Source organism: Anolis sagrei, chromosome 7 (genome assembly GCF_037176765.1).
Source record: "Anolis sagrei isolate rAnoSag1 chromosome 7, rAnoSag1.mat, whole genome shotgun sequence".
Classification (NCBI taxonomy): domain Eukaryota; kingdom Metazoa; phylum Chordata; class Lepidosauria; order Squamata; family Dactyloidae; genus Anolis; species Anolis sagrei.
In genome coordinates, this window is record NC_090027.1 from 2040442 (window position 1) to 2112530 (window position 72089).

The 72089-nt window shown below is 43.7% G+C and overlaps 2 protein-coding genes across 8 annotated transcripts in view; one reads left to right on the top strand and one right to left on the bottom strand.

Annotated features, from left to right (window-relative positions):
* Window positions 1-6547: 6547 nt before the first annotated feature.
* On the top strand, window positions 6548-30160 carry LETM2 (leucine zipper and EF-hand containing transmembrane protein 2). 2 transcript variants are annotated; one of them, XM_067470631.1, is made up of 11 exons: window positions 6548-6680; window positions 7687-7768; window positions 11744-12191; window positions 14889-15032; window positions 15130-15267; window positions 17878-18081; window positions 20997-21116; window positions 23442-23555; window positions 27011-27088; window positions 27741-27815; window positions 29726-30160. In XM_067470631.1, exons 2-11 carry the CDS (start codon window positions 7722-7724, stop codon window positions 29774-29776), a joined length of 1419 nt encoding a protein of 472 aa, XP_067326732.1. In that variant the 5' UTR covers window positions 6548-6680; window positions 7687-7721; the 3' UTR covers window positions 29777-30160. The 2 variants fall into 2 exon arrangements, with proteins under 2 accessions (XP_067326732.1, XP_067326733.1); XM_067470632.1 differs by having other exon boundaries at window positions 27762-27815.
* Window positions 30161-64578: 34418 nt separating this feature from the next.
* FGFR1 (fibroblast growth factor receptor 1) overlaps window positions 64579-72089 on the bottom strand; it is a 134430-nt gene continuing 126919 nt past the window's right edge. For all 6 annotated transcript variants that reach the window (XM_067470638.1, XM_067470637.1, XM_067470636.1 and 3 more), the window contains 2 exons: window positions 71372-71477; window positions 64579-65908 (listed from right to left, as the gene is read on the bottom strand). In XM_067470638.1, the coding sequence (XP_067326739.1) occupies window positions 65732-65908; window positions 71372-71477 (283 nt within the window). In that variant the 3' untranslated portion in view covers window positions 64579-65731. The remainder of the gene's footprint in view (window positions 65909-71371; window positions 71478-72089) is intronic.

Here is a 72089-nt window from a genome sequence, read left to right on the forward strand (position 1 = left end):
CAGGGATTGGGATGCTCTAAAAAAGATCCAAGGAGAAGCAAGCTTGCAGCTTGGAAGAAGAGCATTTGGAGCATTATCCTTCCCTAAAGGGCCTGCTATAGGGGATGCTGGGAGCTATCATTTTTGCACATGCGCTGTATTGTCATTTAGCTTTTGGGGGGTTTTAAGTCCTTTCCGCTATATTTTGGGAAGGGTTTATGAGTGATGGTCACTTGTTGGTCTGTTAGGGGTGTAGTGTCCAAATTTGGTGTTAATTCATCCAGTTGTTTTTGATTTCTGTGCATACCACAATCGAACATTACATTTTTATTTATTTATTTGCTAGCTGTCCCCTGCCACCCGTTGCTGTGGCCCAGTCTGGTGATCTGGAAAATAAAGTAACGAGAAAGTGCTGGTTTCTAATATATTTAATTTCTTTATGCTTGTGGTTTGTTTGTTGTTTCTTTGTTAGTGTTGATGTGGAGAGTTGTCTGGTTTGCCTACCCTAGAACATGCAACATATCATTGCCCTTCTTTAGGGGTCCCTTTCAAATCTATGATACTATATCTCTGTGTGTGCGAATCATATCTACCTATCTCTATGGCTGAATGGCTCTTTGTCAGGAGGACTTTGATTACGTTTTCTTGCCCTGATGAAGGGAGTTGGACTGGATGGCCTTAACTATTCTCTGTTGGTCATGGGGGTTCTGTGGGGGAAGTTTGCCCCAATTCTATAGTTGGTGGCATTCAGAATGCTCTTTGATTGTAGGTGAACTATACATTCCAGTAACTACAACTCCCAAATGTCAAGATCTATTTCTCCCAAACTCCATCTGTGTTCATATCTGGGCACATGGAATATTCGTGCCAATTTTGGTCCAGATCCATCATTGTTTTGAGTCCACAGTGGTGTCTGGATGTAGGTAAACTACAACTCCCAAACTCAAGATCAATGTCCACCAAACCCTTCTAGTGTTTTCTGTTGATCATGGGAGTTCTGTGTGCCAAGACTGGTTCAATTCCATCGTTGGTGTGGTTCAGAATGCTCTTTGATTGTGGGTGTACTATAAATCCCAGCAACTACAACTCCCAAATTACAAAATCAATTTTTTGAGTGAAGGACATACATTGGGTTGTTAGGTGTCTTGTGCCCAAATTTGGTGTCAATTCATCCAGTGGTTTTTCAGTTATGTTAATCCCACCAATGAACATTACATTTTTATTTATATAGATACTAACCGACCCCTGCCATGCGTTGCTGTGGCCCACATGGGGGTTCTGTGTGCCAAGTTTGGCCCAATTCTATCGTTGGTTGGGTTCAGAATGCTCTGTGATTGTAGGTGAACTATAAATCCCAGCAACTACAACTCCCACATGTCAAGATTCCATTTTCCCCAAACTCTTCCAGGGTTCACATTTGAGCATATTGAGTATTCGTGTAGAGTTTGGTCCAGATCCATCATTGTTTGAGTCCACAGTAATCTCTGGATGTAGGTGAACTACAACTCCAAAACCAAAGGACACTGCTCGCCAAACGCTTCCAGTATTTTCTGTTGATCATGGGAGAACTGTGTGCCAAGGTTGGTGGGGTTCAGAATGCTCTGTGGTTGCAGGTGAATTATAAATCCCAGCAACTACAACTCCCGAATGTCAAGATTCTATTTTCCCCAAACTCTACCAGTGTTCACATTTGGGCATATTGAGTATTTGTGTAGAGTTTGGTCCACTGTGGACATTGTTTGTGTCCACAGTGATCTCTGGATGTAGGTGAACTACAACTTCAAAACCAAAGGACACTGCCCACCAAACCCTTCCAGTATTTTCTGTTGGTCAGGGGAGAACAGTGTGCCAAGTTTGGTCCAATTCTATTGTCAGTGGGGTTCCGAATGCTCTTTGATTGTAGGTGAACTATAAATCCCAGCAACTACAACTCCCAAATTACAAAATCAATTTTGTTGAGTGAAGGACATAGATTGGCTTGTTAGGTGCATTGCATCCAAATTTGGTGTCAATTCCTCCAGTGGTTTTTGAGTTCTGTTAATCCTACAAACGAACATTACATTTTTATTTATATAGATATGAAATGGAAGAAGTGACTGAATATGTGTATCTTGGTCAACAAGTTGTTGTTCATTCGTCTCTAACCCTTCGTGACCTCATGGACCGGCCCACACCAGAGCTCCCTGTCGGCCGTCCCCACCCCCAGCTCCCTCAAGGTCAGTCCAGTCGCTTCAAGGATGCCATCCATCCATCTTGCCCTTGGTCGGCCCCTCTTCCTTTTGCCTTCCACTTTCCCCAGCATCATTCCCTTCTCTAGAATAATACCAGCTCTCATTCACCAGAGGCACAAAACACAAGAAGATGAGAATGGCTTGCCGAATACGTAGCCTTGTTTCTCTCTGAAAAATCATATCCCAGTTACACTTTACCTGTTTACCTGTTTACGTCAGCATATTTTCAATTTTAATCTATTACATTTGGCCCGGCCATGTTTAATATGTATTGATTGTTGTTTTTGTTATGTGATTTATATGATTTGTATTTTATTGATTGTTTATTAATGCTGTGTTATTGATGTTGTTGATGTGCTTTGGGCTCGGCCTCATGTAAGCCGCACCAAGTCCCTTGGGGAGATGGTTTGTTGTTCATTCGTTCAGTCGTCTCCGACTCTTCGTGACCTCCTGGACCAGCCCACGCCAGAGCTCCCTGTTGGCCGTCCCCACCCCCAGCTCCTTCAAGATCAAGCCAGTCCCTTCAAGGATGCCATCCCTCCATCTTGCCCTTGGTCGGCCCCTCTTCCTTTTTCCTTCCATTTTCTCCAGCATCATTCCCTTCTCTAAGCTTTCCTGTCTTCTCATGATGTGGCCAAAGGACTTCATCTTGGCATCTTCCATCCTTCCCTCCAATGAGCAGTCATTCTTTATTTCCTGGAGGATGGACTGGTTGGATCTTCTTGCTCTCCAAGGCACTCCCAGAACTTTCCTCCAGCACCACAGTTCCAAAGCGTCTCTCTTCCTTTGGTCAGTCTTCCTTCTGGTCCACCACTCCCAGCTCCTTCAAGGTCAGTCCAGTCCCTTCAAGGATGCCATCCATCCACCTTGCCCTTGGTCGGCCCCTCTTCCTTTTGCCTTCCACTTTCCCCAGCATAATTGTCTTCTCTAGGCTTTGCTGTCTCCTCATGATGTGGCCAAAGTACTTCAACTTTGTCTCTAGTATCTTTCCCTCCAGTGAGCAGTCAGGCTTTATTTCCTGGAGGATGGACTGGTTGGATCTTCTCGCAGTCCAAGGCACTCTCAGAACTTTCCTCCAACACCACAGTTCAAAAGCATCTCTCTTCCTTCGCTCAGCCTTCCCTAAGGTCCAGCTCTCACATCCGTAGGTGACTACAGGGAAGACCATGGCTTGGACTAGGCGGATCTTTGTGGTCAACAAGTGCAGTCGAATAATTTGGCAAATGGTCAAGAAGGCGCAAGGTGGCTTGAGTGGCTTTTCATTGAAACCGGACCGAGTGCTAACAGATGATAAGCTGCCATTGAAGGTCAGAGGAGATATCTTCAACTCTACAGTCCTCCTGGCAATGCTCCATGCACCTGAAACCTAGATAACAATAAAGTTAGAGGAGGAAAAACTGGTGGTGACTCAAAGGGCGATGGAAAAAAAGAAGGATGTGTGGTGTGACAAGAAGAGATAATAAAGTCAACAATAAAGAGCTGCATCAAAGAACTGGTGTACATGACGTGGTCAATTAAATGTAGGAGGCAAAAAGAGGATGGGCAGGGCATACAGCACCAAAAAAAGGCAATTGATGGACATGGCAACTAACAAAATGGACACCAGGAGACCACAAGCGGCCCTTGGTCAAGCTATTTGGCCAGAAATGGAAAAGGTAAGCACAGGATCATATATATTTTTTGCAAATGGTTGATTTGCATGAAACCCAAAGGAGTGGATTGACAACAGATCTATCAATATAAATAAAAATGTAATGTTCGTTTGTGGGATGAACAGAACTCAAAAACCACAGCACGACTTGACACCAAATTTGGACACAAGACACCTAACGACCCAATGTATGTCCTTCACTCAAAAAATTGATTTTGTCATTTAGGAGTTGTAGTTGCTGGGATTTATAGTTCACCTACAATCAAAGAGCATTCTGAACCCCACCAATGATGGAATTGAACCAAACTTGGTACACAGTTCTCCCATGACTGACAGAAAATTCTGGAAGGGTTTGGTGGGCAGTGTCCTTTGGTTTTGGAGTTGTAGTTCACCTACATCCAGAGATGACTGTGGACTCAAACAATGATAGATCTGGACCAAACTCGACACGAATACTCAATATGTCCAAATATGAACACTGGTGGAGTTTGGGGAAAATAGAATCTTGACATTTGGGAGTTTGTAGTTGCTGGGATTTATAGTTCACCTACAATCACAGAGCATTCTGAACCCCACCAACAATAGAATTGGGCCAAACCTCCCACACAGAACCCCCATGTGAGCCACAGTAATGCATGGCAGGGGACGGCTACTGTATGTATGTGTGTGTGTATATTCAAACTAATATATAAGTATTACAGCAATATATACTCTATAAAGAGTATACACACATAATATATATGCACAGAGAAAATATATGTGTGTATAATATATATATTCACACTAATATATATGTATTACAGCAATATATGCTCTATAAAGAGTATACACATACACATAATATATATGCACAGAGAATATACATGTGTTTATTATATATACACACACTAATATATATGTATTACAGTAATATATGCTGTTTAAAGTGTATACACATACACATAATATGTATGCACAGAGAATATATATGTGTGTATAATATATATATATATACACACTAATATATATGTATTACAGCAATATATGCTCTATAAAGTGTATACACATACACATAATATATATGCACAGAGAATATATATGTGTTTATTATATATATATATACACTAATATATATGTATTACAGTAATATATGCTCTTTAAAGAGTATACACATACACATAATATATATGCACAGAGAATATATATGTGTTTTATATATATATATATACACACACACACTAATATATATGTATTACAGCAATATATAATATATATGCACATATATAATATATAATATATATATACAATATATAATATATATGCACAGAGAATACATATGTGTTTATAATATATATACACACTAATATATATGTATTATAGCAATATATGCTCTTTAAAGTGTAGACACATACACATAATATATACGCACAGAGAATATATATGTGTGTATAATATATATATACACACTAATATGTATGTATTACAGCACTATATGCCTTAAAAAGTGTATACACAGACACATAATATAGTGTATACACATTATATATGCACAGAGAATATATATGTGTGTATAATATATATATACTCACTAATATATATATGTATATATATATGTATATATATGTAATATATATATATTACATATATATACATATATATGTAATACATATATATATGTATATACAAATATATATGTATTACAGCAATATATACTCTATAAAGTGTAGACACATACACATATATGCACAGAGAATATATATGTGTTTATAATATATATATTCACGCTAATATGTATGTATTACAGCAATATATGCTCTTTAAAGTGTATACACTCATAATATATATGCACAGAGAATATATGTGTGTGTATAATATATATATACACACTAATATATATGTATTACAGCAATATATGCTCTATAAAGTGTATACACATACATATAATATATATGCACAGAGAATATATATGTGTTTATAATATATATATTCACGCTAATATGTATGTATTACAGCAATATATGCTCTTTAAAGTGTATACACTCATAATATATATGCACAGAGAATATATGTGTGTGTATAATATATATATACACACTAATATATATGTATTACAGCAATATATGCTCTATAAAGTGTATACACATACATATAATATATATGCACAGAGAATATATATGTGTTTATAATATATATATGCACACTAATATATATATATATAATAGTAATACATGTGTATGAAATATATATACACTAATATATATACGTGTGTGTATCACAGTAATATATGCTCTCTAAAATGTGTACACACATTTATATACATACTCTACTATATATATTATATATGTGTAAGGATAATATATGCTCTTTATACAGTGTATACACACATATAGTGTACATATACGTAGAAAGAGAATATATACACTCATATAACCCAGTTCAAAGCCTGCTCTTCTTCCTTTCCAAGAGTTTGGACTACATCTCCCAGAATCCCTCATAACTGCTCTAGCTAGCTGAGGCTTCTGGGAGTTGCAGTCCAAAAGAACCCCTCAAAAGAGCACGAAGGAGGCGGTCTTTTCCTGTTCCTGGCTTCCATTGGCTGGTTTAAAAGCCAAGCCCCGCCTCTTGCTCCCGTTCTGCACTCCTATTGGCTCAATTCAAAACAGGCACAGCACGGCAGGCAAAGGGAAGGAAGTGAAGAGGACGAGTCTCTTCCGGGTAGAGAGGCCCGGCTTCCTGTGTAGGCGCTGGGGTTGATGGGAAAATGCGGATATCCAGGAAGTGAGAGGAAGAGAGAGGAAGGAAGGGGGGCAGAAGGGGGGGAACCCACACCTGGGCAGCAGGTAAGGAAAAGGTCATATAGAGTCTCCCATATATGTGTCTACATCCATCAGTATGAAGCTTCCCAACAAAGGATTCCCCCAGGCAGCAACCAGCCAGGCTTTGAAGCTGCAAGGCCATTAAATGCTAATCCTCAGGGGTTGTAGGTCTGTTGGAAACTAGGCAAGTGGAGTTAATATATCAGTGGAATGTCCAGGGCCATCTAACACCTCCCAACAAAGGATTCCCCCAGGCAGCAACCAGCCAGGCTTTGAAGCTACAAGGCCATTCAATGCTAATCCTCAGAGGCTGTGAGGTCTGTTGGAAACTAGGCAAGTGGGGTTTGTATATCTGTGGAATAATATCCAGGGCCATCCAACACCTCCCAACAAAGGATTCCCCAGGCAGCAACCAGCCAGGCTTTGAAGCTGCAAAGCCATTGAATGCTAATCCTCAGAGGTTGTGAGGTCTGTTGGAAACTAGGCAAGTGGGGTTTGTATATCTGTGGAATGATGTCCAGGGCCATCCAACACCTCCCAACAAAGGATTCCTCCAGGCAGCAACCAGCCAGGCTTTGAAGCTGCAAAGCCATTGAATGCTAATCCTCAGAGGTTGTGAGGTCTGTTGGAAACTAGGCAAGTGGGGTTTATCTATCTGTGGAATAATGTCCAGGGCCATCCAACACCTCCCAACAAGGGATTCTTCCAGGCAGCAACCAGCCAGGCTTTGAAGCTACAAAGCCATTAAATGCTAATCCTCAGAGGCTGTGAGGTCTGTTGGAAACTAGGCAAGTGGGGTTTATCTATCTGTGGAATGCCCAGGGCCATCTATTCTTAAGAAAGGTACCCATTTCGATTACATACAAATTCAACTTAAGAACAAACCTACAGAACCTGTCTTCTTCATAAATTGGGGGTTGCCTATATATCTGTGTGTAGGTGTTGTTCAAAGTTGTGTTGATTTCTTTATGAAAAGATTCTTTCATGAAAGACAGTATAGCTGTAAATGCAGCCTTTCCTTCTTTGTCAGGCCATAGGCAAAACCGATTGACCCTCCCGGTGACCATGGCTGTCTACAGCTATAACCTCTTCCGTGCTGTTGCAAGGTCCAGGTAAGAAATGGATTTTTATTTCCGTGGATTAGAGCAAGGCTTCTTAAAGTTTGTGTACACCAAATTACCAGGAGGTAAAGGTTCTTTAAGACCAAGCCAGGGGATTTTATTTATTTATTTCGGTTACTTCTACCCCGCCCTTCTCACCCTGGAGAGGACTCAGGGTGGCTTACAAAGGCACAATTCGATGCCGACATCACATAACAGTAGTATAAAACAATCTAGCGGCAATTAACAGTTAAGAAACAGTTTCTGCATATAACAATAAAACCAATAAAGCCGATAAAACCACTAAAAACCAATTACACCTCATTAACGGTCAGCGTTCGCCATCTCATAGTCCAGTTTCCAATTCCACTTAGTCCTGTCAGTCCTAATCGTCTGATTGTCCTTATCTAGTTGTCAGATTGCCCAAAGGAAGGAGAGGAGGGAAGTTGATGACCTAATTTCCCCTGGGAGTGAGTTCCACAGGTGAGGGGCCACCACTGAGAAGGCCCTGCTCCTCGTCCCCAACAACCTCACTTGTGATAGCGGTGGGATCAAGAGCATTGCCTCCCCAGATGATCTCAAACTCCGAGGTGGGACGTAGAGGGAGATGCGTTCGGACAGGTACGCTGGACCGGAACTGTATAGGGTTTTGTAGGGCAAAACCAGCATCTTGAATTATGCTCATCATCCAAATTTTAACATTTTCTAGATGTTAATAGGATTTTAATGGTTTTAACTATTTTTTAAATAGTTTTCATGTTTTAGTATTTGTATATCCCCTGTTTAAGGAGCTCCATTGGCTGCCATTTATTTTCCAGGCACAATTCAAGGTGCAGGTTATCACCTACAAAGCCCTAAATGGTTTGGGACCCACCTACCTATCTCTCTCCATGAACCAACCCGGGCCCTACAATCTTCTGGGGAGGCCCCCCTTTCGCCCCTGCCAGTCTCACAGGCTCGTCTTGCAGGCACAAGGGAGAGAGCCTTCTCCTCTGTGGCCCCCCGACTCTGGAACTTATTACCTGGAGAGATCAGGAAAGCCCCTACACTAGAAACATTTAAAAAGGACCTTAAAACCTGGCTCTCCCGCTGCGCCTTTGGCGAGTAGGTGCACAACACGACGCTATTGCTCCCCTCAACACTTCTATCACTGGAATACATGCCCCCCCCCCCCCAATGGGAAGTTTAGTTTCACAACCCTGTGTATCTTTATGAGCTCCCGGCAAATAACTTGCTCCTATTTTTATCTCATTATAGTTTTTAACATTTTATCCTGTATATGTGGCCCACCAACTGTTTACTATGTGTTTTTTTTTGTTTATTGTAATGCTATTTTGTTATTGAATTTTTTAAATGTAATTTTGATGATGTTGCTTGTTGTTTATGTTTTGGTTTTATCTTGATGTAATATGTTGTTTGGGCTTGGCCCTATGTAAGCTGCTCCGAGTCCCCATTGAGGAGATGGTGGCGGGGTATAAATAAAGATTATTATTATTATTATTATTATTATTATTATTATTATTATATTTTGTAGGATTTAAATTATATATTGTATTGTCTTTGGTGTTGTTAACAGCTTTGGGAGTTTGGACTAATCTATACAAGAGGGTTGAGCGGGGAAACTTTAGAACTGTCTTTTTAGGATTGTAGAAAGAAAGAATAAACCACTTGTCTCCAGCGTTTTATTGTTGTGAGCTTGCTGTGAGAAAGTCCCCCATTGTGGCAGGGCTCAAGTTGCATTGTAGTATGTGGTCTGTCGTTTGCTTTTCTTCGCACTCACCTGTTGCACTCACCTGTGAACACTTTGTAGCCCCATTTCTTAAGGTTAGCTCTGCATCTTGTGGTGCCAGAGTGCAGTCTGTTCAGCGCCTTCCAGGTCATCTACTCTTCTGTGTGCCCAGGCAGGAGTTTCTCATCTGGTCTTAGCCACTGATTGGGGTGCTGGGTTTTAGCCTGCCACTTTTAGACTCTCGCTTGCTGACGTGTTCCTGTGAGTATCGCTGTAGATCTTGGGAAGTCTCCAGAAGCGACTTGTAGAGGGTCCAGTTATAATGCATTTAAAAACACACAGTTTTTTTTAAAAGGACTTGGCATTATGCTAAATGTCATTTGACCAGGAGCTGGCCACTTGGAGTATTTATTTATTTCATATATTTATATCCAGCTCTTCTCCCCTCACATGAGCATCAGAGGATGCTAACAGCATAAATACCATAAAAATTACAATTCACAATAAAATCATTTTAGAACATTGCACAACATCATCAGTAAAATTTAACAAAAATTAATAGATTAACGTGCCAGTAAAAAACCAAGCCGAGCCAGTAGAATCCATGTCACAAAATCCAAATTTCCTTTTCCTATTGCCTCTGGCCTCTAATCAAACGCTTGGCCCCAGAGCCAGGTCTTCAGTTGTCTTCTAAAGGACAGGAGGGGAGGTGGCCAACCTGATATCCTTAGGGAGAGAGTTCCACAGACGGGGGGGGGGGGGGGCACTGCTGAGAAGGCCCTGTCTCTCGTCCCTACCAACTGCATTTGCGAGAGTGGTGGGATCGAAAGCAGGGCCTCTCCTGATGATCTTAAGCTTCGTAATGGTTCATAGCAGGTCCTCCATTATGCATGTGACATGAGATCTGTAGTTTGGTGAGAGACTAGCACTCTTTGCCATTGAGTTATGGCAGTTAAAGTGTCAATCTACATTCATTCTGCAGTGTAGATGCACCCTTAGTGAGCTGAAAGTCAACGTCACCCTTTGTGGTCCTTATCTCTGCCGCTGATGAGACCATCTGCTGATCTTTTCCGACTGGTCCCTTTCCTAGTGTTCATCATTGTACTCTTTATGGAATTCCCTTTGCCAGTGTTTTGTGAGGGATATTGTAACTGCAGTTAACACACTGTGGCCACAGTGCTTGACCACTAGGAGGCGGATGGGAGTTGGGACTGATCTATACAGAACATTTGAGCGGGGAAAACTTTAGAACTGTCTTTTTAGGATTATGGAAAGAAGGAATAAACCACTTGTCTCCAGCGTTAGGTTTTTTTGAGCTTGATTTTAGCTCCAAGATCTTCCAAAGTCTGACTCTTGGGGTCTTCCAGCTCTATGGTTCTGTTGTGGCTCAGTCTGAGTCTGAGACTGAGACTGAACTGTCTAGGCCTGCTGGGCCTTCTGAGCCTGACTTTCTGCAGGATAACAGGGGTTATCTGCAGGGTTACAGATTTCTGTACCTGTTCCAGACGGGGCTGATAGTGTGGCTTCTGAAGAAGAAACAGCAAGTCTGTCCCCCAGAGAAAGGAATGTGCCTTTAGATAAAAATAGTGAAACTCCACAACTGCAGGTGGAGACTCCTTTTGGTTCCCAGGGTGATCAGGCCCAGCTGGGCCAAGATAGTGAGTTGTCCAGCGTTGAAGATAATAGTGAATTAATGAGTAGACAGGATCGTTTACAATTAAGAGTTCGCAGAAGCTCACGCCTTGCCAGCAAGTGTGAAGCGAAAGGTCAACGCAATGCTTTCATGTCAGGGAAACTTATTTAATGATGTAGCCGACTGGCATTTCCTGTCAGTCCAATGTTGCTCTTTCCCTGCTAACTTCTGTGGAATTACTTTGGCTTTTGCGGAACGCTTCTGGTTTCTCTGAGACTTGGATTTTGATCCTGATCTTACCTGTCTACCATGGACTCTTGTTTGACCATTGCTAAGGGATTATGCTTCTTGTTATTTGCCTTTGGATCTTGGGAACTTTGCCTTTGCATTTCAGACTCTGTTTTGCCTATTGAATTTCTGCATCTTTATTTCTCTGTTTTGTTTTTTGCTTTTTCTCAATGAACTACAAAACTTACAGCCTTGGTGTGTGGTGGTGTTTTGAGCAAGGTGAAAACTTGAGCAAGGTGAGAACCTGTTGCAACCTGAGTTGTGACAGGTTCTATGATGTTATGAACCTTTACTTTGTTATGTCAAAGATCTGAGTCTATTTCTTTCCTTCTTACAGGGGACCTCATCTGCTTGTCCACTCCAACTGTTCTCCGTTACCCCCATTAGTTGCATTTGTCCATTTGGTGGATTCCCACCTTAACCGCACACCTCGGAGGGACTCTGAAAGCCAACAGCCTTTCTGCAGAATACGACCGGGCGTTGGGCTGCCCCACTTGGGGAATAAGTCTCTGCGAATGCTTCACACGTCCGCTTACTGGCAGCAAGAACTCCAGGACAAGCCTCCGCCTGATCAAAGCACGACAAAAACGGACAGTGAGGTGACCAAGGTCCCCGTTGACCAAGCCACCCCCATTGCCAAGAAATCACTCCGACAGAAGATTGTAGATGAACTGAAACACTATTACAACGGATTCCACTTGCTTTGGATCGATACCAAAGTGGCTGCTAGGATGGTGTGGAGACTGTTACATGGGCAGGTGCTCACGCGGAGAGAAAGGCGAAGGGTGAGGAACGGCAAACGCCTGGGGGAAGTTACGGCCGTTCCTGAATAGGCGACCCACTGACAAAGCAACCAGACCCACTTGTGGAGCCCTCTCAAGATGGAAGGCCAATGTTTTTCCACTTTGTTTCCACTTAACAAGGAACAGGCAGGCTATTTGGAGAGATTGGAAGTAGAGTGGGTTTGGGGTGAGGTGGGTTGGCACTTTCCCCCTCTTTGTCCAGTCGTCTGGCGCAATGCTTAGGTGGAGATCTAACTGTCCTTTGGTCCCCAGTGTCAGTGGAATTGGGACTTCTCTTCCCTGCCACCTCCCACTACAGCAGGCATGGGCAAACTTGGGCCCTCCAAGTGCTTTGGACTCCACTTCTCACAATTCCTATCAGCCACAGGCCCTTTCCTTTCCCCCCTCAGCCACTTAAGTTTCAGCTTAAGGGCCCCAGTGTGTTAGTAGGCCTCAGTATGAGTAGGCCTGAGTGTTAGTTCGCCTCGGTGTGAGAGAGGCATCAGTCTGAGAGAGACCTCAGTGTGAGGAAGTCTCAGTGGGTGAAAGGCCTCAGTATGAGTAGGCCTAAGTGTTAGTTCACGTCAGTCTGAGAGAGGTGTCAGTCTGAGAGAAACCTCAGTGTCTTAGTGGGTGAAAGGCCTCAGTATAAGTAAGCCTGAGTGTTAGTTCATCTCAGTGTGAGAGAGGAGTCAGTTTGAGAGAAACCTCAGTGTGAGGAGGTCTTGGTGGGTGAAAGGCCTCAGTATGAGTAGGTCTAAGTGTTAGCTCACCTCAGTGTGAGAGAGGCGTCAGTCTGAGAGAAGCCTCAGTGTGAGGAGGTCTCAGTGGGTGAAAGGCCTCAGTATGAGTAGGCCTAAGTGTTAGCTCACCTCAGTGTGAGAGAGGCATCAGTATGAGAGAAACCTCAGTGTGAGGAGGTCTCAGTGGGTGAAAGGCCTCAGTATGAGTAGGTCTAAGTGTTAGCTCACCTCAGTGTGAGAGAGGCGTCAGTCTGAGAGAAGCCTCAGTGTGAGGAGGTCTCAGTGGGTGAAAGGTCTCAGTATGAGTAGGCCTAAGTGTTAGCTCACCTCAGTGTGAGAGAGGCGTCAGTATGAGAGAAACCTCAGTGCGAGGAGGTCTCAGTGGGTGAAAGGCCTCAGTATGAGTAGGCCTAAGTGTTAGTTCACCTCAGTGTGAGAGAGGCGTCAGTCTGAGAGAAACCTCAGTGTGAGGAGGTCTCAGTAGGTGAAAGGCCTCAGTATGAGTAGGTCTAAGTGTTAGCTCACCTCAGTGTGAGAGAGGCGTCAGTCTGAGAGAAGCCTCAGTGTGAGGAGGTCTCAGTAGGTGAAAGGCCTCAGTATGAGTAGGCCTAAGTGTTAGCTCACCTCAGTGTGAGAGAGGCTTCAGTCTGAGAGAAACCTCAGTGTGAGGAGGTCTCAGTGGGTGAAAGGCCTCAGTATGAGTAGGCCTAAGTGTTAGCTCACCTCAGTGTGAGAGAGGCTTCAGTCTGAGAGAAACCTCAGTGTGAGGAGGTCTCAGTGGGTGAAAGGCCTCAGTATGAGTAGGCCTAAGTGTTAGCTCACCTCAGTGTGAGAGAGGCGTCAGTATGAGAGAAACCTCAGTGTGAGGAGGTCTCAGTGGGTGAAAGGCCTCAGTATGAGTAGGCCTAAGTGTTAGTTCACCTCAGTGTGAGAGAGGCGTTTGTCTGAGAGAAACCTCAGTGTGATGAGGTCTCAGTGGGTGAAAGGCCTCAGTATGAGTAGGCCTAAGTGTTAGTTCACCTCAGTCTGAGAGAAACCTCAGTGTGAGGAGGTCTCAGTAGGTGAAAGGCCTCGGTATGAGTAGGCCTAAGTTTTAGTTTGCCTCAGTGTGAGAGAGGTGTCGGTCTGAGAGAAACCTCAGTGTGAGAAGGTCTCAATGGGTGAAAGGCCTCGGTGTGAGATAGGTCTCAGTGTGAGTAAGTCTGGTGTGAGAAGCAGCTGAGGGAGAAAAGGAAGGGGCCTGTTAGGAATAGTGTCTCTGTAGTGTCTCATTCAGAGCCACATCCACTGTTTTAGCGTGGTGAAATGCGTTCCACACTGGGCATGCATACTCAGCAGCAGAGTAGCATAGCACAAGGGCAGATGTCTTCACTGTGTCTGGTTGTGATCCCTAGGTTGTGCCCGTCAGCTTTTGTATAATATTGTTTCTAGCACCCACTTTTTGCTTGATGTTCAGGCAGTGCTTCTTGTAGGTCAGAGCACGGTCCAGAGTGACTCCTCCCAGGTATTTGGGTGTGCTGCAATGCTCCCGTGGGATTCCTTCCCAGGTGATCTTCAGAGCTCAGGATGCTTCTCTGTTCTTGAGATGAAAGGCACATGTCTGTGTTTTAGATGGATTAGGGATCAGTTGGTTTTCCCTGTAAGAGGCAGTAAGAGCACCTACTTTTGCTGAGAGACCAGCACTCTTTGCCATTGAGCTGTAACAGTTCAAGTGTTGTCATTGTGTGTTGTTAATGTCATTGCCTTGTTTTTTGAGTTATTTTGCTGTTTGTACTATTGTATTTGGGCTCGGCCTCTTGTAAGCCGCACCGAGTCCTTCGGGAGATGGTAGCGGGGTACAAATAAAGGTTTATTATTATTATTATTATTATTATTATTATTATTATTATTAAACCACATTCATTCTGCAACATGAGCTGAAAGTCAGTGTCTTGCTTTGTGGTCTTTTTCTCTGCAGCTGATGAGAACGTCCGCTGACCTCTTCCGCCTGGTCCCCTTCCTGGTGTTCATCATCGTACCTTTTATGGAATTCCTTCTGCCAGTGTTTTTGAAACTCTTCCCCGAAATGCTTCCCTCAACCTTTGAAACGGAATCCAAAAAGGTGGGTGTGAAAGGCAGGTCGTGGACGGGGATTTGGGTGGGGATGGAGCAGGTGCAGATTGGAAAGAGACCCCAAGTGACTGCCATTTTGTAAACAGGAAGAAAAACAAAGGAAGAAGCTGAGTGCCAAGCTGGAGCTAGCCAAGTTCTTACAGGAGACCATTGCGGAGCTGGCCAGAAGGAACAAAGCCAGCACAGGAGAAGCCACACAGCAATTCTCTTCCTATGTTCAAAAGGTACACGCACAGGAGTCCGAGGGCAGTGTTTCTCAACCTGGGAGGGGGTCGCGAGGGTGGTTTCAGAGGGGTCGCCAAAGACCATTATTTTATTATTATTATTATTAAACTTTATTTGTACCCCACTAGCATCTCCCGCAGGACTCGATGCGGCTTACACAGGCCAAGGGCTCAACACAACAACAGCAAAACAATAACAATGCAATTTAAAGCAAATTAAAACATAAGCAATAAGAAAACAATCCATCAATTACACAATAAAAACCAGGGCCGGGCCAGTGATGGGTACAGGTTAAAAAAGTGCTGGGTGTGGCAGGTGGTATTTTGGATTTCTGGGCAAGTGCAATGTGCAGAGAGTCTTAAACTCTTAATAAAGTGCTTCTGGGACGTAGTGGTGGAGGTTATCCTATTCTGGAAAGGCACATCGGAATAGCCAGGTCTTCAGATTCTTCCTGAAGACTGCCAATGTGGGTGCTAGTCTAATGTCTTTGGGGAGGGTGTTCCAAAGTCGGGGGGCAACCACAGAGAAGGCCCTGTCCCTCGTCCCCACCAAACGCGCCTGTGACGCAGATGGGATCGTAAGCAGGGCCTCTCCGGATGAACGGAGGGAGCGCGTGGGTTCGTAAACGGAGATGCGGTCACGCAGGTAGGCAGGTCCCAAACCGTTTAGGGCTTTGTAGGTAAGCACCTGCACCTTGAATTGGGATCGGAAGGTAAACGGCAACCAATGGAGCTCCTTAAACAGAGGGGTTGACCTCTCTCTGTAAGGAGTGCCAGTTAACATCCTGGCCGCCGCCTGTTGAACCAGTTGGAATTTCTGAGCCGTTTTCAAGGGCAGCTCCATGTAGAGCGCATTACAGTAATCCAATCGAGAGGTGACCAAGGCATGGACCACCCCGGCCAAATCAGCCTTCACAAGGTACGGTAGCAGCTGGCGCACAAGTCTTAGTTGTGCAAGAGCCCTCCCGGACACCGCCGACGCCTGAGCCTCAAGCGTAAGTGATGAATCCAGGAGGACTCCCAAACTGCGGACCTGTGACTAACACATGTTTCTGATGGTCTGAGGAATCCCTTTGGCAGAGAAGGCTGAAAATCTCTCCACCTGGCCTTCTCTTCCTTTTTGGAAACAGACGGCGAAACCTCCCCCCAAAAAGTCCTCCTCCGCTGTGATTGGCTGGCCTCTCAGCCAACGGGAGGGCTCTTTCTGATACTCCAAGCGGGGAGGGAAGAGCAGGCGTGCACAGCACATGGCAGCGTGGTGTGCATGTGCGAGCGTGGGGGAGCATGCGACGTAGACTCTAGAGAAAGGTTCTCTTTAGGAATCTCTAAATCCTCCAGCATATCTCTGGTCCCTTTTCGGCCAAATGTGATTATAAAATTGTGCTGGAGGACCTAAAGATTCCTAAAGTGAATGCATTGATCGAATCTGTGAAAAATAACATGCACAAAAGTTAAACCTCCAGATCTGGAGTGCCCCTTGATGCTGTGTAGGGATTGATGTGTGCTCACTAATGCTTCCTCTTCATCTTGGAAAGAAGTGACAAGTGGAGTGCCGCAGGGTTCCGTCCTGGGCCCGGTCCTGTTCAACATCTTCATTCATGACTTCGATGAAGGGCTAGAAGGCAGGATCATCAAGTTTGTAGATGACACCAAATTGGGAGGGAAAGCCAAGACTCCAGAGGACAGGAGCAGAATTCAAAACGATCTTGACAGATTAGAGAGATGATGGGCCAAAACGAACAAAATGAAGTTGAACAGGGACAAAGGCAAGAGACTCCACTTAGGCAGAAAAAACGAAATGCAAAGATACAGAATGGAGGACATTGCCTGGCTCGAGAGCAGTACGTGTGAAAAAGATCTTGGAGTCCTCGTGGACAACAAGTTAAACATGAGCCAGGAATGTGATGTGGCGACAAAAAAATCCAATGGGATTTTGGCCTGCATCAAGAGGAGCATAGTGTCTAGATCCAGGGAAGTCATGCTCCCCATGCTCTATTCTGCCTTGGTTAGACCACATCTGGAATATTGTGTCCAATTCTGGGCATCACAATTGAAGGGAGATGTTGACAAGCTGGAATGTGTCCAGAGGAGGGCGACTCAAATGACCAGGGGTCTGGAGAACAAGCCCTATGAGGAGCGGCTTAAGGAGCTGGGCATGTTTAGCCTGAAGAAGAGAAGGCTGAGAGGAGACATGATAGCCATGTATAAATATGTGAGAGGAAGCCACAGGGAGGAGGAGGGAGCAAGCTTGTTTTCTGCTTCCTTGGAGACTAGGACGCAAGGGAACAATGGCTTCAAACTACAAGAGAGGAGATTCCATCTGAACATTAGGAAGAACTTCCTGACTGTGAGAGCCATTCAGCAGTGGAACTCTCTGCCCCGGAGTGTGGTGGAGGCTCCTTCTTTGGAAGCTTTTAAGCAGGGGCTGGATGGCCATCTGTCAGGGGTGATTTGAATGCAATGTTCCTGCTTCTTGGCAGAATGGGGCTGGACTGGATGGCCCATGAGGTCTCTTCCAACTCTTGGATTCTATGATTCTATGATTCTATGATGTCTTTCACTTGCTTGTGGTTTGGTCTGAGGCGGGATCGCATCCCTTGCTTTGCGCAGGTCCGGCACAGCGGCCAGCAGCCCAGCACCCAGGAGATCATTCAGTTTTCCAAGCTGTTTGAGGACGAGCTGACCCTGGAGCACCTGGAGAGGCCGCAGTTGGTCATCCTCTGCAGACTGCTGGAACTGCAGCCCATTGGCACCAACAACCTCCTCCGCTTCCAGCTTCTGATGAAGCTCAGGTCGATCAAAGCAGACGATGAAGTAAGGCAGCCCAAAAGAAGGTTGCAAAGCAGACGTGGTTAAACCCCTCTAGGCCTCCCTTTAGCTGTATTTGTGCCAGCTATTTTTCCATGTATCATTCTGTGATTTTTCTTCTCCAGTTTTTGATTTCTGACCTGCCTCTAAGGCTGGGTCCACACTGCCATATAATGCAGCTCAGCATAATTGACCTATAGACTCAAGCAAAAGCTGAGTTTTTCAGCACTTTTTTAGACTGAAAAAGCCTCCCCTTGGCTTATACTCAAGGTTATTTATTATTTTACTCTATTACTATTATCTTTATCACATTTATTATTTTACTCTATTATTATTTTACTACATTTATTATTTTGCTGTATTTATTATTAAATTTGTTGTTTTTCTCTATTTTAATTTTTTTTATTATTATATTTATTATTTTACTCAAAGATTATTACATTTATTATTTTACTCTATTATTACTGTTATTATTACATTTCCTTTATTTTACTCTATTTTTATTATTATTATACTTATTATTTTACTATTATTATTACATTAATTATTTTACTCTCGTATTACTGTTATTATTACACTGATTATTTTACTCTTATTACTGTTATTGAATTTCCATTATTTTATTGTATTATTACACTATTATTATTACATTTATTATTATTATTATTGTTTTATTATATTTCTTATTTTGCTATTCATTCTATTCATTATTATTATTCTCTATTTTAATTTTAATTATTATTATTACATTTATTATTTTACTCTATTTAATATTATTACATTTATTATTTTACTCTAGTATTACTGTTATTATTACATTAATTATTTTACTCTATTGTTACTGTTATTAAATTTCCATTATTTTATTGTATTATTACACTATTATTATTACATTTGTTATATTATTATTATTTTATTGCATTTATTATTTTGCTCTATTTATTATTATTATTCTCTATTTTAATTTTTTTATTATTACATTTATTATTTTTCTCTATTTAATATTATTACATTTATTATTTTACTTATTTTACTCTAGTATTGCTGTTATTAAATTTACATTATCTTACTCTATTACTGTTATTATTACATTTACATTATTTTACTCTATTATTATTACATTTATTATTTTACTCTATTGTTACTGTTATTAAATTTACATTATTTTATTGTATTATTACACTGTTATTATTACATTTATTATTTTATTATATTTATTATTTTGCTCTATTATTATAATTCTCTATTTTTAATTATTATTACATTTATTATTTTACTCTATTTAATATTATTACATTTATTATTTTACTCTTATTGTTATTACATTTATTATTTTACTCTAGTATTACTGTTATTATTACATTTATTATTTTACTCTATTGTTACTGTTATTAAATTGCCATTATTTTATTCTATTATTATTATTGTTATCATTACATTTATTATTTCACTCTCTTTATTATTATTGATAGGATACATAAGCACTTTCACATTGAAGAAAGTTAGAATAATGATTGAATCAGAGTTGGGCAGTCTTGTCTTAAATTATAGTTTTATGTAATTATTCAAAAATGCCTCAATTCATGTAATTTTATTGGTATCTATTTTTATTTTGAAATTTCCCAGTAGCGGCTGCATTTCCCACCCTCGGCTTAGACTCGAGTCAATACACTTTCCCAGTTTTTTTGTGGTAAAATTAGGTGCCTCGACTTCTATTTGGGTCGGCTTATATTCGGGTATATATGGTAGTTTGTAATTGTATTGGGGAGCCCCTGGTGGCGCAGTGGGTTAAAGCACTGAGCTGCTGAGCTTGTTGATCGAAAGGTCGCAGGTTCGATTCCAGGGAGCAGCGTGAGCTTCCGCTGTCAGCCCTAGCTTCTGCCAACCTAGCAGTTCGAAAACATGCAAATGTGAGTAGATCAATAGGTACCGCTCCGGCGGGAAGGTAAGGGCGCTCCATGCAGTCATGCCAATGGCCACATGACCTTGGAGGTGTCTACGGACAACGCTGGCTCTTCGGCTTAGAAATGGAGATGAGCACCAGAGTCCCAGAGTCAGACATGACTGGACTTCATGTCAGGGGACTACCTTTACCTTTACCTAACTGTATTGGAGACGTTTTTGCTATGTTATTCCTCTTCCTGGGTATTATTTTTCTTTGTACCGTATTTCTTCAGTTAGAGGCAACACCGATTGTATTAATTCCAGTGTTGCCACCACCAACAACAAAAATACATAAGTTACACCTGCGATTCTAAGGTGCACCTCATTTTAGAGATGTTTATATAGGGAAATGTGCACCTTAGAACTGAAGAAATCAGTATTTTAGATTGTATTTTAGATTGTTTTTGCTTTATGGTGTTGCACACATAAATAAATGATGATCGTAATATATTTTTTGCTTCAGATAGCATGCCTAAGTATCCACGTTGCACAAAGTCTATGTCAGGGGTCCTCAAACTATGGCCCGCGGGCCGAATACGGCCCTCCAAGGTCATTTACCTGGCCCTCGCTCAGGGTCAACATAAGACTGAAATGACTCGAAAGCACACAACAACAACAACAATGCTATCTCATCAGCCAAAAGCAGGCCCACACTTCCCATTGCAATACTAATAAGTTTATATTTGTTAAAATTGCTCTTCATTTTAATTATTGTATTGTTTTTACGTGTTTTTTGCACTACAAATAAGTTATGTGCAGTGTGCATAGGAATTCATTCATGCTTTTTTCAAATTATAATCCGGCCCTCCAACAGTTTGAGGGTCTATGATCTGGCCCCCTATTTAAAAAGTTTGAAGACCCCTGGTCTATGTATTTAATGCACTAGGTGTGTCCAGCCATTGCTTTCCCTCGGTTTCTGCCACTTGATATCTAAAAGTGCAACGCAAGGCTAACTCCCACGTCTCTCCTTCGTGCAGATGATTTCCAGGGAAGGTGTGAATGGGCTGAGTGTGTCCGAGCTCCAGGCCGCGTGCAGGGCAAGAGGCATGAGGTCCTTGGGCATTTCGGAGGAGCAGCTGAAGGAGCAACTCAACCAGGCAAGTCAAGGAGGAGGGAGAATGAATGGGGCAAAGATCCAAGAAGGAAGCCTTCCACCTGCGCAGTAACAATATTATTATTATTATTATTATTTACAGTATTTATTAGGGCTGGGCGGTTTCGTTTCGTAATTTCGTAATTCGTTAAAAATTCGTTATTTTGGGGGGGGTTACGAAGCGATAACGAACCATTCAGGAGCATCTAAAAAACGAAACGAATTTTTCCAATTCGTTTCGTAATTGCTTCGTATTCATTTTGTATTCGTTTCGAAATCGTTTCGTTATTATTTCCACATGTCTGGGGCAAGTTTTATAGCTGTTGTTTGTTTAATCAGTGAAAAAAAATTATAAATATCACACCAACAGTCAACAACAGAGGGAGAGGGAAGCTTCAGAAGTTCCCCCGGTCCCATTTGGAGGTTTTTTAGCGTATTGCGCGTCCGCCATTAACGAATCGATTCGTATTCGTTTCGTATTGTTTCGTAATTTTACGAAATTTCATAAATATCAAACTTTTTTAAAGAAAAATTTCGGAATTCTTTTAAATATCGAAACGCAAAAAACCCCAAAAAACGAATCGAGTTTAGAAACAATTTTTTTTGTGGTTGCCCAGCCCTAGTATTTATATACCACTTTTCTCACCCCTAGGGAGACTCAATAATAATAACAATAACAATAACATTTTATTTATATTCCACCATATCTCCCCACGGGGACTCAGGGCGGATCACAGTACACATACACGGCAAACATTCAGTGCCATTTTGGATAGACATGACAGAGACAGAAGACGAAGGAGGTGTTGCAATCCAGAGCAGGGAACGAGGCCCTAAGATAACTATCCACCACACTTGACTGTGAAAAACAATCATTTTTTATTGAAGAAAAATGGTTGCAAAATAAAGGAAAATGCAAGTCAAAAGCCACAGCAAAATCAGCAAACATGAATTTAAATGGACAAAACAAAACCCAAAGCCACACTGTAAAATACTGGAACCTGTTAGCAATCCACTAACCGTACTTGATATCCTAGAAATCTTTCAAGACCATGGCCAGGGAAACCGGGAGAACTGCCAAGGTCTTCATCAATCTGAAACGATGCCTGAACTGAGAAACTCAGCCCAGCGGAAGGCACTTAAAGCCGAAGAATTGGTTCCGTGAAGCGCCCCTCTGCTTTGAAGCCATTGTATTTCTCTTAATCGGGAAGACCTACGCAAGCTGAGTGATTTACTCCTGTCTTGCCAGATCTGCCCCCTTCTGTTCTCATTAAGGTTCCCAGGTGCAGAAGGGAGTGAAAGGTCATGGCTTCCCTCTGAAACATTCTCATGAACACTGGTACTTTCATTTTCCAAATCTACAGAAGTTCTTTCCTCACTAATTTCAGGAACATTGGCATTTTCCAAACCTACAGCAGTTTCTTCCTCACTAATTTCAGGAGCATTGGCATCAAAAGGTACATTTCCACTAGCATCAGTAAATATATTTTCATTAGCATCAGGAGGAACAAACAGAGAATCAGGTTCAAGTTCAAACTCAGGCTGAACCCCAACAGGAGGTATGTTGTGTTGACGTCCAGCTTTTTTGCCACCTTGGAGGTTGTGCTTGAATCCAGCCACAGGGGGGCGCTGTCACTCCAGAGTTGGGCAGTCTTATCTTAAATTACAGTTTTATGTAAATATTCAAAAACATTTAACCCACGGATGCCTCAGTTAATGTAACTGTATTGGTATCTATTTTTATTTTGAATTTTACCAGTATCATCTCCATTTCCCACCCTCGGCTTATACTCAAGTCAATATGTTTTCCCAGTTATTTGTGGTAAAATTAGATGCCTCGGCTTATATTTGGGTCGGCTTATACTCGAGTATATACGGCAATCCTGTTTATGTGTGTTTGTAGTACGTCACATGAACATTTTTCCACAGCGAAATGCAGCATTGGAAAAATTTCCATTCTGCATCTTTACCATTAAAGACCAGTTGTTTTTAGACAGCCATGTAAAGGAATGGACTCACTGGGTCGCTGTGAGTTGTCCGGACTGTGTAGTCATGTTTCAGAAGAACTTACAACCTCTGAGGATGGCTGCCATAGATGCAGGTGAAACGTCAGGAGAGAATGCTTCTGGAACATGACCAAACAGCCCGGAAAACTAACAACAACCCAGTGATTCCACCCACGAAAGCCTTCGATAACACATGGAATGGACTCCCTTTCATAACAAGGAAGAGAGCCCACATTTCAACCCTGTGGAATCTCCCCATTTCCCTACATCTTCATTCGGTCGTAAGTCAATGTCCTTTCTTCTCCTCCTCTCTCCTTACGCAGTGGCTGGACCTGCATCTTCGAGAGAATGTGCCCCCTTCTTTGTTGCTGCTCTCCCGCGCCTTGTATTTGACGGAGGTGAAGCCCATACCGATTCCTGTGACTCCAGCACCTGAGGTGAGCACTCCCAGTAGGAACAGACTTGGAATTGTCAGAAATATTAAACATTAACTAGGTATTTTTAATTACAAAAATGTGAGTCAAGCACTGAAAGGGTTAAATGGATGCAATGCCTCAGTAAAAGCTGCCGTTCTGTATAAGCAGGTATGCCTGTAGCTTAGTAGGCCTCTGTGTTAGTTTGCCTCAGTTGGAGATAGGTCTCAGCCTGTGAGAAGGCCTGACAGTGTGAGATAGGCTTTAGTCTGTGAGAGAAGCCTCTGTGTGAAGTAGGCTTTAGTCTGTGAGAGAAGCCTCTGTGTGAGGTAGGTCTTAGTCTGTGAGAGAAGCCTCTGTGCGAAGTAGGTCTTAGTGTGTGAGAGAAGCCTCTGTGCGAAGTAGGTCTTAGTGTGTGAGAGAAGCCTCTGTGTGAAGTAGGCCTTAGTCTGTGAGAGAAGCCTCTGTGTGAGGTAGGCTTTAGTTTGTGAGAGAAGCCTCTATGTGAGGTAGGCTTTAGTCTGTGAGAGAAGCCTCTGTGTGAGGTAGGCCTTAGTCTGTGAGAGAAGCCTCTGTGTGAGGTAGGCCTTAGTCTGCGAGAGAAGCCTCTGTGTGAAGTAGGTCTTAGTCTGTGAGAGAAGCCTCTGTGTGAGGTAGGCCTTTGTCTATGAGAGAAGCCTCTATGTGAGGTAGGCCTTAGTCTGTGAGAGAAGCCTCTGTGTGAGGTAGGTCTTAGTCTGTGAGAGAAGCCTCTGTGTGAGGTAGGTCTTAGTATGTGAGAGAAGCCTCTGTGTGAAGTAGGCCTTAGTCTGTGAGAGAAGCCTCTGTGTGAGGTAGGCCTTAGTCTGTGAGAGAAGCCTCAGTGTGAGGTAGGTCTTAGTATGTGAGAGAAGCCTCTGTGTGAAGTAGGTCTTAGTCTGTGAGAGAAGCCTCTGTGTGAAGTAGGCCTTAGTCTGTGAGAGAAGCCTCTGTGCGAAGTAGGCCTTTGTCTGTGAGAGAAGCCTCTGTGTGAGGTAGGCCTTAGTCTGTGAGAGAAGCCTCTGTGTGAGGTAGGCCTTAGTCTGTGAGAGAAGCCTCTGTGTGAGGTAGGTCTTTGTGAGAGAAGCCTCTGTGCGAGGTAGGTCTTAGTCTGTGAAAGAAGCCTCTGTGTGAGGTGTTCTTTAGTCTGTGAGAGAAGCCTCTGTGTGAGGTAGGCCTTAGTCTGTGAGAGAAGCCTCTGTGCGAAGTAGGTCTTAATCTGTAAGAGAAGCCACTGTGTGAAATAGGCCTTAGTCTGTGAGAGAAGCCACTGTGTGAAGTAGGCCTTAGTCTGTGAGAGAAGCCTCTGTGTGAGGTAGGCCTTAGTCTGTGAGAGAAGCCTCTGTGTGTAGGCCTTAGTCTGTGAGAGAAGCCTCTGTGCGAAGTAGGCCTTAGTCTGTGAGAGAAGCCTCTGTGCGAAGTAGGCCTTAGTCTGTGAGAGAAGCCTCTGTGTGAGGTAGGTCTTAGTTTGTGAGAGAAACCTCTGTGTGAGGTAGGCCTTCGTCTGTGAGAGAAGCCTCTGTGTGAAGTAGGCCTTTGTCTGTGAGAGAAGCCTCTGTGTGAGGTAGGTCTTAGTATGTGAGAGAAGCCTCTGTGTGAAGTAGGCCTTAGTCTGTGAGAGAAGCCTCTGTGTGAGGTAGGCCTTAGTCTGTGAGAGAAGCCTCAGTGTGAGGTAGGTCTTAGTATGTGAGAGAAGCCTCTGTGTGAAGTAGGTCTTAGTCTGTGAGAGAAGCCTCTGTGTGAAGTAGGCCTTAGTCTGTGAGAGAAGCCTCTGTGCGAAGTAGGCCTTTGTCTGTGAGAGAAGCCTCTGTGTGAGGTAGGCCTTAGTCTGTGAGAGAAGCCTCTGTGTGAGGTAGGCCTTAGTCTGTGAGAGAAGCCTCTGTGTGAAGTAGGCCTTAGTCTGTGAGAGAAGCCTCTGTGTGAGGTAGGTCTTAGTCTGTGAAAGAAGCCTCTGTGTGAGGTGTTCTTTAGTCTGTGAGAGAAGCCTCTGTGTGAGGTAGGCCTTAGTCTGTGAGAGAAGCCTCTGTGCGAAGTAGGTCTTAATCTGTAAGAGAAGCCACTGTGTGAAATAGGCCTTAGTCTGTGAGAGAAGCCACTGTGTGAAGTAGGCCTTAGTCTGTGAGAGAAGCCTCTGTGTGAGGTAGGCCTTAGTCTGTGAGAGAAGCCTCTGTGTGTAGGCCTTAGTCTGTGAGAGAAGCCTCTGTGCGAAGTAGGCCTTAGTCTGTGAGAGAGGCCTCTGTGTGAGGTAGGCCTTCGTCTGTGAGAGAAGCCTCTGTGTGAAGTAGGCCTTAGTCTGTGAGAGAAGCCTCTGTGCGAAGTAGGCCTTTGTCTGTGAGAGAAGCCTCTGTGTGAGGTAGGCCTTAGTCTGTGAGAGAAGCCTCTGTGTGAGGTAGGCCTTAGTCTGTGAGAGAAGCCTCTGTGTGAAGTAGGCCTTAGTCTGTGAGAGAAGCCTCTGTGTGAAGTAGGCCTTAGTCTGTGAGAGAAGCCTCTGTGTGAAGTAGGCCTTAGTCTGTGAGAGAAGCCTCTGTGTGAGGTAGGCCTTAGTCTGTGAGAGAAGCCTCAGTGTGAGGTAGGCCTTAGTCTGTGAGAGAAGCCTCTGTGTGGTCTTAGTCTGTGAGAGAAGCCTCTGTGCGAAGTAGGCCTTTGTCTGTGAGAGAAGCCTCTGTGTGAGGTAGGCCTTAGTCTGTGAGAGAAGCCTCTGTGTGAGGTAGGCCTTAGTCTGTGAGAGAAGCCTCTGTGTGAAGTAGGCCTTAGTCTGTGAGAGAAGCCTCTGTGTGAGGTAGGTCTTTGTGAGAGAAGCCTCTGTGTGAGGTAGGTCTTCGTCTGTGAAAGAAGCCTCTGTGTGAGGTGTTCTTTAGTCTGTGAGAGAAGCCTCTGTGTGAGGTAGGCCTTAGTCTGTGAGCGAAGCCTCTGTGCGAAGTAGGTCTTAGTCTGTAAGAGAAGCCACTGTGTGAAATAGGCCTTAGTCTGTGAGAGAAGCCACTGTGTGCAGTAGGCCTTAGTCTGTGAGAGAAGCCTCTGTGTGAGGTAGGCCTTAGTCTGTGAGAGAAGCCTCTGTGTGAGGTAGGCCTTAGTCTGTGAGAGAAGCCTCTGTGCGAAGTAGGCCTTAGTCTGTGAGAGAAGCCTCTGTGTGAGGTAGGTCTTTGTGAGAGAAGCCTCTGTGTGAGGTAGGTCTTAGTCTGTGAGAGCAGCCTCAGTGTGAGGTAGGCTTTAGTCTGTGAGAGAAGTCATTGTGTGAAGTAGGCCTTAATCTGTGAGAAGGCCACAGAATGTGAGACGGCCTGGTGTAAGAAGCTTCTGTGAGAGAAGCCCCAGGTTGAAGGCCTCATGTGTAAAACTGAGTGTGAAGGTACTGTGCGAATCTCCTGTATAAGTTTGGTGCGAGAGGAATCTATGTGAGAGCGAAGCTGTTTATCTGCATGAGAAAAAGGGTAAACGTAGCTTTATTTGTTTTGGTTTAGCCTTTCAAGAGCGAGAAAGTACGTGCTGACGACCGTGAAACCTTGGTGGATTCCGCTCCCAAAGTCCAGGAAAAAAAGGTGAGCCGCAGTGTTTTTTGCGGGCCTGTTGGCATGACGTTCCTTCTTTATTTATGAATATATTTTTTTATTATTTACGTATTTACAGTATTGTAAAAGAAGGAGTAGGGCATGGAGGAAAGTGGAAATAGAGTAGGGGGGAAACTACCGCAAGCGAAAACAAAACACCGAAATTACTAGGGTTCTGGGGAAGGAAGTTGGAAAATGAGAAAAAAAGGGGGGGGGGAAGACTTCCACTCTTTTCCGCTGTGGTTTGTGTTTTCTTTTCTTCATTCTTTACTAGCTGTACCCGCCATGCGTTGCTGTGGCCAACCTTCCCTCCCTCTTCCTCTCCTTCTTTCTTTCTCTCCTTCCTTCCCTTTTCTTCTTTCTTCCTCTCCTTCCTTCCTTCCTTCCCTCCCCTTCCTTCCCTCCTTTTCTTTCCCTTCCCTCTTTCTCTCCTTTCTTACTTCTCTAACTATTCTTGGACTACAACTCCCAGCAGTCCTCTGATCCATCTATCTACCTACCTATCTATCTAACTACCTTATCTACCTGGAGGATTGCTGGGAGTTGCAGTCCAGGAATAGAAAATTGGAAACATGCCGGGATTGGGTAGGAGCCTATGGGTTGTTAAGTGACTTTCCTTTCCCCGCTTCTCTTTCCTTTGAAGACTGAAGAATTTATTTTGCAGCCAAAAGAGGCCTCGCCGGTCCCTGAGGTGTCAGTCAAGCCTCCTGGAAGTGAGGTGGGTTTGAATTACACTTAAGAGTCACATCGAGACATTGGGTTGTGTATTGGAGTTGCCCAGGGAGCCCACAGTGGTGCAGCAGGTTAAACTGCTGAGCTGCTGAACTTGCTGACCAAAAGATTGGCTGTTTGAATCTGGGGAGCGCGGTGAGCTCCCGCTGTTAGCCCCAGCTTCTGCCAACCTAGCAGATTGAAAACATCCAAATGTGAGTAGATCTATAGGTACCGCTTCTACGAGAAGGTAATGGTGTTCCATGCAGTCATGCCAGCCTCATAACCTTGGGGGTGTCAGACTAAAGCAGCGTTTCTCAACCTGGCTGTCGGGACCCCTGGGGGGGGGTCATGAGGGGGAGTCGGAGGGGTCAACAAAGACCATCAGAAAACACAGTCTTTCCTGTAGGTCATGGGGATTCATTGTGGGAAGTTTGGCCCAATTCTATCGTTGGTGGGGTTCAGAATGCTCTTTGATTGTAGGTGAACTATAAATCCCAGCAACTACAACTCCAAAGGACAAGGTCTATTTCCCCCAAACTCCACCAGTGTTCACATTTGGGAATATTGAAGATTTGTGCCAAGTTTGGTCCAGATCCATCATTGTTTGAGTCCACAGTGCTCTCTGGATGGAGGTGAACTACAACTCCAAAACTCAAGGTCAATGCCCACCAAACCCTTCCAGTATTTTCTGTTCGTCATGGGAGTTCTGTGTGCCAAGTTTGGTTCAACTCCATCGTTGGTGGGGTTCAGAATGCTCTTTGATTGTAGGTGAACTATAAATCCCAGAAACTACAACTGCCAAATGACAAAATCATTTTTTTTAGTGAAGGACATACATTGGGTTGTTAGGTGTCTTGTGTCCAAATTTGGTGTCAATTCGTCCAGTGGTTTTTGAGTTCTGTTAATCCCACAAACCAACATTACATTTTTGTTTATATAGATACTAGCCGGCCCCTGCCATGCGTTGCTGTGGCCCAGTCCGGTGGTCATGGGGGTTCTGTGTGGGAGGTTTAGCCCAATTCTATCATTAGTGGTGTTCAGAATGAGCTGTGATTGTAGGTGAACTATAAATCCCAGGAACTACAACTCCCGAATGTCAAGATTCTATTTTCCCCAAACTCCACCAGTGTTCACATTTGGGCATATTGAGTATTCGTGTGGAGTTTGGTCCAGATCCATCATTGCTTGAGTCCACAGTGCTTTCTGGATGTGGGTGAACTACAATTCCCAAACTCAAGGTCAATGCCCACCAAACCCTTCCAGTATTTTCTGTTGGTCATGGGAGTTCTGTGTGCCAAGATTGATTCAACTCCATCGTTGGTGGGGTTCAGAATGCTCTTTGATTGTAGGTGAACTATAAATCCCAGTAACTACAACTCCCAAATGACAAAATCAATTTTTTTTGAGTGAAGGACATACATTGGCTTGTTAGGTGTAATGTTGTCCAAATTTGGTGTCAATTCATCCAGCGGTTTTTGAGTTCTGTTAATCCCACAAACCAACATTACATTTTTGTTTGTATAGATACTAGCCGGCCCCTGCCATGCGTTGCTGTGGCCCAGTCCGGTGGTCATGGGGGTTCTGTGTGGGAGGTTTGGCCCAATTCTATCGTTAGTGGGGTTCAGAATGAGCTGTGATTGTAGGTTTTTGCACATGTGCTGTAGCGTCTTTTTGCTTTTTTGGCTGTTTGAGTCCCTTCCACTATGTTTTTCAGTGTGTTTATGAGTGATGGTCACTCGTTGGCCTGAGAAGTGCCTTGTGTCCAAATTTGGTGAACTACAAATCCCAGCAACTACAGCTCCCAAATGCCAAGATTCTATTTTCCCCAAACTATATCATTATTATTATTATTATTATTATTATTATTATTATTTCCTTTGTGACTCTTTATTTTCCTATTTTTGCTTCTCCTAGACGAAATTGGAAGCCTCTCAGAGCAGCAAAGCCAGCGCCAACGGAGTCTAAGCATTCTCCCATCATGGACTTGAGAACGGAGGGGAAACCGTTCCGTGTCTGGACCTGATCTAGACTCGCGAAGGATGGGCCTTTCTCGTCGTTGAGCTCCTGTCCACGTACAGATTTCCTCCTCCCTTCCTTCTTTCAAGACCTCTTTGATGTGACCTGGATGGTTTGGTTCGCATCTAAGCTAGACAAAAACAAAAGCACCTTGCATTTAGTGGCAAACCTCTCCGTTTACCTTACCTCGTGTGACGTAACTTATTGTTGTTGTTTGTGTAGATATGTACATAACCTACGACCAAGACGTACTGTTTAACTTATGCAACATTGCCGAGCGTTAAAATTTGTATTTCCTCAAAAGATTTTAAGTAAAGCAGCCATTTATTCTTAGCTTTCCTTTTGTAAACAAAAGCCAAAGCGATGGCAGAGCTTTGAATGAGCACTTTTGTATTGGGAACATTCTTGAATGGGTTGCTGTGGGCTTTCCGGGCTGTTTGGCCATGTTCCGGAAGCATTCTCTCCTGACGTTTCACCCACATCTATGGCAGGCAATCTCAGAGGTTGTGAGTTCTGTTGGAAACTAGGAAAATTGTTTTTGTTGTTCATTCGTTCAGTCGTCTCCGACTCTTCGTGACCTCATGGACCAGCCCACGGCAGAGCTCCCTGTCAGTCGTTACCACCCCCAGCTCCCTCAAGGTCAGTCCAGTCACTTCAAGGATGCCACCCATCCACCTTGCCCTTGGTTGGCCCCTCTTCCTTTTGCCTTCCGCTTTCCCCAGCATCATTCCCTTCTCTAGGCTTTGCTGTCTTCTCATGATGTGGCATTCAAAGGACTTCATCTTGGCACCTTCCATCCTTCCCTCCAGTGAGCAGTCAGGCTTTCTTTCCTGGAGGATGGACTGGTTGGATCTTCTTGCTCTCCAAGGCACTCTCAGCACTTTCCTCCAACACCACAGCTCAAAAGCGTCTCTCTTCCTTTGGTCAGTCTTCCTTCTGGTCCACCACCCCCAGCTCCTTCAAGGTCAGCCCAGTCACTTCAAGGATGCTATCCATCCATCTTGCCCTTGGTCGGCCCCTCTTCCTTTTGCCTTCCACTTTCCCCAGCATCATTGTCTTCTCTAGGCTTTGCTGTCTCCTCATGATGTGGCATTCAAAGGACTTCCACTTTCCCTCTAGTCTCCTTCCCTCCAGTGAGCAGTCGGGCTTTCTTTCCTGGAGGATGGACTGGTTGGATCTTCTCGCAGTCCAAGGCACTCTCAGAACTTTCCTCCAACACCACAGCTCAAAAGCCTCTCTCTTCCTTCGCTCAGCCTTCCCGAAGGTCCAGCTCTCACATCCGTAGGTGACCACAGGGAAGACCATGGCTTTGACTAGGCGGATCTTTGTTGCCAGTCTGATGTCTCTACTCTTTACTATTTTGTCGAGATTGGACATTGCTCTCCTCCCAAGAAGGAAGCGTCTTCTGATTTCCTGGCCACAGTCTGCATCTGCAGTCATCTTTGCGCCTAGAAATACAAAGTCTGTCACGGCCTCCACGTTTTCTCCCTCTATTTCCCAGTTGTCAATCATTCTAGTTGCCATAATCTTGGTTTTTTTGACGTTTAGCTGCAACCCGGCTTTTGCGCTTTCTTCTTTCACCTTGATGAGAAGGCTCCTCAGCTCCTCCTCGCTTTCGGCCATCAGGGTGGTGTCATCTGCATATCTGAGGTTGTTAATGTTTCTTCCAGCCATTTTCACCCCAGCTTTGCATTCCTCAAGCCCCGCACATCCTCGCATGATGTGTTCTGCATACAATAGGAAAATTAGGTTTATATATTTGTGGAATGTTGTCCAGGGTGGGAGAAAGAAAGAACTCAGGTCTATTTCAGGTGGGAATGTTTCAATTGGCAACCTTGATTAGCATTTAATGGTTCAGCGGTTTCAAGGTCTGGTCTTTTACTTATTTTTTAAAATAATGATTTGTATTAATAGAGTGTACGATTGATTACAAGGAATTTGGGGGAATATTTGTGGAGGAGGAAACAGTAAAGTAGGAAAAGAGATATGTAAGAGAATGATAACACAGCCAATGAAGAAGGAGGGATAAAAATAAATAAAAATAAATAAAAAAGCTTGTCCATAGGGTTTACAGACCCCCCCCCCTCCAAAAACATGGGGGGGAAGAAGAAAAAACGTATATATATCTAAAAAGGACTCCCATCTATTCTTTGAAGATCTTGAATAATTTTTATCTCCTATATTATTAGTAAAATAGAAAGATATTTTAGAGTTTTTAGAGTTTTTTAATAGTGGAAATTACTCAAAATTACAACAGCAAAACAACAGAGGGAAAACAATCTGGGACATCTAATCACCTCTCAACAAAAGATTGCCCCAGGCACTGCCAGGCCACCCAATGCTAATCAAGGTGGCCAGTTGAAACATTCACACCTAGCTCCAGCAGACAAGAGTCCTTTCTCCCACCCTGGACATTATTCCACAGATATATAAACCCATTTTCCTAGTTCCAACAGACCTCACTACCTCTGAGGATGCGAAACGTCAGGAGAGAATGCCTCTAGAACAGTGGTTCTCAACCTGGGGTCGCCAGATGTTTTTAGCCTTGAACTCCCAGAAATCCTAACAGGTGGTAAACTGGCTGGGATTTCTGGGAGTTGTAGGCCAAAAACATCTGGGGACTCCAGGTTGAGAAACACTGTTCTAGAACATGGCCATATAGCCTGAAAAAACTACAACAACCCTATTATAGTCTCCATGCAACCGGCGGGACGGCCACATTCCAATAGCTGTGGGCTCCGTGGCATTCGTGGTTCCATTTGACACATTACCGTGGCGTTCCATAAGGGTTCCTTTGCGTTTCCCTTTGCAGTGCCTATAGACTTGTCCTGCCTTCCCGTTTACGTGTCGCGCAAAAGACCAACGCCGCAGCAAAGTCCAAAATTGCACCGTAATCTAGTTTGAAATAGCAACGTTTCCCGACCAAAGGGCGGATTAAGTTGTAAGGATCCAGGCCAGCCGGTAAACATCAATATTTAATTGAATATTGAATTTGCCTATGGTGGATGGCTCTGGGAAAGGTCTTTCCTCTTGGGACTGCGAGGGTCTTCCAAGAGCAGCCAACGACAGCTCTGGGGTCCCAAAGGTCAATTTAGCATGGCTTTGCCTAAATGCCACGAGGCACGGAACATCCAAACGACGACATCCGATGCACAATGATCTTATGGCGAGAAATCTATTTTAATATTACCTTGGTTTTGTCCCTGAAATCAATCCACCAAAGGAACAACAGAATCAAAATGTCAGCCTGCTTGTTGTGAGTTTTCCGGGCTGTCTGGCCACGTTCCAGAAGCATTCTCTACTGACGTTTCGCCTGCATCTATGGCAGGCATCCTCAGAGGTTGGGAGGTCTGTTGGAAACTAGGCAAGTGGGGTTTATTTATCTGTGGAATAATGTCCAGGGCCATCTAACACCTCCCAACAAAGGATCTCCCCAGGCAGCAACCAGCCAGGCTTTGAAGCTGCAAGGCCATTACATGCTAATCCTCAGAGGTTGTGAGGTCTGTTGGAAACTAGGCAAGTGGGGTCTATATATCTGTGGAATGTCCAGGGTGGGAGAAAAAACTCTTTGTCTGTTTGAGGTAGGTGTGAATGTTTCAGTTGGCCACCTTGATTAGCCTTGAATGGCCTTGCAGTTTCAAGGTCTGGCTTCTTACTGCCTGGGGGAATCCTTTGTTGGGAGTTAATTAGCTGGCCCTGATTGTTTCTTGTCTGGAATTTCCCCCCTTTTTTTTGGTAGGTGTAAAAGTTTCAGTTGGCCACCTTGATTAGCATTGAATAACCTTGCAGTTTCAAGGTCTGGCTTCTGATCGTTTGTTGTATGGAATTTTCCTTGTTTTTGAGTCTTGATTTTAGAGTTTTAGAGTTAGAATAAAACCTGACTACCAGTATTTTTAAAAACCCTCTAAAATCATAACAGTAAACAAAGAACAACACTCAGAAACAGGGGAAGTCCAGACAAGAAACAATCAGGGCTAACTAATCTCCTTATCAACAAAGGATTCCTCTAGGCAGTAAGAAGCCAGACCCTGAAATTGCTAGGCCATTCAATGCTAATCAAGGTGACCAATTGCAACATTCACACCTAGCTCCAGCAGACAAGAGTTCTTTCTCCCTCCCTGGACATCATTCCACAGATATATAAACCCCACTTGCCTGGTTTCCAACAGACTTCACGTCCTCTGAAGATGCCTGCCATAGATGTAGGCAAAACATCAGGAGTCTACACAGAGAAGCCACTGAAATCCATAAGCATGTGGACAATTTCAACAGAAAGGAGGAAATCATGAAAATGAACAAAATATTAAAAAACTCTAAAATTACAACAGCAAAACAACAGAGGGGAAACAAACAAGGACATCTAATCACCTCTCAACAATAGATTGCCCCAGGCACTGCCAGGCCATCCAATGCTAATGAAGGTGGTCAGTTGAAACATTCACACCTAGCTCCAGCAGACAAGAGTCCTTTATCCCACCCTGGTCATTCCACAGATATATAAACCCATTTTCCTAGTTCCAACAGACCTCACTACCTCTGAGGATGCTGGCCATAGATGCAGGCAAAACATCAGGAGAGAATGCTTCTGGAATGTGGCCAGACGACCCGGAAAACTCACAACAAGCAGGCTGACATTTTGATTCTGTTGTTCCTTTGGTGGATTGATTTCAGGGAGAAAACTAAGGTAATATTAAATGCCTCCAGAACATGGCTATATAGCCCGAAAATACCTACAACAACATCAGGAGAGAATGCTTCTGGAACATGGCCAGGCAGCCTGGAAAACTCACAACAACCCAGTGATTCTGGCCGTGAAATCCTTCGACAATCCGCAATGTCCGACTTTTGCTCCGTCTGCTCCCCACTTGCCTTGGGTGATGCCCAGCTTGGCTCATTTTTTAAACTTTGTGTAACTTTTAAAGTAGTCGACCTGTCTACTGAGGGCTAGTTTTCGAACCAAACTGACCAAGCGGCATATCCAGTTGGCTTAGTCTGTTCTAAGACCTTTTTTTTGGCGCTCAAGGATGTGACGAGGACGTGGTTTCTTTGCTTTGAGCAGAACCATCAGCTACTGTGACTGAGGCAGCTTTTCTCTTTCATAGAATCCTAGAATCAAAGAGTTGGAAGAGACCTCCTGGGCCATCCAGTCCAACCCCATTCTGCCAAGAAGCAGGAATACTGCATTCAAATCACCCCTGACAAATGGCCATCCAGCCTCTGTTTGAAAGCTTCCAAAGAAGGAGCCTCCACCACACTCCCTCCGGGGCAGAGAGTTCCACTGCTGAACGGCTCTCACACTCAGGAAGTTCTTCCTCATGTTCAGATGGAATCTCCTCTCTTGTAGTTTGAAGCCATTGTTCCGCGTCCTAGTCTCCAAGGAAGCAGAAAACAAGCTTGCTCCCTCCTCCTCCCTGTGGCTTCCTCTCACATATTTATACATGGCTATCATATCTCCTCTCAGCCTTCTCTTCTTCAGGCTAAACATGCCCAGTTCCCTAAGCCGCTCCTCATAGGGCTTGTTCTCCAGACCCTTGATCATTTTAGTGGCCCTCCTCTGGACACATTCCAGCTTGTCAATATCTCTCTTGAATTGTGGTGCCCAGAATTGGACACAATATTCCAGATGTGGTCTAACCAAAGCAGAATAGAGGGGTAGCATGACTTCCTTAGATCTAGACACTATGCTCCTATTGATGCAGGCCAAAATCCCATTGGCTTTTTTTGCCACCACATCACATTGTTGGCTCATGTTTAACTTGTTGTCCACGAGGACCCCAAGATCTTTTTCACACGTACTGCTCTCGAGCCAGGCATTGTCCCCCATTCTGTCTCTTTGCATTTCATTTTTTCTGCCAAAGTGGAGTATCTTGCATTTGTCACTGTTGAACTTCATTTTGTTAGTTTTGGCCATTCATCTCTCTAATCTGTCAAGATCGTTTTGAATTCTGCTCCTGTCCTCTGGAGTATTGGCTATCCCTCTTTGGTGTGTTACATTCAGACTTCGCAACTGCAGCCCTGTTTGGGCCGGGCTAGTCCAATAAATAGCCATCCGGTGCTGTCCTGCCTCTTGGTTTTCCTGTTTGCATGCCCGTCCTGAGCCCGGTCCTCTTCGGGATCTCTATTAATGAAGGGGGAGAAGGCAGGATCCTCACGTTTGCAGGCGGGACCAAATGGGGAGGGAGAGCGAATGCTCCAGAAGACAGGAGCAGAATTCAAAACCATCTTCGCAGACTAGAGAGATTTATTTATTTATCGTGTCAGGAGCAAACCAAACAGTTGTATTGCATTAAAAACAAACAAACAAACAAAACACAAAGTTTGCAAGCTTGGTAGTTGATGAAATGTCCTTTGACCAGTATCTGGCCACTTGGAGTGCCTCTGGTGTTGCCGCAAGAAGGTCCTCCATTGTGCATCATGTGGCAGGACTCAGGGTGCCTTGCAGCAGACGGTCAGTGGTTTGCTCTTCTCCGCACTCGCATGTCGAGGATTCCACTTTGTGGTCCCATCTCTGAAGGTTGGCTCTGCATCTCGTGGTGCCAGAGCGCAGTCTGTTCAGCGCCTTCCAAGTCACCCCATCTTCTGTGTGCCCAGGGGGGAGTCTCTCATTGGGTATCAGCCATTGGTTGAAGTTCTGGGTTTGAGCCTGCCACTTTTGGACTCTCGCTTGCTGAGGTGTTCCAGCGAGTGTCTTAGATCTATTTCCTGATTTACGTTGTTGACGTGCTGGCTGATGATGAGCTGGAGATGTTTCTGCCTTGGTCCTTTCACTATTGGCTGCTACTTCCCGGCAGATGTCAGGTGGTGCAATACCGGCTAAGCAGTGTAATTTGCCCTCAACGACAACACTTGGCTGTTCCAGAAGGGAAACTGATCCATGCTTTTGGCTGCCTTTGGATGTGCAGAATAACCCATAACCCCTTACTATTTATTTATTTAGAGTTTTTATAACCCGGTCTTCTCGACCTCCGAAGAGGGACTCAGGCCGGCTAACAACAGAAAATTCATACACACATAGAATAAACATAATAGCATCATCATACATTAATACAAAAATACATTAAAATACAGATCATACAATTACAAAAGCCAGGTCGTCAGAATAAAATCACAAATGCATCACCATCCGCCTTTAGTGTGGCCAGCCGTTATTGACTCAATCATCATTCTGCAAATGCTATCTTCCAAAGCCAGGTTTCTGAAAGTCAGGAGGGAAGGGGCAGATCTAATTTCTAGAGGGAGAGAGTTCCAGAGCCGAGGGGCCACCACCGAGAAGGCCCTGTCCCTCGTCCCCACCAGAGGTGGGACTGAGAGCAGGGCCCCTCCAGAAGATCATAACAACCTTGATGGTTCATAGGGAAGAATCCGTTCGGAGAGGTAAACTGGGCCGGAGTCGTTTAGGGATTTATAGGTCAACACCAGCACTTTGAATTGTGCTCGGAAGCTAATTGGCAGCCAGTGGAAGATTTCATTTATTTGGCCATTCCTGTCCCCACTCGCCAGGAGGCAGCATCGCATTGCATTTCCCTGTCCTTGCCAGCCCTTGGCAGATTGGCAGAGAGAGAAGATGCCTTTCTGCGAGAATTGCAACGTGTCACTGAAGTCGGGGCGGGGAACAACGTTCATTTTAAGAGACTTGATGGAAGAGAGAAGCAAGAGGCATCCCAATGGAATACTCGCAGAGTCCTTTGCTTGAAAACCAGGTTGCCGCGTGTCCCATATTCAAAATTCAGAAACCTTGTCGCTTATAGGATTGGCAGGTCATGTCGCTAGTTTTCAAAAATATGTCAAAATTCCTAACATCAAAAAACAGGTTGTGTGTGAGTGTGTGGATGGATAGATAGATAGATAGATAGATAGATAGATAGATAGATAGACTGTGTAGATATTATGTGTTTGTGTGTGGATAGATGTAGTGATCAATAGATGTAGATAGATAGAAACTGTGTATATAGTATGTGTGGATAGATAATAGAGAGATAGATCCTCTATGTGTGTGTGTGTGTATATACACACACACATCTATTCTCTCTGTGTAGAGAGATAGACATATAGATGTAGATGTAAAGAGAGATACTGTATATATAGTATGCATGTGTGTATTGACAGATTAATACATAGGTTAGATAGATGTGGAGAGAGAGAGATAAAATGTAGTGATAGTTACTGTGTATATATATTGTATACATGTGGATAGAGATAGACATGATAGATAGATGGATAGATAGATAGATAGATAGATAGATAGATAGATAGATAGATAGATAGATGGATGGGTAGATAGATAGATAGATAGATAGATAGATAGATAGATAGATAGATAGATAGATAGTAGATACATACATACATACATACATACATACATAGATAAATACATGGATGGATAGATAGATAGATAGATAGATAGATAGATAGATAGATGGATAAATAGATAGATGGATAGATAGATAGATAGATAGATAGATAGATAGATAGATAGATACATAAATAGATAAATAGATAGATAGATAGATAGATAGATACATAAATAGATAAATAGATAGATAAATAGATGGATAGATAGATAGTAGATACATACACATACATAGATAAATGGATGGATAGATAGATAGATACATAGATAGATAGATAAATAGATGGATAGATAGATAGATAGATAGATAGTAGATACATACATACATACATACATACATACATACATGGATAGATAGATAGATAGATAGATAGATAGATAGATAGATGGATATATGGATGGAGAAATAGATGCACACATAAATAGACAGATAGATAACAGATGGATGGATGGATAGATGATAGATAGATAGATAGATAGATAGATAGATAGATAGACACATACATAGATAGATAAATAGATACATACATAAATATAGATAGATAGATAGATAGATGATTGATAGATAGATAGATAGATAGATAGATAGATAGATAGATAGATAGATAGATGGATGGATGGATAGATGGATGGATGGATGGATAGATAGATAGATAGATAGATAGTAGATACATACATAGATAAATAGATGGATGGATGGATAGATAGATAGATGGATGGATGGATAGATGGATAAATAGATAGATGGATAGATAGATACATAAATAGATAGATAAATAGATGGATAGATAGATAGTAGATACATACATACATACATAGATAAATAGATGGATGGATAGATAGATGGATGGGTAGATAGATAGATAGATAGATAGATAGATAGATAGATAGATAGATAAATGGATGGATGGATGGATGGATGGACGGATGGACAGATGGATGGATAGATAGTAGATACATACATAGATGGATAGATAGATAGATGTATGGATGGATATATGGATGGAGAAATACATGCACACATAAATAGACAGATAGATAACAGATGGATGGATGGATGGATAGATAGATGATAGAAGATAGGTAGATAGATAGATAAATAGATACATAGATACTCTGTGTGTGTGTATCAAGCAGGACAAACAATGAAGAAGATATAGTCTGTGTGGATAGCAGATATGCGCGCATACAGTATATATACTGTATGTGTGTGTACGAATAATTGGGAGGGAATCATTGTGTTGAGGATCATTTCAGTTCATAGGAGTCATTAAGAGCTGGCATGCAAAAAGCTTTAACGAACCTCCTCCTGCAAAGAGGGAAAGCGAAATAGAGACGAGGGGGGCCTGGAATCATGCAAAGGAATCCCAATCTCCTGAATAAGCCGATCATTAGCGGGCGGCAGAATGAAACGTTTTTCTGTGCCGGCGCGACTTCAAAAGGTCCGTGTCGGTGGCTCCAGCCCAAAGCATCAAAGCCTGGACCAGGAGGCCCCATCCTCCTCCTCCTCCTCCTCTTCCTCTCCCCAGACGGGTTCCAGCCAAGTAGAAATGAAGAGCGGGGCCTGAACTTCCGAACTCTCCGTTGGCTCCCCACGAGGCAATGTGGATGTTCGGCCTGAGCCAAAGAACAATGGGGTGCATTAAAAGGGAAGGGGGCTCATCTCCGAGCTCTCTCCTCCGGCCCCAGATAGCCAGCCACCAGCTTTTGCATAAACAAATTCGACCCAAGAACTATCAGAAATATTAAACATTAATTAGGTATTTTAATTACTGAAAGGGTTAAATGGATGCAATGACTCAGCAAAAGTTGGAGTTATATTTAAGCCAGTGTGCCTGTAACTTAATAGGTCTCACTGTTAGAGAAGCCTCAGTGAGAGAAAGGCCTCAGTCTGCGAGAAGGCCTCACAGTGAGAGATAGGCTTAAGTCTGTGAGAGAAGCCTCTGTGTGATGTAGGCCTCACAGTGTGAGGTAGGCCTTAGTCTATGAAAACACCACTCAGTCTGAGAGAAGCCTCAGTGGGAGAAAGGTCTCGTTCTGCGAGAAGGCCTCACAGTGTGAGGTAGGCCTAAGTCTGCGAGAGAAGCCTCTGTATGAAGTAGGCCTCACAGTGAGAGGTAGGTCTTAGTCTATGAGAACACACCTCAGTCTGAGACAAGCCTCAGTGGGAGAAAGGTCTTGGTCTTCGAGAAGGCCTCACAGTGTGAAGTAGGCCTTAGTCTGTGAGAGAAGCCTCTGTGTGATGTAGGCCTCACAGTGTGAGGTAGGCCTTAGTCTATGAGAACACCACTCAGTCTGAGAGAAGCCTCAGTGGGAGAAAGGTCTTGGTCTTCGAGAAGGCCTCACAATGTGAGGTAGGCCTTAGTCTGTGAGAGAAGCCTCTGTGTGATGTAGGCCTCACAGTGAGAGGTAGGCCTTAGTCTATGGGAACACCCCTCAGTCTGAGACAAGCCTCAGTGGGAGAAAGGTCTCGGTCTTCGAGAAGGCCTCACAATGTGAAGTAGGCCTTAGTCTGTGAGAGAAGGCTCTGTGTGATGTAGGCCTCAGAGTGAGAGGTAGGCCTTAGTCTATGAGAACGCCGAGTGTGAGAAGGCCAGGTGTGAGAAGCTTTGGTGAGAGAAGCCCCAAGTTTGGTGAGAGAAGCCCCTGTAGCTTAGTAGCCTCAGTCTGAGAGAAGCCTCAGTGGGAGAAACGTCTCAGTCTGTGAGAAGGCCTCACAATGTGAAGTAGGCCTAAGTCTGTGAGAGAAGCCTCTGTGTGATGTAGGCCTCACAGTGAGAGGTAGGCCTTAGTCTATGAGAACGCTGAGTGTGAGAAGGCCTGGTGTGAGAAGCTTTGGTGAGAGAAGCCCCAGGTTGAAACCCTTATGTGTAAAGCTGTGTTTAAAGCTACTGTGTGAAACTCTTGTGTACATTCGATATGAGAGGAAGCTCTGTGAGAGCGAAGCTGTTTATCTGCATGAGAAAGAAGCCCAGCGTGGAAGCAAAGAAGAAAGTATAAAGAACTTTATTTGTGCTATGGAAACCTTGTTCTTGTAAATAGTGCAACCATTTTAAAAATTAATTAGGTATTTTTAATTACAAAAATGTGAGTCAAGCACTGAAAGGGTTAAATGGATGCAATGACGTAGGGAAAACTGCAGTTCTATATAAGCCAGTGTGCGTGTAGCTTAGTGCCCTCAGTCTGAGAGAAGCCTCAGTGGGAGAAAGGTCTCAGTCTGTGAGAAGGACTCACAATGTGAAGTAGGCCTTAGTCTGTGAGAGAAGCCTCTGTGTGATGTAGGCCTCACAGTGTGAGGTAGGCCTTAGCCTATGAGAACACCGAGTGTGAGAAGGCCTGGTGTGAGAAGCTTTGGTGAGAGAAGCCCCAAGTTGAAACCCTTGTGTGTAAAGCTGTGTTTAAAGCTATTGTGTGAAGCTCTTGTGTACGTTCGGTATGAGGGGAAGCTCTGTGTGAGAGAAGCTGTCTGGATTAATGCTGTCTTGGATTGCCTGTATTTTTTGTGTGGACATTGCTGTGGGTTACTACTGTTTATGGACCAATACTTTTTTGGAACCTTCTGATTTTCTTACAAGCATTTATTTCTTCTGGCTATTTACTAAGATTTAACAAAAGAAGATTTGATTCTTCACTCTTCATGTGGTGTGTTTTAAGTCAGAATGAAGTCGAGCATGCCCCCACCCCCAACAAGGGATGGTGACTTATAGTTCTGCAAAGGACAAAGGTACCAGACTGCACAATAGGGGTTAAGTCTTGGTCAATTTGCCAAGACATTAACAACAATGAGGACCCCATGAAACTTTGGGAATGGCTAAACCTTGGGGTCTCTGCCTCTCTCTCGAGCTGTAGTTTTCCAAGGACCATGGGACCGGCTTCCATCCCAGTGCTGCAGGGCTTTGTGTCTTGGCCCAGTGGAACTCCATAGACTCCCTTTGGTGGCTTTTTGAATTCTGCTACATTCCTGGACTTCACTCTCTTCAAGGACTCGCTCTCTACCCATGAACTTTCTTCAAGACAACTTATGAATTCATGCTGTGTCCTGATATCGTCTGCTTTTTATAATTGGTATTATTAATCTCTGGGGTCCTGGATGGGAAGATAGCTGCATATGATTTCCCTGTGTATAATTTCTATATGATTTTTATGTTTTCTTGTATTTCCTGACCCTTTGCCCCTTCTCCCTCCAAAGAAATGTGTAAGGAAACCACCTGGCCTTCAGAAACAAAAGCCATTAGCGGTTACTGAAACCTCCCGCCAAAGACACACTGGCATGGATAAAAGAAGGAGATTCTTATCTCTAGCATCGGAAGATGGCCCACTAGAGTAAAGAATTGTTTGGCAAAGTTTCTATTACTCTTCAAGTAAGATAAGGGGAAATCTTCCCCTCTGCTTTTGTTTACTTAGCATTAACCTCAGGCTGCCATCATTGTCCTCCTGTCTCACAGCCAGGAAGGATCAGGATATTTTTACACATGTTGATTCACAACACTCATGGACACTATAGATCGGTCCTGTTTGAGCTTTCTGTCTCAGGCCACATGGCATTTCCTTTGTTTAAAGATCATCCCGCCTCCCTCTCTCCTGATTTGCTGTTGCCACCAGGTGGCAGAGGTCTCCCCATTGGATCCTACGGACCACTGGAGCTTCCTGATTGGTCCAGAGGCACCGGGGGCGGGAGGGCCGCCTCCCAGCTGTTTGCCCATTGTCCAATCATGGCAGGGAACAACAGGGAAGCCGGGGCGGGGAGTTTGAACTCTGCAACTTTGAATTTGCTATAAATATGACTGTATTGGTGTACTCCCCTCATGCTTAGCTTTGGCGAATGATTGCAGCTCTGCATCCGTTTCAGCTGAATCGCATTAAACCTCGATGGCTGGTGAGACTTTTCATTGGGAAATCAGGGAAAAATATGGGATGCTTCTCTGTCTCGCCAGGGAAAAAGAACTCTTTGATGGTCTAATTGGTCTCTGCTCCTGGCAAAGACCACTAAATTGTATCTCTACATCAAGAGGGGTTCTTCTGGACCTGGAGTGCAACACCTTTTCAGCCTAAAAAAGAGGCTGAAAAACTAGGCTTACACTTGAGTAGATACAGTAAGCCTATTGACTCAGTGGAGTTTACCTAAACAGTCAACCTTTGGCTATTGATTTGGTCTCCCTCGGTCAGGAACTGCCATTGGATTCGCATCATCGCTGCCAACGGGCTACTCCAATGGCTCCGGATTCTTGCCTGAAGGAAGAAGTTGAGGAAGCAGGAACCCATTTTGTTTCCTTCTGCTTCAGGGTAAGCTTTGTTTAAACTCATACACTCAGTAACCTATACTTCCACCCCTGCATACAGACAACATCAAACACACACCAAGAGGAGGTCATTAGCAACCTCCAGATGGAACAAACACGAAAACTTCCCGTCTCATGCACAAGCTGTGGCATGTTCAGCTTTTTCACACTACAATTACTCAATTACATCTGCCCCAAGTGTACACAGATCACTCGCATGGAACACAGGATACGACAACTCGAGGACCGTATTAACACCCTTAAGGACATTCAGGAACTTGAGCTCTTCTTAGACACCACACACCACACTGTCCTAGACACGCAGCCCATATCACACCAACATTACGAGGAGGCTCAACAGAACAGCAACTCAGATGTCAACAACCCTCAGGCTTGGAAAAATGTCACCCTTAGAAGGACACATAGGACCCGGAAGCCTCCTCAGAATACTTCCGCTCAGCTGCCGTTACACAATAGATTCCAAATTCTCACACAAATAGCACCTGACCAAGAAACACAACATATTGGGGAAGACCAGAATGGCTTAGATACTGATCAGTGGCTCATCCTTGATCAGTGTGCGGGGGATAGCCCTGACTGGGACAACACTTCACAACATTCACACTTACACAATCCTGCAGGTGTACCATCCCCAACCATAGACCAGGAGCAACAGGAACACATACAGGAGAACCATAGGCTCTTGGACGAATCTCAATGGATTGTCCTTGACGAATGCACCGGGGATGTCGAGGAGGAGGACAACACTTTTCACCTACACAATTCATACCAACACGATCACTTTTCTGGAGACCTACACACTACATTGCACAAAAGGGGCCCTGTCATTCCCGAAAGTAAACAGGTCTTGGTAGTAGGCGACTCCCTCCTTAGAGGAACGGAAGCTGTCATTTCCAGACCGGATGGGATGGCTCGAGAAATATGCTGCCTACCGGGGGCAAAAATACACCATATCACTCAGAGGCTCACCAGGCTCCTCAAGCCCTATCACCGTCCTCCCCTCATGTTGATTCATGTAGGAACCAATGATACTGCAAGGCATACGTTTCAAAAGATCACAAATGATTTTCGAGCTCTAGGAGCAAAGCTAAAAGAATGTAATGTACAGGTGGTCTTTTCATCCCTCCTCCCTGTTGTAAGACACGGACCCACAAGAGCCAGAAAAATAGTACAGGTCAATGACTGGCTTAGAAAATGGTGTCAGGAGGAACGCTTTGGCTTCCTCGACCATGGCCTGCTTTTCCAGGAGGATGGCCTACTGGCAAGGGATGGGGTGCATCTCACACAAGTAGGAAAACACCTTTTTGCTCACAGACTCGCAAACCTCATTAGACGCACTTTAAACTAGGTCCACCGGGGGAGGGGGACAACAGCCTTGCAAACACTACTTTACCCATAATGTCTGGGAATCGCCAGAAGGCTAAACGGAGGGCTGCACAAACACAACAAGGACCAGGTACCAAAAGCACAATAATTCCAATTAAACAGCTCAAGGGAAGATCCCAGGGGCTCACATGTCTTTATACTAATGCACAGAGCATGGGAAATAAACAAGACGAACTCCAACTTTTAGCACAACACCACAAATATGATATCATAGGGATCACTGAAACCTGGTGGGATGACTCCTATCGCTGGAATGTAGATATCGAGGGGTATAACCTCTTTCACAGAAACCGAACAAAGGGGAGAGGAGGCGGAGTAGCCTTATATGTCAAAAACTCTTATGCTACAGAAGAGATTCAAGACAGCAATCTGGGAAACCAGCTTGAAATCATCTGGATAAGAATCAAGGGAAGTGGGACTCAAAAAGATGTCGTTGTAGGCGTCTACTACAGACCCCCAAGCCAGGAGGAAGAACTTGATGAAGTCTTCTGCCAACAGTTGACCAAACAGGCACAGAAAAGAGATGTAGTAGTCATGGGCGATTTCAACTATCCCGATATTTGCTGGAAAACAAACTCGGCCAAGAGTACAAGGTCCAACAAATTCCTCACTTGCCTTGCAGACAATTTCATGGTCCAGAAGGTAGAAGAGGCAACAAGGGGATTGGCTACTCTTGATCTCATCCTAACAAATGCGGAGGACCTGATCGATGCGGTCGAAGTGGTAGGATCCTTAGGGGCAAGTGACCATGTGCTCCTGCAATTTGAGGTACAAAGGAAGGCCGAAACTAAGACAAGTCAAACCCGCATTCTGGACTTTAGGAGAGCTGATTTCCAAAAAATGAAGGAAACACTGAGCAGCATTCCGTGGACACAGATACTAAAAGACAAGGGAGTTACGGATGGATGGGAGTTTCTCAAGAGTGAAATACTCAAGACGCAATTGCAAACTGTGCCAACAAAGAGAAAAAATAGGACAAGTGCAAAGAAGCCAGAATGGATGTCCAAAGAACTTCTAACTGTGCTAAGACACAAAAGAGACATGCACAAGAAGTGGAAAAAGGGAGAAATCACCAAAGAAGAATTCAAACAAATAGCCAACACCTGTAGGGAAAAAGTCCGCAAGGCTAAAGCAAAAAACGAGCTCAGACTTGCCAGGGACATTAAAAACAATAAAAAGGGCTTCTATTCTTATGTCAATAGAAAAAGGAAAAACAAGGAGGCGATAGGACCTCTTCGCGGAGAAGATGGGGCAATACTGACAGGGGATAGGGAAAAGGCAGAACTACTTAATGCCTTCTTTGCCTCGGTCTTCTCACAAAAAGAGAGTCTTCAACCTCAGCAAGATGGAGTGGATGAGGGATTGGAGGACATACAACCCCTAATTGGGAAAGAAGTCGTCCAGGAATACCTGGCCGCTCTTAATGAGTTCAAGTCCCCAGGGCCAGATCAACTACACCCCAGAGTATTGAAGGAACTAGCGGAAGTCATTTCGGAACCATTGGCAACCATCTTCGAGAGTTCTTGGAGAACGGGAGAAGTTCCAGCAGATTGGAGGAGGGCCAATGTGGTCCCAATCTTCAAGAAGGGAAAAAAGGACGACCCAAACAACTACCGTCCGGTCAGCCTCACGTCGATACCGGGCAAGATTCTGGAAAAGATTGTGAAGGAAGCGGTCTGCAAACACTTAGAAACAAATGCAGTCATCGCTAATAGTCAACATGGATTTATCAAAAACAAGTCATGCCAGACTAATCTGATCTCTTTCTTCGATAGAGCTACAAGCTGGGTAGATGCGGGGAATGCCGTGGATGTAGCGTACCTGGATTTCAGGAAGGCCTTCTTTGACAAGGTCCCCCATGACCTTCTGGCAAGGAAACTAGTCCAATGTGGGCTAGGCAAAACTACGGTGAGGTGGATCTGGAATTGGTTAAGTGGACAAACACAGAGAGTGCTCACTAATGCTTCCTCTTCATCTTGGAAAGAAGTGACGAGCGGAGTGCCGCAGGGTTCCGTCCTGGGCCCGGTCCTGTTCAACATCTTTATTAATGACTTAGATGAAGGGCTAGAAGGCAGGATCATCAAGTTTGCAGACGACACCAAATTGGGAGGGAGAGCCAATAGTCCAGAGGACAGGAGCAGAATTCAAAATGATCTTGACAGATTAGAGAGATGGGCCAAAACTAACAAAATGAAGTTCAACAGTGACAAATGCAAGATACTCCACTTTGGCAGAAAAAATGAAATGCAAAGATACAGAATGGGGGACGATGCCTGGCTTGAGAGCAGTACGTGTGAAAAAGATCTTGGAGTCCTCGTGGACAACAAGTTAAACATGAGCCAACAATGTGATGTGGCGGCAAAAAAAGCCAATGGGATTTTGGCCTGCATCAATAGGAGCCTAGTGTCTAGATCTAAGGAAGTAATGCTACCCCTCTATTCTGTTTTGGTTAGACCACATCTGGAATATTGTGTCCAATTCTGGGCACCACAATTCAAGAGAGATATTGACAAGCTGGAATGTGTCCAGAGGAGGGCGACTAAAATGATCAAGGGTCTGGAGAACAAGCCATATGAGGAGCGGCTTAGGGAACTGGGCATGTTTAGCCTGAAGAAGAGAAGGCTGAGAGGAGATATGATAGCCATGTATAAATATGTGAGAGGAAGCCACAGGGAGGAGAGAGCAAGCTTGTTTTCTGCTTCCTTGGAGACTAGGACGCAATGGAACAATGGCTTCAAACTACAAGAGAGGAGATTCCATCTGAACATTAGGAAGAACTTCCTGACTGTGAGAGCCGTTCAGCAGTGGAACTCTCTGCCCCGGAGTGTGGTGGAGGCTCCTTCTTTGGAAGCTTTTAAGCAGAGGCTGGATGGCCATCTGTCAGGGGTGATTTGAATGCAATATTCCTGCTTCTTGGCAAAATGGGGTTGGACTAGATGGCCCATGAGGTCTCTTCCAACTCTTTGATTCTATGATTCTATGATTCTATGAAAGGTTTCATGCTGTGTACGGCACTGCATGTGTTTTTCCACATTTACACAAAACATGTGCCTTTATTTTCTTCTTGCATCGTCACCGCCTTGTTCTTTGTTTTCTTTCCAGAGCAGAGCCACCAGACAGGCGTCGGCAGAGATCTAGCTCATTTCTCCGCTCATAATTTCTGAAAAGATCACAATTTCCAGTGTGTGGGCAGCAACTGCGCAAGCATCCCACTCTTCACTTCCTTTGCCTCTCGCTGTTTGGTTTCTGTTGCACTCGCATGTTAGCATTCCCAGCCCACAGGCACAGGCTTTAATGGCTGTTTATTGAAGCTGGAAAAGCAGAGTTTTGCCTCTGCCTGCAAACACACTTTCCCCCCAAAGAGCTGAGAGTGGTTTGTTCTGATTGGAGCAGAGCTTGGATGCATCTCTTGACAGCTTATTGATGGGAAGCTCCACACCAGAGTGGAAATAATCTATCAGACAGACGGGAAGCTATTTAACCTCAGCAGACTGAAACCAAAACCAAGATCACAACAACATCTGTTATAGAACTCAAATATGCCGATGATAACATCATCTGTGCACATTCAGAAGAAGACCTATAAGCCACTCTAAGCTAAAAACCAAGGTCACATCAACATCTGTTATAGAACCCCAAAATGCCGATGATAACGTCATCTGTGCACATTCAGAAGACCTATAAACCACTCTAAGCTAAAACCAAACTCACATCAACATCTGTTATAGAACTCCAATATGCCGATGATAACGTCATCTGTGCACATTCAGAAGAAGACCTATAAGCCACTCTAAGCTAAAACCAAGGTCACATCAACATCTGTTATAGCACTCCAATATGCTGATGATAACATCATCTGTGCATGTTCAGAAGAAGACCTACAAGCCACTCTAAGCTAAAACCAAGGTCACATCAACATCTGTTATAGAACTCCAATATGCCAATGATAACATAGTCTGTGCACATTCAGAAGAAGACCTATAAGCCACTCTAAGCTAAAACCAAGGTCACATCAACATCTGTTATAGAACTCCAATATGCCAATGATAACATAGTCTGTGCACATTCAGAAGAAGACCTATAAGCCACTCTAAGCTAAAACCAAGATCACATCAACATCTGTTATAGCACTCCAATATGCCGATTATAACGTCATCTGTGCATGTTCAGAAGACCTATAAGCCACTCTAAGCTAGAACCAAGGTCACATCAACCTCTGTTATAGAACTCCAATATGCTGATGATAACATCATCTGTGCACGTTCAGAAGAAGACCTACAAGCCACTCTAAGCTAAAACCAAGACCATTACACTCAAACAACAAGGAATCGCCTAAGTCAGTGTTTCTCAACCTGGGGGTTGGGACCCTTGGGGGGGGGGGTTGTGAGGGGGGTCAGAGGGGTCACCAAAGACCATCAGAAAACACAGTATTTTCTGATGGTCATGGAGGTTCTGTGTGGGAAGTCTGGCCCTATTTTGTCATTGGTGGGGTTCAGAATGCTCTTTTATTGTAGGTGAACTATAAATCCCAGCAATTACAACTCCCAAATGTCAAGGTCTATTTTCCTGAAACTCCACCAGTGTTCAGATGTGTGCATATTGAGTATTGATGCCAAGTTTGGTCCACCCTTGTTTGTGTCCACAGTGCTCTCTGGATGTAGGTGAACTACAACTCCAAATTCAAGGTGAATGCTCACCAAACCTTCCAGTATTTTCCATTGGTCATAGAAGTTCTGTGTGCCAAGTTTGGTTCAATTCCATCGCTGGAGGGGTTCAGAATGCTCTTTGATTGTAGGTGAACTATAAATCCCAGTAACTACAACTCCCAAATGTCAAGGTCTATTTCCCCTAAACTCCATCAATGTTCACATTTGGGCATATTGAGTATCAGTGGCAAGTTTGGTCCAGATCCATCATTGTTTGAGTCCACACGGCTCTCTGGATATAGGTGAACTACAACTCCAAAATTCAAGGTGAATGGCCACCAAACCTTCCTGTATTTTCCATTGGTCATAGAAGTTCTGTGTGCCAAGTTTGGTTCAATTCCATCGCTGGTGGAGTTCAGAATGCTCTTTGATTGTAGGTGAACTATAAATCCCAATAACTGCAACTACCAAAGGAAGAAATCATCCCTAAGAACTCCTCCCATGATCTGAACTTTGATCCATGGCAGTTGAAGAAGTGTCAAACTGGCTTAATTCTACAGTGTAGATTGCACCCCGACAACCCCAGACATGTTTTGTGTTCGTTTGGCTCAACCATCACTTCTAAGCCAGGATTTGATCTTTTGGGTTTGATTGGTCTTGGATTCAAAAGCCTGGCTTTTCAGAGCACTGAAAGGACATTGATTCCATTTGTGCCCAGCCTTCAGCCAAACCGCTCCGAAAAGACCATCTCAAGTTCACCCGAAAGACCAGAAGAGATAAACCCTTGAATGGTTGTCTGGAGATCCCATCCTTGCCTATTGTGCGGCCTTAAAAGGGATCAGATGCTCGCTTAAGATACATTTAAAGTCTCTCCCAGGGAGCAGCTTTTATGGGAACTTGATCCCTGGGCAGGAAATGAAGGATATTATCTCCGTCGTTTTCTGTTGTTTCTCGATGGGAAACCAGGGGAGGAAAGTCATCACCATCTGAAACTTTTATCCCCGGTTCCTTAAAATATTGCAGTCTTGCAACTGAATAATATCAGCTCTCATATGTGTACTTAAAATATTGCAATTTTGCATCTGAATAATATCAGCTCTCATATGTGTACTTAAAATATTGCAATTTTGCATCTGAATAATATCAGCTCTCATATGTGTACTTAAAATATTGCAATTTTGCAACTGAATAATATCAGCTCTCATATGTGTACTTAAAATATTGCAATTTTGCATCTGAACAATATCAGCTCTCATATGTGTACTTAAAATATTGCAGTCTTGCATCTGAATAATATCAGCTCTCATATGTGTACTTAAAATATTGCAATTTTGCATCTGAATAATATCAGCTCTCATATGTGTACTTAAAATATTGCAATTTTGAATCTGAATAATATCAGCTTTCATATGTGTACTTAAAATATTGCAATTTTGAATCTGAATAATATCAGCTCTCATATGTGTACTTAAAATATTGCAATTTTGAATCTGAATAATATCAGCTCTCATATGTGTACTTAAAATATTGCAATTTTGAATCTGAATAATATCAGCTCTCATATGTGTACTTAAAATATTGCAATTTTGCATCTGAATAATATCAGCTCTCATATGTGTACTTAAAATATTGCAATTTTGCATCTGAATAATATCAGCTCTCATATGTGTACTTAAAATATTGCAATTTTGCATCTGAATAATATCAGCTCTCATATGTGTACTTAAAATATTGCAATTTTGAATCTGAATAATACCAGCTCTCATATGTGTACTTAAAATATTGCAATTTTGCAACTGAATAATATCAGCTTTCATATGTGTACTTAAAATATTGCAATTTTGCATCTGAATAATATCAGCTCTCATATGTGTACTTAAAATATTGCAATTTTGAATCTGAATAATATCAGCTTTCATATGTGTACTTAAAATATTGCAATTTTGAATCTGAATAATATCAGCTCTCATATGTGTACTTAAAATATTGCAATTTTGAATCTGAATAATATCAGCTCTCATATGTGTACTTAAAATATTGCAATTTTGAATCTGAATAATATCAGCTCTCATATGTGTACTTAAAATATTGCAATTTTGCATCTGAATAATATCAGCTCTCATATGTGTACTTAAAATATTGCAATTTTGCATCTGAATAATATCAGCTCTCATATGTGTACTTAAAATATTGCAATTTTGCATCTGAATAATATCAGCTCTCATATGTGTACTTAAAATATTGCAATTTTGAATCTGAATAATATCAGCTCTCATATGTGTACTTAAAATATTGCAATTTTGCATCTGAATAATATCAGCTCTCATATGTGTACTTAAAATATTGCAATTTTGCATCTGAATAATATCAGCTCTCATATGTGTACTTAAAATATTGCAATTTTGCATCTGAATAATATCAGCTCTCATATGTGTACTTAAAATATTGCAATTTTGAATCTGAATAATACCAGCTCTCATATGTGTACTTAAAATATTGCAATTTTGCAACTGAATAATATCAGCTTTCATATGTGTACTTAAAATATTGCAATTTTGCATCTGAATAATATCAGCTCTCATATGTGTACTTAAAATATTGCAATTTTGAATCTGAATAATATCAGCTTTCATATGTGTACTTAAAATATTGCAATTTTGAATCTGAATAATATCAGCTCTCATATGTGTACTTAAAATATTGCAATTTTGAATCTGAATAATATCAGCTCTCATATGTGTACTTAAAATATTGCAATTTTGAATCTGAATAATATCAGCTCTCATATGTGTACTTAAAATATTGCAATTTTGCATCTGAATAATATCAGCTCTCATATGTGTACTTAAAATATTGCAATTTTGCATCTGAATAATATCAGCTCTCATATGTGTACTTAAAATATTGCAATTTTGCATCTGAATAATATCAGCTCTCATATGTGTACTTAAAATATTGCAATTTTGAATCTGAATAATACCAGCTCTCATATGTGTACTTAAAATATTGCAATTTTGCAACTGAATAATATCAGCTTTCATATGTGTACTTAAAATATTGCAATTTTGCAACTGAATAATACCAGCTTTCATATGTGTACTTAAAATATTGCAATTTTGCAACTGAATAATATCAGCTCTCATATGTGTACTTAAAATATTGCAATTTTGCATCTGAATAATATCAGCTCTCATATGTGTACTTAAAATATTGCAATTTTGCATCTGAATAATATCAGCTCTCATATGTGTACTTAAAATATTGCAATTTTGCAACTGAATAATATCAGCTCTCATATGTGTACTTAAAATATTGCAATTTTGCAACTGAATAATATCAGCTCTCATATGTGTACTTAAAATATTGCAATTTTGCATCTGAATAATACCAGCTCTCATATGTGTACTTAAAATATTGCAATTTTGCAACTGAATAATATCAGCTCTCATATGTGTACTTAAAATATTGCAATTTTGAATCTGAATAATACCAGCTCTCATATGTGTACTTAAAATATTGCAATTTTGCAACTGAATAATATCAGCTTTCATATGTGTACTTAAAATATTGCAATTTTGCAACTGAATAATATCAGCTCTCATATGTGTACTTAAAATATTGCAATTTTGCAACTGAATAATATCAGCTCTCATATGTGTACTTAAAATATTGCAATTTTGCATCTGAATAATACCAGCTCTCATATGTGTACTTAAAATATTGCAATTTTGCAACTGAATAATATCAGCTCTCATATGTGTACTTAAAATATTGCAATTTTGCAACTGAATAATATCAGCTCTCATATGTGTACTTAAAATATTGCAATTTTGCATCTGAATAATACCAGCTCTCATATGTGTACTTAAAATATTGCAATTTTGCAACTGAATAATATCAGCTCTCATATGTGTACTTAAAATATTGCAATTTTGAATCTGAATAATACCAGCTCTCATATGTGTACTTAAAATATTGCAATTTTGCAACTGAATAATATCAGCTTTCATATGTGTACTTAAAATATTGCAATTTTGCAACTGAATAATACCAGCTCTCATATGTGTACTTAAAATATTGCAATTTTGAATCTGAATAATATCAGCTTTCATATGTGTACTTAAAATATTGCAATTTTGCAACTGAATAATACCAGCTCTCATATGTGTACTTAAAATATTGCAATTTTGCAACTGAATAATATCAGCTCCCATATGTGTACTTAAAATATTGCAATTTTGCATCTGAATAATATCAGCTCTCATATGTGTACTTAAAATATTGCAATTTTGAATCTGAATAATATCAGCTTTCATATGTGTACTTAAAATATTGCAATTTTGCAACTGAATAATACCAGCTCTCATATGTGTACTTAAAATATTGCAATTTTGCAACTGAATAATACCAGCTCTCATATGTGTACTTAAAATATTGCAATTTTGCATCTGAATAATATCAGCTCTCATATGTGTACTTAAAATATTGCAATTTTGCATCTGAATAATATCAGCTCTCATATGTGTACTTAAAATATTGCAATTTTGCAACTGAATAATATCAGCTCTCATATGTGTACTTAAAATATTGCAATTTTGCAACTGAATAATATCAGCTCTCATATGTGTACTTAAAATATTGCAATTTTGAATCTGAATAATATCAGCTCTCATATGTGTACTTAAAATATTGCAATTTTGAATCTGAATAATATCAGCTTTCATATGTGTACTTAAAATATTGCAATTTTGCATCTGAATAATATCAGCTCTCATATGTGTACTTAAAATATTGCAATTTTGCAACTGAATAATACCAGCTCTCATATGTGTACTTAAAATATTGCAATTTTGCATCTGAATAATATCAGCTCTCATATGTGTACTTAAAATATTGCAATTTTGCAACTGAATAATATCAGCTCCCATATGTGTACTTAAAATATTGCAATTTTGCATCTGAATAATATCAGCTCTCATATGTGTACTTAAAATATTGCAATTTTGAATCTGAATAATATCAGCTTTCATATGTGTACTTAAAATATTGCAATTTTGCAACTGAATAATACCAGCTCTCATATGTGTACTTAAAATATTGCAATTTTGCATCTGAATAATATCAGCTCTCATATGTGTACTTAAAATATTGCAATTTTGCATCTGAATAATATCAGCTCTCATATGTGTACTTAAAATATTGCAATTTTGCAACTGAATAATATCAGCTCTCATATGTGTACTTAAAATATTGCAATTTTGCAACTGAATAATATCAGCTCTCATATGTGTACTTAAAATATTGCAATTTTGAATCTGAATAATATCAGCTCTCATATGTGTACTTAAAATATTGCAATTTTGAATCTGAATAATATCAGCTCCCATATGTGTACTTAAAATATTGCAATTTTGAATCTGAATAATATCAGCTTTCATATGTGTACTTAAAATATTGCAATTTTGCAACTGAATAATACCAGCTCTCATATGTGTACTTAAAATATTGCAATTTTGCAACTGAATAATACCAGCTCTCATATGTGTACTTAAAATATTGCAATTTTGCATCTGAATAATATCAGCTCTCATATGTGTACTTAAAATATTGCAATTTTGCATCTGAATAATATCAGCTCTCATATGTGTACTTAAAATATTGCAATTTTGCAACTGAATAATATCAGCTCTCATATGTGTACTTAAAATATTGCAATTTTGCAACTGAATAATATCAGCTCTCATATGTGTACTTAAAATATTGCAATTTTGCAACTGAATAATACCAGCTCTCATTCGCCAGAGGCACAAAACACAAGAAGATGAGAACGGCTTGCCAAATACGTAGCCTCGTTTCTCTCTGAAAAATCCTCTCCCAGTTACACTTTACCTGTTTACGTCAGCATATTTTCAATTTTAATCTATTACATTTGGCCCGGCCATGTTTAATATGTATTGACTGTTGTTTTTGTTATGTGATTTATATGATTTGTGTTTTATTGATTGTTTATTAATGCTGTGTTATTGATGTTGTTGATGTGCTTTGGGCTCGGCCTCATGTAAGCTGCACCAAGTCCCTTGGGGGATGGTTTGTTGTTCATTCGTTCAGTTGTCTCCGACTCTTTGTGACCTCCTGGACCGGCTCACGCCAGAGCTCCCTGTTGGCCATCCCCACCCCCAGCTCCTTCAAGATCAAGCCAGTCCCTTCAAGGATGCCATCCATCCATCTTGCCCTTGGTCGGCCCCTCTTCCTTTTGCCTTCCACTTTCCCCAGCATCATTCCCTTCTCTAAGCTTTCCTATCTTCTCATGATGTGGCCAAAGGACTTCATCTTGGCATCTTCCATCCTTCTCTCCAATGAGCAGTCAGGCTTGATTTCCTGGAGCATGGACTGGTTGGATCTTCTTGCTCTCCAAGGCACTCTCAGAACTTTCCTCCAGCACCACAGTTCCAAAGCGTCTCTCTTCCTTTGGTCAGTCTTCCTTCTGGTCCACCACTCCCAGCTCCTTCAAGGTCAATCCAGTCCCTTCAAGGATGCCATCCATCCATCTTGCCCTTGGTCGGCCCCTCTTCCTTTTGCCTTCCACTTTCCCCAGCATCATTGTCTTCTCTAGGCTTTCCTGTCTCCTCATGATGTGGCCAAAGGACTTCCACTTTGTCTCTCGTCTGCTTCCCTCCATTGAGCAGTCGGGCTTTCTTTCCTGGAGGATGGACTGGTTGGATCTTCTCGCAGTCCAAGGCACTCTCAGCACTTTCCTCCAACACCACAGCTCAAAAGCGCCTCTCTTCCTTGGCTCAGCCTTCCCGAAGGTCCAGCTCTCACCTCCGTAGGTGACTCCAGGGAAGACCATGGCTTTGACTAGGCAATGGATCTTGGTTGCCAGTCTGATGTCTCTGCTCTTTACTATTTCATCGAGACTGGACATTGCTCTCCTCCCAAGAAGGAAGCGTCTCCTGATTTCCTGGCCACAGTCTGTGTCTGCACTCATCTTTGCACCTAGAAATACAAACCCTGTCACGGCCTCCACATTTTCTCCCTCTATTTCCCAGTTGTCAATCATTCTTGTTGCCATAATCTTGGTTTTTTTGATGTTTAGCTGCAACCCGGCTTTTGCGCTTTCTTCTTTCGCCTTGATTAGAAGGCTCCTCAGCTCCTCCTCGCTTTCGACCATCAGAGTGGTGTCATCTGCATATCTGAGGTTGTTAATGTTTCTTCCAGCCATTTTCACCCCAGCTTTGCATTCCTCAAGCCCCGCACATCCTCGCATGATGTGTCCTGCATACAAGTTAAAAAGGTTGGGTGAGAGGATGCAGCCTTGCCGGACGCCTTTCCCAATCTTGAACCCGTCTCCTGTTCCCTGGTCAGTTCTGACTGTGGCTCCTTGGTCCTTGGACAGATTCCTCAGGAGAGAGGGAAGGGGGCTTGGGATGCCCATCCCACCAAGAACTTGCCACCGTTTATGATGATCCACACAGTCAAAGGCTTTAGAAGAGTCAATGAAGCAGAAGTAGATGTTTTTCTGAAACTCCCTGCCTTTCTCCATTCTCCAGCATCCGGATATTGGCAATCTGGCCTCTGGTTCCTCTGCCTTTTCTAAACCCAGCTTGAACATCTGGCAACTCTCTCTCCATGTCTTGCTGGAAGTCTTCCTTGCAGGATCTTGAGCATTCCCTTCCTGGCATGAGAAATAAGGGCCACGGTACAGAAGTTGGAGCAGTCTTCCGCATTTCCCTTTTTTGGTATGGGGATATAAGTTGATTTTTTCCAGTCTGATGGCCATTCTTGTGTTTTCCATATTTGCTGGCATATGGCATGCATCACCTTGACAGCATCATCTTTTAAGATTTTAAACAGTTCAGCTGGGATCCCGTCGTCTCCTGCTGCCTTGTTGTTAGCAATGCTTCTTAAGGCCCATTCCGCCTCACTCCTCAGGATGTCTGGTTCTGGGGAGATGGTAGCGGGGTACAAATAAAGATTATTATTATTATTATTATTATTATTATTATTATTAGCTGTTTTTTGTGTGCAAAACTTTGCTATTGGGGAAAAAAAACTCTGAAATAGTTCAGTCTCCAACCTGGTAACCTTTGCTTACAACAATCTAAATTTCCAGCAAAAAAAAGTAATAAAAAGCAACAGGAAAATAACAAGTGAAACAATGAAAAAGATCTTGGAGTCCTCGTGGACAACAAGTTAAACATGAGCCAACAATGTGATGTGGCGGCAAAAAAAGCCAATGGGATTTTGGCCTGCATCAATAGGAGCATAGTGTCTAGATCTAAGGAAGTCATGCTACCCCTCTATTCTGCTTTGGTTAGACCACATCTGGAATATTGTGTCCAGTTCTGGGCACCACAATTCAAGAGAGATATTGACAAGCTGGAATGTGTCCAGAGGAGGGCGACTCAAATGATCAAGGGTCTGGAGAACAAGCCCTATGAGGAGCGGCTTAAGGAGCTGGGAATGTTTAGCCTGAAGAAGAGAAGGCTGAGAGGGGATATGATAGCCATGTATAAATATGTGAGAGGAAGCCACAGGGAGGAGGAGGGAGCAAGCTTGTTTTCTACTTCCCTGGAGAATAGGACACGAAACAATGGCTTCAAACTACAAGAGAGGAGATTCCATCTGAACACGAGGAAGAACTTCCTGACTGTGAGAGCCGTTCAGCAGTGGAACTCTCTGCCCCGGAGGGAGTGTGGTGGAGGCTCCTTCTTTGGAAGCTTTTAAGCAGAGGCTGGATGGCCATCTGTCAGGGGTGCTTTGAGTGCAATATTCCTGCTTCTTGGCAGAATGGGGTTGGACTGGATGGTCCAAGAGGTCTCTTCCAACTTTTTGATTCTATGATTCTATGATTCTAATGAATCAATACGGCAAAGTAGTGACAATACACATTTTTTCAAATCCCAGCAACTACAACTCCCAAATGACAAAATCAAAAAAATTTGAGTGATGGCCACTCTTTGGGTTAGAAGGTGTCTTGTGTCCAAATTTGGTGTCAATTCACCCAGTGGTTTTTGAGTTCTGTTAATCCCACAAACGAACATGACATTTCTATTTAGATAGCTAAGTGGGATGGGGTGTCTTTCGGAGGCAGATTTGCACTCTTGTCTGGGCTCTGGGGCTCCAGCCCGCTCTCCTGCCTCCATCCATTGTCTCTGAAGTCAAAATGCAGAGTTGCTCCGCTGCCTGTGGACCGCAAGATCTCTCTAAATAGCTCTCCGAGACCTGTGAATAATTTATCATCCGCCCAAACATGTTGTTGTTGTTTGCCGTGATTGCTCAAGAGGACACACTGTGTACTAAAAGCCACTTCCACGGCACCATGCGTGTCTCTGGCTTAGTCAGTCCTTGTCACATCGTTTCCAAGTACCCAAAGGAAGCATGGATCTTTGCCCAGAGAAAAGCTGTTCCAGCTGACAATCCTAAAATGGATTACAATCTGCAAAACAACTCTTTGCACCTTGAGAAACTATTGTTTCCAGAGTTGGAAGTACACTATTACGTTATTTTATTTTTATTTTTTTGGTATCTCTCTCCCAGCATCCCCCAAAAAGCACAGGTCTTTTGGAAAAAAGTACAGGTTGAATCTCTCTTATTTAAAATGCTCAGCTGACATCCGCCAGGAAGTGGCGGCCAATAGTGAAAGGACCAAGGCAGAGATATAATAAATAAATAAATAATAATAATAATAATAACTTTATTTGTACCCCGTTACCATCTCTCCAGCCTCCACGTTTTCTCCCTCTATTTCCCAGTTGTCAATCAGTCTGGTTGCCATAATCTTGGTTTTTTTAATGTTTAACTGCAACCCAGCCTTTGCACTTTCCTCATTCACCTTGGTTAGGAGGCTCCTCAGCTCTTCCTCACTTTCAGCCATCAAAGTGGGATCATCTGCATATCTAAGGTTGCTCATGTTTCTCTGTCAGAGTGCCTGTTCCTCACCGAACTATTATTATCCCGTAGCATTGTGCCATTGCAGATCATATGGTGTCAAACTGTGTTACGTAAACAGCATGTTGTTGTTGTTCATTCGTTCAGTCGTCTCCGACTCTTCGTGACCTCATGGAGCATCCCACGCCAGAGCTCCCTGTCGGCCGTCACCACCCCCAGCTCCTTCAAGGTCAGCCCAGTCACTTCAAGGATGCCATCCATCCATCTTGCCCTTGGTCGGCCCCTCTTCCTTTTGCCTTCCACTTTGCCCAGCATCATTCCCTTCTCTAGGCTTTGCTGTCTCCTCATGATGTGGCCAAAGGACTTCATCTTGGCCCCTACTATCCTTCCCTCCAGTGAGCAGTCCGGCTTTCTTTCCTGGAGGATGGACTGGTTGGATCTTCTCGCAGTCCAAGGCACTCTCAGCACTTTCCTCCAACACCACAGCTCAAAAGCATCTCTCTTCCTTCGCTCAGCCTTCCCTAAGGTCCAGCTCTCACATCCGTAGGTGACTACAGGGAAGACCATGGCTTGGACTAGGCAATGGATCTTGGTTGCCAGTCTGATGTCTCTACTCTTCACTATTTGATCGAGATTGGACATTGCTCTCCTCCCAAGAAGGAAGCGTCTCCTGATTTCCTGCCCACAGTCTGCATCTGCACTCATCTTTGCGCCTAGAAATACAAACCCCGTCACGGCCTCCACGTTTTCTCCCTCTATTTCCCAGTTGTCAATCATTCCTGTTGCCATAATCTTGGTTTTTTTGATGTTTAACTGCAACCCAGCCTTTGCACTTTCCTCATTCACCTTGGTTAGGAGGCTCCTCAGCTCTTCCTCACTTTCAGCCATCAAAATTGGGAACATCTGCATATCTAAGGTTGTTAATGTTTCTCTGTCAGAGTGCCTGTTCCTCACCAAACTATAACTCCTATTATTCCATAGCATTCTGCCATTGCAGATCATATGGTGTCAAACTGTATTAAGTAAACAGCATAGACACGCCTTATAAGTTGGTTCAGGTGCCATCCTGTAAGCCTCTCCGAGAACGATGACCTTGGGCAATGTTTGCCCTTGGGTCTAGCAGAGATGCAGTTCATATGTCGTGCTCATTGGGTCCCATTTCAGGATGTATCAAGAGCCCAGCTGTCCTCAGAATGCAACCATTCCATGAGAGAAAAGCAACACGCAAAGCGTTGCCAACACATCTGGCCTCCATGGCTAATTTCCTGAAACATTTGCTGAACTAGCCAAAGGGTCAGCATGAGAAACTCCGCGCGCTCTCTCTCTCTGCAGAACTTTAGCCGAGGCCCCATGTGCTACATTCATTGCTTCCCATATGGATCATAATCCAGGAGGTCGTGGAGGACGTTCACACCACGTTGAGGAGCGCAGGCTCTTCTACGAAGTGACGACGGTCTTGGAAGAGGCTCGGAGCTCTCCTGAGTTCCTCGAGGGATGAATGTGGAGTACGTTTGGAAGAGAAGCAACAGGAAACTTTGGTGAGAACACAACGGCAAGGCCACCGAGGTTGTTAACAGCTTTGTGATCAGCTCTTGTGGAACAGCCAACCCCTGCTCATGGGCCAACAGATGGAACATGGAGGTCTACGTCCAGCCAAATACTTCCAGAAACATCGGGTGGAAAATGCAAACACTTTGTCTCTATAGCAGCATCAAGTAAAGACCACTCCAGCTGGCCTTGGGTGGGAGACATACAGATAGGATTAGAAATGGCTGGTTTTTGGTTAAAAAACCATGTTTACCCACATGGGACTGAGCCATAATTTTCTTGCTCTGGTGGCCATAGATGCTGGAGGTCAGTGTTTCTCAACCTGGGGGTCGGGACCCCTGGGGGGTTGCAAGGGGATGTCAGAGGGGTCGCCATCAGAAAACACAGAATTTACTGTTGGTCATGTGCGTTCTGTGTGGGAAGTTTGGCCCAATTGCATCATTGGTGGAGCTCTGTAAACTACAAATCCCAGCAGCTACAAATCCCAAAATGTCAAGGTCTATTTTCCCCAAACTCCACCAGTGTTCACATTTGGGCATATTGAGTATTGGTGCCAAGTTTGGTCAAGACCCATCCTTATTTTAGTCCACAGTGCTCTCTGGATGTAGGGAACTACAACTCCCAAACTCAAGGTCAATGCCCACCAAACCCTTCCAATATTTTCTGTGGGTCATGGGAGTCCTGTGTACCAAGTTTGGTTCAAATCTATCATGGGTGGAGTTCAGAATGCTCTTTGATTGTAGGTGAACTATAAATCCCAGCAACTACAACTCCCAAATATCAAGGTCTATTTTCCCCAAACTCCACCAGTGTTCACATTTGGGCATATTGAGTATTCGTGTAGAGTTTGGTCCAGATCCATTATTGTTTTAGTCCACAGTGCTCTCTGGATGTAGGTGAACTACAACTCCAAAACTCAAGGTCAATGCCCACCAAACCCTTCCAGTATTTTCTGTTAGTCATGGGAGTCCTGTGTGCCAAGTTTGGTTCAATTCCATTGTTGTTGGAGTTCAGAATGCTCTTTGATGGCAGGGGAACTATACATTCCAGGAACTGCAACTCCTAAATGTCAAGATCTGTTTCCCTCAAATTCCACCAGTGTTCACATTTGGGCATATTTATTCGTGTAGAGTTTGATCCAGTGCGATCATTGTTTGAGTCCACAGTGCTCTCTGGATGTAGGTGAACCACAACTCTAAAACTCAAGATCAATGTCCATCAAACCCTTCCAATATTTTCTGTTGGTCATGGGAGTTTTGTGTGCCAAGTTTGGTTCAATTCCATCATTGATGGGAGTTCGGAATACTCTTTGATTGTAACTATAAATCCCTGCAACTACAACTCCCAAATCACAAAATCAATTCCCCCTCCCAACCCCACCAGTATTCAAATTTGGGCATATCAGGTATATGGTCCAGTGAGTGAAAACACATCCTGCATCTCAGATCTTTACATTGTGATTCATAACAGTAGCAAAAGTACCGATATGAAGTGACTAGGAAAATAATTTTGTGGTTGGGGGGTCACCACAATATGAGGTATCCACTCTCTGGGTCCCCTGGCTGGTCACACCTTTCCAAGTCGAATGCTCTCACAGGCTCTCTTGACAATGATGTGCCATGGACGCCAGGAGGACTTTGTCAATAGATTGATCACACAGGAGGAAAGCTGAGCCCATCACTCTGATCCGGAGACTCAAGTCCAGTCGATGCCATGGAAGCATCCTGACTCACCGCCTCCAAAGAAGGCACGTGCCCAACTCATGCTCACAGTATTTTGGCACCAGCACAAAGTAGTATTGGTGGATATCCTATTAAATGGGGACCATGATGACTGGGACAGACTAGGCTTCACTGCTGTGGAAATTATGGGAGGCCATCCAAACCAAGAGACAATGTGGCATGCTCCCCAAAGGTGTCCTTTGCCTTCTGCAAGACAGTGCACCACTGCACAACTTACCTGTTGCACAAGTGGAAGAAGCATGCTCCTCTGGCTTTGACATCTCCCCGATTACCCGACCTCGCACCATCGGACTTCCACTTCTTTCCAACAAGGATGTTATTTTTGAAGGGCAAGCATTTTTCAGGTGAGGAGACTCTGATTTCCAAGGTCACAGCCTGGCTTTTGGAGCAACCTGTCGAGTTTTGCAAGCAAGGTGTTTACAGGGCTGTTGTAGGTTTTTCGGGCTATATGGCCATGTTCTAGAGCCGTGGTTCTCAACCTGGGGTCCCCAGATGTTTTTGGCCTACAACTCCCAGAAATCCCAGCCAATTTACCAGCTGTTAGGGTTTCTGGGAGTTGTAGGCCAAAACACCTGGGGACCCACAGATTGAGAACCACTGTTCTAGAGGCATTTTCTCCTGACGTTTCACCTGCATCTATGGCAAGCATCCTCAGAGGTAGTGAGGTGTTTACAGTTGTTTAAAAAGAGGGAAGAGGCGTGTGTCCTGAGATGGCACCGATGGACTTCACAACCTCTGAGGATGCTTGGCATAGATGCAAGTGAAACGTCAGGAGAGAATGCTTCCAGAACATGGCCATATAGCCTGAAAAACCTACAACAACCCAGTAAGGAAATGGTTCTCGACTAAACCTCACAACCTCTGAGAATGCTTGCCATAGATGCAGGCGAAACGTCAGGAGAGAATGCTTCCAGAACATGGCCATATAGCCGGAAAAACCTACAACAACCCAGTAAGGAAATGGTTCTCTACTAAACCTCACAACCTCTGAGGATGCTTGCCATAGATGGAGGCGAAACGTCAGGAGAGAATGCTTCCAGGACATGGCCATATAGCCGGAAAAACCTACAACCACCCAGTAAGGAAATGGTTCTCTACTAAACCTCACAAGCTCTGAGGATGCTTGCCATAGATGCAGGCAAAACGTCAGGAGAGAATGCTTCTAGGACATGGCCATAAAGCCTGAAAAACCTACAACAACCCAGTAAGGAAATGGTTCTCAACTAAACCTCACTACCTCTGAGGATGCTTGCCATAAATGCAGGTGAAACGTCAGGAGAGAATGCTTCCAGAACATGGCCATATAGCCGGAAAAACCTACAACCACCCAGTAAGGAAATGGTTCTCTACTAAACCTCACAAGCTCTGAGGATGCTTGCCATAGATGGAGGCGAAACGTCAGGAGAGAATGCTTCTAGGACATGGCCATATAGCCTGAAAAACCTACAACAACCCAGTAAGGAAATGGTTCTCAACTAAACCTCACTACCTCTGAGGATGCTTGCCATAGATGCAGGTGAAACGTCAGGAGAGAATGCTTCCAGAACATGGCCATATAGCCTGAAAAATCTACAACAACCCGGTAAGGAAATGGTTCTCGACTAAACCTCACTACCTCTGAGGATGCTTGCCATAGATGCAGGCGAAACGTCAGGAGAGAATGCTTCCAGGACATGGCCATATAGCTCAAAAAGCCTTCAACAACCCAGAGAGAAGGACTCAGAACTGGGCCAAGTCTCATTGTTCTCAGTCCACAGGAAGTGGGTCAGGGGAAATCTTTAATGAACGCCCCTCGTGTGTGGGGAAGGAAGATGATGCCATGACATCTTTTCCCAGAAGCATCCATGTTGCCAACAAATTAAATTACACGGTTTGACGTAACCCCAAATAACAACTGAAGCAGCAGCAATCTTTATTGACGTACCTAAACCGAAATAAGTTTTAGAACATAATTTAAAAAATAAACGAAACCAAAAACAGCGAAAAGTAGCAAAATATATGATTTGATTTTTGATAGCAACTGATGATCCCTACCAGCCACTAGTAAATACTAACCAAAGTGATATTATTCTCTCTGGTAACGACCACTTTTAAAAGACATGTAAATATATAATTCATATTTATACATTTTGCAGCTATATACACAAGACATTGGGTTGTCTGTCTGTTGGGAACTTCTGAGTCCTGGTCCCATTTGGCTGCCACCTTTGGAGTTGGTTTTTTGGCCCGGGTTTGGTCAGCAAAGCACAAAACGAGGCTGCGATTGTGCACATGTTTCCCCAGGAGTAAGTCCCGTGCAAAGTGGAGGGATTTACTTCCAAGTAGAGAGGCACAGGATTGCGCCGTGAAAGCGCCGGAATGAGGACGTGGTCACGGGGATGGACTCCGGATTGGTTCCAGAGTCTCAGCGGGCACTCCAAAGGGCAAGGGCTGCAGCCGGAGGCAAGGAGAAATCCTTGTTTACAATTGGATCTGGAACAAGTGGGTGCCACAAAGTCGGCACCTCAGCTCTACTATTAGCTTATTGATTTGTTTAGAGGTTGGTTGCTTCAGTTAGCAAGTACGAACAGAGAGAAGGAAAATACTCCTCTTTGTAGGAATGTGATATTTACTTCCAGGAGCGGTTGCAACACGTTGCTCTCAAGGAGCCAGCCTCCGGGTCTCCTTTGTGTTGTTCTCGCCGGATACTCTCCAAAAAAAAAGGGCAATACGCAACAACAGCTCACTCAACTGCAGTCGAATAATGAGTAATGTGGAAAGCACAAATCCCCGACGAACGCCTCTTCCAGATGTTGAGGTTTCTCACCACAACGGCAGCGAATGGCATTGCGGATTCAGTTCTTTGGAGTGGAGTCTTGGCATGAGGACGTGAGCACAATGTGACCCTGACGGCCGCCTCGGGAGAGCCTCCGTCGCCAGTCCAGCTGGGAAGAAAGTGCACAGACGCGCGCACCCGCATTCACTCGTTAACACACACATGCACACCACGCTTGTATGTATGCACAGCGGGCTCGGCAAAGGGTCCCACCGGAGCGGCGGCGTCAGCGTCTTTTGAGTCCTCCGTTGGCGAGCTGAGCGGGGTGCTTGGGAAGGCAAGGCTCGTCGGGAAGCGGGTCGTGGGAAAACACAGAGTCCTCTCCGGAAGAGCAGGTGGAGCTGCGGGTGTCTGGGAAACTGGGAGAATACTGGTCCAGTGGCATGGAGAGGTCCAGGTATTCCTAGAAGGGAACACAAAGAAGGATCAGAAAGAAAAAAAGAAAGAAAAGCCTCCAAAGGAAGAGATAAGGTTGGTCGGACTATGTCCATGCTCTTGTTACATCCCGAATAGACTACTGCAACGCGCTCTACGTGGGGTTGCCCTTGAAGACTGTTCGGAAACTTCAACTAGTCCAGCGAGCGGCAGCCAGATTGCTCACTGGAGCAACATACAGGGAGCACCCCCCCCCCCCCCGCTCCAGTTCAATTCCGAGCACAATTCAAGGAGCTGGTTTTGACCTACAAAACCTTGTACGGTTCCGGTCCAGTGTATCTGTCCGAACGCATCTCCCTCTACGTCCCACCTCGGAGTTTGAGATCATCTGGGGAGGCCCTGCTCTCGACCCCACCACTGTCACAAGTGAGGCTGGTGGGGACGAGAAGCAGGGCCTTCTCGGTGGTGGCCCCTCACCTGTGGAACTCACTCCCGGGGGAAATCAGAGCATCATCATCCCTCCTCTCCTTCAGGAGGAGGGTGAAGACATGGTTATGGGACGTTTCGCCTGCATCTATGGCAAGCATCCTCAGAGGTAGTGAGGTCTGTTGGAACCAGGAAAATGGGCCTATACATCTATGGAATGACTGGGGTGGGGCCAAGAGCTCTTCACTGCTGGAGCTAGGAGTGAATGCCCCAACTGACCACCTCCATTAGCATTTGAAGGCCTGGCTGAGCCTGGAAGACTCTTTTGTTGAGAGGTGTTAAGCTGTGCTTTGTTGGGGAGGCCTTGCTCTCGACTCCGCCGCTGTCACAAGTGAGGCTGGTGGGGACGAGGAGCAGGGCCTTCTCGGTGGTGGCCCCTCACCTGTGGAACTCACTCCCGGGGGAAATCAGAGCATCATCATCCCTCCTCTCCTTCAGGAGGAGGGTGAAGACATGGTTGTGGAACCAGGCCTTTGGGCAACCAGGCAATTAAATAAGACAATTAAATAAGACAATCAGATGAGCAAGATCAGCAGGATTGTCGAAGTGGAATCAAAAACAGATCTATGAGTTAGTGTACACTGACAGGGTAGGAGGAAGAATTAGGTTTGTATTGATTTTATTGATTTTTATGGATTTTATTGATTTTATTGAGATAATTGCATGAATTGTGGTAACTATGGATTGTTGTACTTTTGTGATGATTATTTTGTGTGGCAGGCATCTAAGTGTGCCTTTGCTGTTGTAAGCCGCCCTGGGTCATAGAATCATAGAATCAAAGAGTTGGAAGAGACCTTCTGGGCCATCCAGTCCAACCCCATTCTGCCAAGAAGCAGGAATATTGCATTCAAAGCACCCCTGACAGATGGCCATCCAGCCTCTGCTTAGAACCCTCCAAAGAAGGAGCCTCCACCACACTCCGGGGCAGAGAGTTCCACTGCTGAACGGCTCTCACAGTCAGGAAGTTCTTCCTCATGTTCAGATGGAATCTCCTCTCTTGTAGTTTGAAGCCATTCTTCCATTGCGTCCTAGTCTCCAAGGAAGCAGAAAGGAACCTTGCTCCCTCCTCCTCCCTGTGGCTTCCTCTCACATATTTATACATGGCTATCATATCCCCTCTCAGCCTTCTCTTCTTCAGGCTAAACATGCCCAGTTCCCTAAGCCGCTCCTCATAGGGATTGTTCTCCAGACCCTTGATCATTTTAGTCGCCCTCCTCTGGACACATTCCAGCTTGTCAATATCTCTCTTGAATTCTGGTGCCCAGAATTGGACACAATATTCCAGATGTGGTCTAACCAAAGCAGAATAGAGCATGGGGAGCATGACTTCCCTAGATCTAGACACTAGGCTCCTCTTGATGCAGGCCAAAATCCCATTGGCTTTTTTTGCCACCACATCACATTCCTGGCTCATGTTTAACTTGTTGTCCACGAGGAATCCAAGATCTTTTTCACACGTACTGCTCTCGAGCCAGGCCTCATTGTCCCCCATTCTGTATCTTTGCATTTCGTTTTTCCTGCCAAAGTGGAGTCTCTTGCATTTGTCCCTGTTGAACTTCATTTTGTTAACTTTGGCCATTCATCTCTCTAATCTGTCAAGATCCCTTTGAGTCCTGCTCCTGTCCTCTGGAGTGTTGGCTCTCCCTCCCAATTTGGTGTTGTCTGCAAACTTGATGATCCTGCCTTCTAGCCCTTCATCTAAGTCGTTAATAAAGATGTTGAACAGGACCGGGCCCAGGACGGAACCCTGCAGATGGCACTCCACTTGTCACTTCTTTCCAGGATGAAGAGGAAGCATTGGTGAGCACCCTCTGGGTTCGTCCATTTAACCAATTACAGATCCACCTGTCAGTCTTACTCGTCTGGTTGTCTTATCTAGTTGTCAGATTGCCCAAAGGCCTGGTCCCACAACCACGTCTTTACCTTACCCCTGAAGGAGAGGAGGGATGATCATGCTCTAATATCCCTCGGGAGTGAGTTCCACAGGTGAGGGGCCACCACTGAGAAAGCCCTGCTCCTCGTCCCCACCAGCCTCACTTGTGACAGCGGCGGAGTCGAGAGCAGGGCCTCCCCAACCAAGCACAGCTTAACACCTCTCAACAAAAGATTCTTCCAGGCTCAGCCAGGCCTTCAAATGCTAATGGAGGTGGTCAGTTGGGGCATTCACACCTAGCTCCAGCAGAGAAGAGCTCTTGGCCCCACCCCAGTCATTCCACAGATGTATAGGCCCATTTTCCTGGTTCCAACAGACCTCACTACCTCTGAGGATGCTTGCCATAGATGCAGGCAAAACGTCAGGAGAAAATGGCTCTAGAACATGGCTGCCGATTTGCTACCGGGCTCAATTCAAAGTGCTGGCATTGGCCTATAAAGCCCTAAACGGTTCTGGCCCAAGCTACCTATCCGAACGTATCTCTGCCTATGAACCCACCAGGACTCTAAGATCTTCTGGGGAGACCCTGCTCTCGATCCCGCCTGCGTCTCAAGCACGGCTGGCGGGGACGAGGGACAGGGCCTTCTCTGTGGTGGCCCCCCGGCTGTGGAACACCCTTCCCATGGACATTAGATCAGCTCCTTCGCTAATGGTGTTTCGAAGGAAACTAAAAACCTGGCTGTTTGAACAGGTATTCGGCTAAACAGCGCAATGAATACGATGAATATAGGAACGGAATTATGGACGACGAATTGGATCACGACTCTAGTTACGAGACGCTAATGTGTTGTTATTGATGTGTCATTACTTGTATACTATGCTGTCAATGGTTTTTAAATTGTATGTTGTTATGATTGACTTTTGCTCTTGTTGTGAACCGCGTTGAGTCGCCTACGGGCTGAGAAACTGCGGTATACAAGCAAAGTAAATACATAAATAAATAGTAAATATAGCCTGAAAAAAACACACAAGAACCTAATATTCACTCTAAGCTGGAATGTGTCCAGAGGAGGGCAACTCAAACAATCAAGGGTCTGGAGAACAAGCCCTATGAGGAGCGGCTTAAGGAGCTGGGCATGTTTAGCCAGAAGAAGAGAAGGCTGAGAGGAGATATGATGAGGGCCATGTATAAATATGTGAGAGGAAGCCCCAGGGAGGAGGGAGCAAGCTTGTTTTCTGCTTCCTTGGAGACTAGGACGCAATGGAACAATGGCTTCAAACTACAAGAGAGGAGATTCCATCTGAACATGAGGAAGAACTTCCTGACTGTGAGAGCCGTTCAGCAGTGGAACTCTCTGCCCCGGAGGGAGTGTGGTGGAGGCTCCTTCTTTGGAGGCTTTTAAACACAGGCTGGATGGAAGAGAAGGCTGAGAGGAGACATGATGAGGGCCATGTATAAATATGTGAGGGGAAGTCATAGGGAGGAGGGAGCAGATCAAGGGCCTGGAGAACAAGCCCTATGAGGAGTGGCTTAAAGAGCTGGGCATGTTTAGCCTGAAGAAAGAAAGCTGAGAGGAGTCATGATGAGGACCATGTATAAATATGTGAGGGAAAGTCATAGGGAGGAGGGAGCAGATCAAAGGCCTGGAGAACAAGCCCTATGAGGAGTGGCTTAAAGAGCTGGGTATGATTAGCTTGAAGAAGTAGCCCTAAGAAGAGAAGGCTGAGAGAAGACATGATGGGGGCCATGTATAAATATGTGAGGGGAAGTCATAGGGAGGAGGGAGCAGATCAAGGGTCTGGAGAACAAGCCCTATGAGGAGCGGCTTAAGGAGCTGGGCATGTTTAGCCTGAAGAAGAGAAGAATGAGAGGAGATATGATAGCCATGTATAAATAGGTGAGAGGAAGCCACAGGGAGGAGGAGGGAGCAAGCTTGTTTTCTGCTTCCTCGGAGACTAGGACGCAAGGGAACAGTGGCTTCAAACTACAAGAGAGGAGATTCCATCTGAACATGAGGAAGAACTTCCTGACTGTGAGAGCCGTTCAGCAGTGGAACTCTCTGCACTGGAGGGAGTGTGGTGGAGTCTCCTTCTTTGGAAGCTTTTAAGCAGAGGCTGGATGGCCATCTGTCAGGGGTGCTTTGAATGCAATATTCCTGCTTCTTGGCAGAATAGGGTTGGACTGGATGGCCCAAGAGGTCTCTTCCAACTCTAGGATTCTATGTGAGAGCCGTTCCACAGTGGAACTCTCTGCCCTGGAGTGTGGTGGAGGCTCCTTCTTTGGAAGCTTTTAAACAGAGGCTGGATGGTCCTCTGTCAGGGGTGATTTGAATGCAATATTCCTGCTTCTTGGCAGAATGGGGTTGGACTAGATGGCCCATGAGGTCTCTTCCAACTCTAGGATTCTATGTGAGAGCCGTTCCACAGTGGAACTCTCTGCCTCGGAGTGTGGTGGAGGCTCCTTCTTTGGACGCTTTTAAACAGAGGCTGGATGGCCATCTGTCAGGGGTGCTTTGAATGTAATATTCCTGCTTCTTGGCAGAATGGGGTTGGACTGGATGGCCCAGGAGGTCTCTCCCAACTCTAGGATTCCATGAGGCTCCTGCAATGGCCAGGAGCTTGGAGCAGGAATGAGATGGAGATGGAGGAAGTGAAACGTGGGCTCACGTGGCAGAATGGATACGGTCCACGGTTGTCTAGACACTTAACCCTAGATTTGGTATGAACCTGCCAGATCCAGAATAGATTCAATTTAAGATAACCTCTCCAAATTAGACAAGCCTCTAGTCAGGGAACTATAGCTCAAGAGTGCCAGAGAACTAGAATAAAAGCAACAGGGAAATGGCTCTTCAAGCATGAAGTAAATGGAACCTAATGGAACGGAGGCTCCAAATTAAGACTCAGCTCCAATGCCATAGCAAATAGCAATGGGATCTCCATTCCCAGTTTTCAACCCTTAGGTCCCAAACCAGAATGATGACCCAGTGAGCACCAAAACAAAGGGTTTTGAGGCTTGCATATTCAACCGAGAACGGGTTCTTGGTGTAGTCAGGAACCAGAAGAACCCTCACTCTAGCCTACCAGCTTGCAATAAGACAGATTTGGAAACTGTGTTTGTTTAATGTCTTTTACCTGGTTCGAGGTCATGGCCACAATCCTATCTAAGTCTTCTACCAGCTGCTTAAATGTGGGTCTCTGGGAGGGAACGGCGTGCCAGCAGTCTCGCATCATCATATACCTGGGAAGAGAAAATGCAGGATGAGAACCAGATTCCAAGACAATCAGAGCGCCAACACTGGAGCACAATAATATTAATGAAAGACCCTGGCACAAGCCAGTCAAGGTGGTCCCAGTGGTGATCGGCACACTGGGTGCAGTGCCTAAAGACCTTGGCCTGGACTTAAACACAATCGGCGCTGACAAAATTACCATCTGCCAGGTGAAGAAGGCCACCTTACTGGAATCTGCACGCATTATTCACCGATACATCACACAGTCCTACACACTTGGGAAGGGTCCGACGTGTTTTTGTTTTGTTTTTTTGTCGTGTCAGGAGCGATTTGAGAAACTGCCGGTGGCGCAGTGGGTTCAACCCCTGTGCTGGCAGGACTGAAGACTGACAGGTCACAGGTTCGAATCCAGGGAGAGCCGGATGAGCTCCCTCTATCAGCTCCAGCTCCTCATGCGGGGACATGAGAGAAGCCTCCCACAAGGATGATAAAAACATCAAATCATCTGAGCGTCCCCTTAGCAACGTCCTTGCAGACGGCCAATTCTCTCACACCAGAAGCGACTTGCAGTTTCCGACGTGTGATCCAATACAACAGCCAGCAAAGTGATCTTGTCTGCT

What these genes read in the sequence shown, in the direction of transcription:
- LETM2 (XM_067470631.1), top strand. Translation starts at nt 7,722, where the DNA reads ATGGCTGTCTACAGCTATAACCTCTTCCGTGCTGTTGCAAGGTCCAG. An exon ending in CGTGCTGTTGCAAGGTCCAG is followed by an intron (nt 7,769 to 11,743) that starts GTAAGAAATGGA and finishes TCCTTCTTACAG; the next exon opens with GGGACCTCATCTGCTTGTCC. An exon ending in CCAAAGTCCAGGAAAAAAAG is followed by an intron (nt 27,089 to 27,740) that starts GTGAGCCGCAGT and finishes TTTCCTTTGAAG; the next exon opens with ACTGAAGAATTTATTTTGCA.